A 69,064-nucleotide genomic window follows, 5' to 3' on the forward strand; every position below is an offset into this window, starting at 1 on the left:
GTTTTTGATGAATTACTTTTGCATATTTATCAAATCGTAATTTGCAGGAAAGAATATCTCCGGCTAAGAAAGGAGGCAAGAAGTATCCAATAGAAAATTGCAATTACAAAAAGAAAAAAATTGTAATATATATTTTCAGCAAAGCTACAGAGAAAAGGTTTGTTACTTTGGCTGCTTCAACCATCGAACGTCACACTATTTTCTTATTATTAATTTATGAGATAATGGGCAAGATATTTTGTCTGCTGCACGTCCAGGGTCGTGTACTTTTACTATACTCACTATATGACAAGCCTTGTAATCTCTGCAACTCTTAATTAGTCTCTCCACTCTTAATGAAAAGCTTAAAGTCTTCGTATTTTAATCTCCTTCCCGGAAATTGCAAGTGCGCTTTGAATATACATTGTTTCTTTGTCTTGGTCCAATTTAAACACCTTTCTTGTATGAGTGGAGATCTTATAGGATAAATAGCCACAACAGGGCCTCAAAAATATTGAGCTCATCAAAACTCTCAACCAAACTGCTATATCTTAGCTTAGCTTAGCTCCTTTGAAAGATATAGCTATAGTGTGTACATTATTGACGACCAAATTATTCAGCACACAGAGAGAGAGAGAGAGAGAGAGAGGAGAGAGAGATGGTGAGAGCTCCTTGCTGCGAGAAGATGGGATTGAAGAAAGGGCCATGGACACCTGAAGAAGACCAAATTCTAGTTTCCTTCATCCAAAAATATGGTCATGGAAACTGGCGTGCCCTGCCAAAGCAAGCTGGTAATTACAAGTTCCAAATCTGGGGGTTTTTTTCTCCATAGATTAATAAGATCATTTCTTTCACATAGTTTGGTGCATTGCAGGATCACAAGTTTTACTGTTATATCCAACTTTTCTGAATATACTTCAAATAGTAGCTAAATTCTGTTTGATTTGAGCTTTGGACTCATATATTTTTCTCCACTTATTTCTTTAATTAGGCTTGTTGAGATGTGGGAAGAGCTGCAGACTCCGGTGGATAAACTATTTGAGACCCGATATCAAGAGAGGAAACTTCACAACAGAAGAAGAGGAAGCTATCATTAAGTTGCATGAAATGCTGGGTAACAGGTATTTTTCATGAAACTTTTGTAATTAAGCTAATTTAAAAACATGTTTTTTTACAACCTTTCATTTTGAGAGAGACGATAACATATAAAACTTACACACACTGCACGGATGGTAATTTAGAAACATGCTTTTAGTTTACCTTTACATGATGGTATTGCTTTGAAGTAAAGGATTATACTCCTCTCTTTTTGCCCTTAATTAAGTGGGCATGATGACTAGCTAGAATTAACCACAACAATTTCAAGGAAATTAAAACCACAATCGTTTCTCGAACACACAAACAAAGGCAACTGGTTTCTATATATCTATAAAAGAATAGCAAGTGGGCTGATCAAAAGATTCTCTCTCTAGATTAATTGGAAGTCACCCCAATAAATTAAACCAAGTGAACCACATGCAGCCAGAAAATGTGGTCACAAGTTGCAGTCAAATTGAAAATCAAGCATAAATTTTTGTACTTGCATAAAAAAAATGCCAAACTCTCATGCAAAATATTTAATTTTATTAATTTCCTCCATCGATTTTCAGGTGGTCAGCAATTGCAGCAAGATTACCAGGACGCACAGACAACGAGATAAAAAATGTATGGCACACCCACTTGAAGAAAAGACTCAAAGATAAGACTTCAACCTCATCACCAGCAAGCAGTGCTTCCAATGTCACAAGCCAATCTGCTGAGCCAGAAAATATGAATTCTCCACAACCATCTTCCAGTTCCAGTGATGTTTCCTCAGTCACAGAAGTCTCAGCTGCATTGACTGATGATAATCACCAGGACATGATAACCATCAAAGGCGAAAACATGGAGCTTTCGGAAACATTCCCCGAAATCGACGACAGTTTCTGGTCTGAGGCACTCTCAGCTGATAATTCCAGCATCCCATTGGAATTTCCAGAGGCCACAAATGATCAAGCACAACCCCAATTTCCAATCACTGAAAACGATTCAGGGGAGTTGGGTTTTACTTTTGGTCCAAACATGGATGATGGCATGGAGTTTTGGTACGACCTTTTCATTAGAGCTGGCCATGGGGACACACCGAAGTTACCAGAATTTTGATCAACTCTTTTACCATACCCTCTCTCTTTTGGAGGCAATTTTTAATTGACGGTTAGAATAGTTATTAAATATTTCTATATCTTCAAATTTGACCGTTAACAAAAAGCTAGCTGTTATAGGACAGAATTTCAATAGTGGGGGCAAAGTCTGTCGTCCAAAAGTAAGACTTGTGCATTGACGAAGAAACTAAAAAGCTAGCTAGTACTTCGTATAAAGGATAAAGGATACATGTATAATCTAGAAAAGGTGATTCGGGTCGTCTTCACAATATTGGTGGTGATTTGAAAGGTGGATAAAGAACAGAATAAACTGTGGGAGACAATTAAAAAGATTGAGTTGGTGGAAACAGTTTTGTATAGTTTATGGCTAGCTAGGTTTTAGTGATGATCCTCCTTAGCCGCTTGTTATTATTTGTTCAAGTTTATGTAACAATGATGACGACGACGATGATGATGGCGAAATCGATGATGTAGTTGAACTTTTTTCACAAGGAAAGAAATTTAATTATCATATGCTATGAAAATATTTGCATCGGATTATGTTTTGAAGTAATTTGTTTGATCATGGATGGATGTTTGGAGGTTCATCAAAAGGCCATATGAGCTCAGATATTGATCACCACTAATAATAGTTTTTTTGTCGGCCATATGATTGTATACAAGACTAGTATGTATGAACAAGAGAAGTCAAATAAATACATACAAACTTTGTGTGATCCAAAATTCGCATTCCCATTTTGGTTTGAACACCAGGCATGGACTATCTACATTGATCTTAGGAAAAAGCAGAACAACTTCTAAACCTTAATAAGTTTGTCTCTATCTTGTCCATCATTTCATTTCAAATTTTCCACAAACTTTTCAAGCCCGTGATTGATGACATGCTCTTTTAAATTGTTAAAAGTAAAGGGAATAGGAGTGTTTTTTCTCAGTTTTTTCCAAGATGGTACCAGTATAATAGTGGTCACAAGGGAGCCAACGACTTACAAACTTGTAGTCTTGTTAAAGACTTAAAAAAAGTTGAATCAAAATATCCATTTTTGTGGTCCTTGTGGATTTACTTAACTTAGTCGTCAGTGTAAATTTTTTTTTTTTTTTTTTTGGTGATTTGTTAAAATCACCATCAAATCAATTTTCAGTCATCGTCAAGCGTTAATAGTCTTGACTGCTACTTCTTTGTGAACCCAGTAAAGAAAATCAGAGATTGAATTCCATGAACAATAACAGGAAGGTGTGATTGGGGGAGGAAGGCTAGTTTTTCTGTTGTGGTAAACACACAAAACAACCTTACAAATATCGACGCAAAGGCTGTATGTAACGTGAGTTTTGCGCTGTTGACTGTTGAGATTTTTACCTCTTCAATTGAAGAATATCTGAAAATTCTATATCTTATCGATAAGTTATAGAGTGAAAAACATCTTACTAGTAAAGTATAGAGTAAAAAACCTATATCTTACGGGTAAATTCTTAGAGTAATTGTGATAGTTCTTTTGTTATGCTCTAAATGCAGTTTTTTATATTCCACCATGTTAATACTAGCTAAATAAATAGTATAATGAAAACATCTTTTACTTTTAGTAATAATTGTTATACCATGTTGTGATTATTTTTTAAATTAAAAAGAAAAGCTTGAATGTACAACTGAAGAGATGTATTTTGCTCATATTCTAATTTAACTCTTAATATCTTATCGTAAAAATTTATAACTTTCTCTAGCTAGGGTTTGAAGAAAATATGGATTTTTAGTTTTTTGCTCAAGAGAAAATTCTCTATTATGCTCAAGTAAATTGGGCTCATCAGCCTCTTTTTCTTGTAAAATCATGCTTAAATTTTGACATTTTAAATTAATAATTCTAAAATTTCGTACTTTTGAATCATACTCTTCATGTTTTTCATGCAAAAAAGAAAGTTATTATTTTGCTCTTTTATAATCATAATTATATGCTAAAAACTCTTGCTCAAGGGCTTTAATAAGTTTTTCATGCCCTCTTCTCATGCTTTCATTATTAGTTCAAATATTCCAAAAATTGTCTAAAAGAACTTTTTGTTTATCTGTTAATGATGCTTGAGTACGATATTTTAAAACATGATTTCTAACTTCACTATTACAATTATGTTAAACTACAACACCCAATAAACGACCGTTATATAAAAACTGTCATGGTGTTTTGAAAGACGACGAATGTTATAATACCATCGTGGTACCTAATATGCAATAACCCAAAACAAAAATTCTTAGTTAATTAGTAATTTATTTGGAGAAAAGACAATTTTCCCTCGGAATATTTTATTAAGAAAAAGGTGACTTTTTGATCAAGAAGGAATTTGACAATTCCACTTATATCGTTGCGTAGAGCACGGTGAAATGAGTTCATAGACACGTAGTGGGCCCGAATCGGAGTTGTAACGAGAGAGTTATGGTCAAAAGAGTCTCAGTGGCACAACCGTAAATATTTCAAAGTTGGATTTATAAAACCCGTTCGGCCCTCTCTCTCTCTCTCTCCTCGCCGCGACTCTCTCTCTCCTCTCCAACACAGACGTGTCGTAGCCTTCCAGGGACCGCCGACGCCGAAACAGGGCACCACTGGCCACGGGACCGGTGGCGATCGAACTGCCGTCGAGTCCCCTTCCTTTCCCGACCCTTCCCCGCCGGCGGCAGGGCCTGTGCTGGCCGAAAAATGCAGAAAACCACCGAGAGGTCACCGAAACTTCAACGCCGTCGATCTCCCTCCTCCAGCCACCATTTCCGTCGACCCAGGTATGGATCTTGAACCTCTCGAGCTGTTCTAGCTGCCTGTTTTGTAGGATTAGATCGATTCGTCGTGTAGCTATTTGATTTTTGAGCTTGAAGTTTCAGCCAATTTTCGGCCTCCGTTTTCGGCCACTTTCGGCCACTTTCGGCCACTTTTTGGGGTAGGTCCAAGAACAAAAGTGGCTCCAAATATGGTGTTTTACCTAGGGTAGGAGTTTGGAGCCGTGGTTTGAAGTTTTTCCGACGAGCCGAAATCGCTTTAGACACCCATCGCTGCCGGCGCGTGCTGCGGAGCGTGGGTGAGGGTAGTGCAGTGGCACTGTATCTTGTTGCGATCCTTATGTTGTCACGAGCACGTAGGATTTCGCGGATCTCAATTTGGATACCGTTTGAGCCCCGAACGGATTTTCCATATTATGTGACTTCCGGGTTCAGTATTGTTGAACCTTTGGATCGCGCTCAATTTCAGATATGTTGTTCCAGATAATTTCAGAATCGTGTAGGATTCGACGGATTGTGAATCGGAGTCCCGGATACTCCGAAATTGCGAACCCTGGGGCTAGGGTTTGGAAATTGTATAATTTCACGATCGTGATCAATCCGATCGTCAGTTTCAGACCAAACTTGCAGGATATGGTTCTTTAAATGTGAGGAACTTAAAGGAACTCTCATATTGGTAATTGGAGGTCGTGGACCCCACGGGGTTCCGTATCGACCAATGTGAAAGTTTATCGCTTAGTAAAGTCTCGAGTCTTTTCAGATGATTTTAAATATCTGAAATGCCTAAGTGGGCAGGAAAATGATTTTAAAGTTAGTGCACGCACTTTTAGAAGTCAGGGGTCTGGGTTTTACTTAAAAATTTATACCGAGCAGTTTTATTAATTAAATATTCATGATGGTTTACCAGGCACCCTGGACCAGGCAGGCCCGCAGAAGAGACCTACAGGAGGTCTAGCTAGCTCGGACCAGGAGTGAGTGGAATTTTCTTTTATAAATGATTTTATATAAATGAATTTCATTATTTGATCTTGAATAAGTTTAATTGGTAGTGAATTTTCCTAGTATGGTTTGTGAAGCCAAATGTCTTTATCTTTGTACTGCCTAGTTAACTATGCTAAAGAATTATAGAGAGTAGAGTCTGAGATGTATATCAGATAAAGTGGCAGTATAGTTTCAGATTTAATAGAAATTCAGTTATTTATCAGATTTTTCAGAAAATTTATATTTTCTGATGATAGCAAAGTTCTTGACTTAATAAACATTCAATTATTCATCAGATCTTTCAGAAATATTATAATATTTATATATTATATTTTCTCAGAGTTCCTGATTTATTAAAAATTCAGTTCTTCAGCAGTTTTTCCAGAAATGTTATATATTTTAAAACCACCATGTACCCAATTGTGGTTATTACCCTCAGTTATACCGATATCTACGGACATCCAATTTATTCTCAGTTTTGTCAGTGCACTTGACATTTGCCTCACGAGTTTCGAGGACGCTCGGACCGTGAGTGCCAGGATTGCGGCTCGGATTGACTTGGTGTCCCGAGACCTGCCAGGATTTGCTGCTCGAGTTGACTTCGTGTCACCGAGACCTGCCAGGATTGCGGATCAGGCTGACTACGGTCCCCTGAATCCTGCCAGTTGCGGCTCGGGTTGACTTTGTGTCACCGAGACCTGCCAGCGGATCAGGCTGACTATAGTCCCCTGTATCCTGCCAGTTTGCGGCTCGGATAGACTGTGTGTCGCCGAGACCTGCCAGGGGAATTGACGGAATTACAGGGGTACATCCGAGTGGTAGTTTTGATTGATTGCAGTGCTTTGATTCAAGTTTTGAATACATTGCTTCTATGCAGGTTTGATTTCAGTGTTTTTATGCAAGTTTGGATTTCAATGCTTTCATGCAAGTTTTATTGTTTTTGAATACGATTGCACATATTTATATAGATATGTAACTGCGTTGGTTTTAATCTGCTTCCAGGTAGTTTAGATATTTAGTTTTACTTAACTATATATATTTTTTACAATGGGGGTTAATATATTCTTAGATATTTTATGAACCCTTATTTTTGTCCACTCACATTTTCAAATGTTTTGCACCCCCAGGCTGTAGCGTGCACAGGATATCCACCACCGGGCCATCTTAACTTCCGCACCTTCTTGGTACAAAAACGATGGTGTGTAAAACGATTAACTTACCTATATACTATCAGACTGCTCTGATATTGCCCTAGAGTGAGATTGGAACTTTTGGCATGTCTATTGAAGTGCTGGCTGTTGGTTATATGGATATTTGTGCTCGTTTTGACAGGTGTAAGTTTTGGGATTGAACGAAATATAGGGGAGACTCTGCCGAAATTTCGGTAGAAGTAAAGGTTAAAATTTCAAGTAGAAGGGCAAATAGGTCATTTGTGCCCGACATTTGCCAAGTGTCGGACACGCACAGGGTTCGACCCGAATTCCAAAGCGAAATTTGGTTCGGGTCCTGTCATAATACATCGATGCGTTGGGTTAATTTTTAAAATTACAACTATACCTTAGAGTTTTTCAAAAAACCCATGCTCTCTCAAACACTGTACTACCTCACGAACCATTTAGAAAACCCTTTCTCACATCTATGAAGCACATCTCCCTCTCGCCATCCGCCGAACTTGCCTTGATTGCCATCTTCATCATGTCGTTCAGGTCAACGAGTTTGCTGCGTTTGCCATCTCCCTCGCGCTGCCCATGGAAGCTACCCTTCCTCATCGCAACCATTTTTAAGCCCCCATATGGATTCCCATCTTCCATTTCATAAGCTTTAGATTAAATCTTCTTCCTCTTGGGTCAGAAAGGTATGAAGCTACTTTTCTAGGGGTTAGCTTAGCTTAGATTTTCATTTTTTTTTTTGTTGGCAATGAGGAGATTTTGAATCCTTCAGTTCTCATGGCTCTCAGACTCTCTAGGATTCACATGGGTAGCCAAACTCTCCCTCTCTCTCTCTATCTCTGATCGGTATTAACATTGAATTTGTGCTGTTTGTTGGCTTTAAATGCATTATTTGATGGAGCCAACATTATTGTTCATCAACTTGATGTCATTATTTACGTGCAATATATACATTACTGGTCTACAAAGGCTGGCTCAAAGATGGTTTACCGGTACAAGTGAAATGTGTGAAATTAAAGCAGAAGCAGTTGCCCCAAAACTTGAACCAGAGCATGGAAGCCTTGCCAAAACTGAGGCATAGGCATTTGGTTAGCCTTCTTAGACACTGCATTGTCACTTATCAGGACCATCCAATTGCAGCTAGCACTGTATTTATTGTTCTTGAGAACATCTCAAATGCCTCTTTGGTGGACCATCTCACTGGTAAAGCTCAAACTAAAAGCAATTATCAGATCACCAAGAAAAGGATTAATTAAAATACTCAAAGCAATTCTAATACACTTTGGTTTGGCAGATTAGAGAAAGGAGTGGCTGAAATGGCCACAGAGAATGGCTATTACCATATATATTCTTTAGAAGAATTAAAAGAATCTTTGTTTTTTGATTTCAGTATTGCTGTTGTTGGTATTAGTTATAGGTTTGGATTTGGGTATTGGTTATAGATAATTGGAGTAGTTCAGTTAAACCCCTTCTCTTTACTTTGGCTCTGCCTTTTATCCCTATTGTTATTTTTAGGAATACTTTATGGTTATCTTTTTTCAAATCTCACAAAAGGTACATTGTGAATGGACAAAAAAATTGTAACATCCCACATCGACCAACGGAGAGGGGGTGATGTGCCTTATATGTACATGTCCTCATCTATCTAGCATGAGGCCGTTTGGGATCTCATTGGCTTCGGAGCTATAGGAACTCCGAAGTTAAGCGAGTTTGGGCTAGAGCAATCCCAGGATGGGTGAGCCACTGGGAAGTTGTTCGTGAGTTCCCAGAAACAACATCGTGAGGGCAGGGGGCCCAAAACAGACAATATCGTGCTACGGCAGAGCCGATCCCGGGATGTGACAATTTGGTATCAGACCCATTCTGCCGTGTGGTGCGAGTGTGCTGACGAGGAGATCGGGTCCCTAAGGGGGTGAATTGTAACATCCCACATCAACCAACGGAGAGGGGGTGATGTGCCTTATATGTACATACCCGCCTCTATCTAGCACGAGGCCTTTTGGGAGCTCACTGGCTCGGAGTCATGGGAACTCCGAAGTTAAGCGAGTTTGGGCTAGAGCAATCCCAGAATGAGTGACCTACTGAGAAGTTGCTCGTGAGTTCCCAGAAACAAGACCGTGAGGGTAGAGATGGAGGCCCAAAGCGGACAATATTGTGCTACGGTGGAGCCGATCCAGGGATCTGTCAATTTGGTATTAGAGCTACTCTGCCGTGTGGTGCCAGTGTGTCGACGAGGATGTCAGACCCCTAAGGGGGATGGATTGTAACATCCCATATCGACCAACGGAGAGGGTGTGATGTGCCTTATATGTACATGCCCACGTCCATCTAACACGAGGCCTTGGGAGCTCACTGGCTTCGGAGTCATGGGAACTCCGAAGTTAAGTGAGTTTGAGTTAGAGCAATTTCAGGATGGGTGACCTACTGGGTTGCTCGTGAGTTCCCAGAAACAAAACCGTGAGGGTAGAAAGGGGGGCCCAAGCAGACAATATCGTGCTACGGCAGAGCCGATCCCGAGATGTGACAATTGATGCGTTTTGGGAGCTCACTGGCTTCAGAGCCAGAAGAACTCCGAAGTTAAGCGAGTTTGAGTTAGAGCAATCTCGAGTTCCCAGAAACAAAACCGTGAGGGCAGAGAGGGGAGGCCCAAAGCGGACAATATCGTGCTACGGCGGAGCCGATCCCGAGATGTGACAATTGATGCCTTTTGGGAGTTCACTGGTTTCAGAGCCATAAGAACTCCGAAGTTAAGCAAGTTTGAGTTAGAGCAATCTCAAGATGGGTGACCCACTGGGAAGTTGCTCGTGAGTTCCCAGAAACAAAATCGTGAGGGCAAGGGGCCCAAAGCTCCCGAGATGTGACAATTTGGTATCAGAACTACTCTGCCGTGTGGTGCGAGTGTGCCGACGAGGACGTCGGGCCCATAAGGGAGTGGATTGTAACATCCCACATCGACCTACGAAGAAGGAATAATGTGCCTTATATGTACATGTCCTCCTTCATCTTGCACGAGGCCTTTTGGGAGCTCACTGGCTTCGGAGCCATAACAACTCCGAAGTTAAGCGAGTTTGGGTTAGAGCAATCCCAGGATGGGTAACCCACTGGGAAGTTACTCGTGAGTTCCCAGAAACAAAACCATGAGGGCATGGGGGCCAAAGCGGACAATATCGTGCTACGACGGAGCCAATCCCGGAATGTGACAAACATGATGATTTTTTTTCCTCTAATTCACATGCAAACTAAGACAAAAGGCACTCAATCATATGCACAAACGGAACAAAATCTTCACATGTTGGAACGAGACAAAATCTTCACATGTTATTTTGAGCCTAAGATTTGCATGTCTTTGATGCTGAAGAATATGGACTTTTCTGTCTTTTTGAAAATATTTTGGGTTTGTTTGAGAGTTGGCTGTTTCTTTTGGGGTTTTCACTAGATTTCTATAATATGTCACACCTGTTTTTTCAATGCCTATAATATGTCCCCCCATATTTGTTGTGGAGAGGTTTTCCCGTCTAGCCGTGAGTTGGATTTTGTCTTCCCCTTGCTTTGCGCAAGGGTTTTTGGTTTCTCCCTAGTTTTTTTTCTGGGATTTGTTCACTAGCTCTTGTACCAATTCTTTCTCATTTCCTCTTTTGTGTTGCTTTGATCTAATGGAGTTCCTTGTATATCTGAAGTTGTTTTACTTCAGCCAAGGAATTCTATGTGTTGAGGATCGGGATTATTTGGTGGAGAAGCCTTTTGTAGAGATGGAACATTTCAGCGATTAGGTGATGTGGACCTAGTGGAGAAGGGAGAGTGATTTGATACTTGGCTTAAGCATTGGGAGCATTTCTGAGTGGTTATGCTTATTCTCTTGGTGGTGGTATCTCATCAATTTTGAGATGATTTTGCCTCTGTAGCTGGGTTCTATTTGACACTGATACTTGATGATGTATTGGTAGTGGGCTGGTTGCACTCTGGCTTTTTGGCTCACTGATTTCTGGCCTGTGCGCTTGCTATGTAATCTATAGTTTGGATAGGACCATCCTGGATTTGGGGCTGTAATGTTCTTCTGTTCACTGTAAACTATTCTGGGTATGAATGATTTGTCCCTTTTTCGCAAAAACAGAAAAACCAAATCATTTAGAAAATTGAAGCAAGATCGCGTTCAACAATCCCTATATAATGCACAATGCAGATTAACATTTAAGTATAACCGCAGATTGTAGACACCATTATGACCGCAAACACCGGATCATATATGTTATCAAACTCTGAAACCTGTGGACTCTTTTTGAAGTCTTGGAATCAGGGCAAATATGGGTTATTTTACGTCTCAATCCCACATTCAAATTTGCAATTTTTCCAAAAAAACGAAAGACAGAAAAAAAAAAGTCGAGCATCCGGGATATAACAATGGGTTCAACAACTGTAAAACCCACACAAGCAGCTTCTGCATCATTAACAGATCTCTCTATCTTAACAATGGCATTATTCAAAACTTCAGCTACTTCCATTTGTCACACATTGCAGGCAGGCCAAGTTAGAACCACGGCCAGGAATAATAGACGGGAACATTCAAGAGAGGCAAGAGTATGCCAAAGCCTTTTCCTCACTGAGCTCGTCTGCGGTTGCGTCCAACTTCTTCCTAGAGAACTCGTCAATAGAGAGCCCTAGACAATTGCAAATCAAAAAGATATTAGAACACTGAGAATTTCTCATTCTATTAAAATGTCAGGGAACGCAGGAGCTGGAGGGTTTTACCTTGAACAATCTTCCACTCCCCATTTTGGCAAGTGACTGGGAATGAGTAAATGAGACCAGAAGGAACATTGTATGAGCCATCAGAGTACACACCCATGGAAACCCAGGTGCCCTGAATGTATGGACATATAAATCATAAGCATACATACATGTGTCTAACATGATATAATTGAAAACCAGACAGAATCATGCACACCTCGGGGGTTCCAAGTACCCAATCACGAATGTGATCACAAGCAGAGCTAGCAGCAGATAATGCACTGGACAGCTTACGAGCCTTGATGATTGCAGCACCACGTTGTTGAACAGTGGTAATGAATTCTCCGGTCAACCTACCGAAAAAGGAGCGCGTCAATGTAAGTAAACCTCATAACAGGACTAAAGCTAGAATTAAATATTTGTCCATTCTCAGACCATGCATCATCAGCAACAAGCTCACGAACAGCTTTCTCTCCAGAAGGTGTCTTGACAGTTGCATGGTTGACATCAGGATACTGTGATGATGAGTGGTTTCCCCAGATAATAACATTTTTAACATCAGAAACTTGAACGTTCAATCTCTCTGAAACCTGGCCCAAAGCCCTGTTATGATCCAGTCTAGTCAAACAGGTTATGTTTTTCTCAGGAATTGATGGTGCAAATTCCTTCAAGATCAGTGCATTGGTGTTTGCAGGATTAGCAACAACCAAAACCTGCCAAAGAAAGGAAAGGTAGCATATAAATGTCAAATCAATTTTAAATTTTAAACTGCAACAAGTGTCTTCATGTTGTATAGAAAACCTAAAGAAAGGAAGGCTAGTTGTTTTGCAAAGGGGGCTTGATCACACCCCTTATACAGATATGACAAATTTACAATCTCGCATCTGTGGAACCACCTTAAGAATTTCATTGAGAAAACAAAGAGATACATGGCACAGTCCGATACAATGACAAATTAGTCATGATTCTCCAGGAAGATGGAGTTGTGTATTTGGGACGTGTACAAAACTCATCTCATAACCCAGTAACATAGATCAAACGCAACAAACTAAAAAAAAATTGCTTGAAAATTTGGCACTTACCTTGCAGTTAGCAGCTGCGTGCTTCTCCAGAGCAGAAGCTTGTGACTTGTAAATAGAAACGTTCTTTGACATGACATCTTTTCTTTCCATGCCTTCCTTCCTTGGGAAGCCACCAACCATAACGGCAATGTTGACTCCAGTGCATGCCTCCACAACATCAGTCGTAGCAACAACACCTGATAAAATACACAAATATCAATTATATCACATACGCAAACACAGTACATGTGCATATAACAGATCAGTTGAGTGTTTTTCCCTATTTACCTTTAAGAAGAGGGAAAGCAGCATCGACCAACTCCATCTTGACACCATTCAAAGCCTCAGCAGCTGGTGGGATATCAAGCAGGTGAAGAATCACCGGCTGGTCAGCTCCCAGCATCACTCCCCTTGCGATCATTGGTACAAGCGCATATCCAATTTGTCCTGAAAATCCAAAAATATACAAACTTTTATACACCACTAAAAAATTCAAACTGATCAAATCTCGTATCGCCACTTAAACAAATCATACACTATATGATTTGAAAGCATCAATCTAATCACTACTTCAGTGAGAAAGATACACACTATCAAATACCACTATAAAAGACAAAATTCAAACTCATCGAGTTTTGGATCAATACTTCAAACAAATCATAAGCCGTATCATTTGACAACATCTACTTACTACTTCAGCGATCTTCTGAGAATCTCAGCCCTACCATATGTAAGTTTTATACCATTACCTACCAGATCTAAACGGCTCATCAAGAACATACAAAACTACAAGCTAAAAAGCATGAACAATATATTTTTCTTCAGACGAATTTCGCAGATCTAGAACTAGAAGATCGCTCAAAACTAGTTAGAAGTGAAGCTGAACAGTGAGATTCCTATTGTAAAGGAAACGTTACAGTACCTGCGGCTCCAGTAACGAGGACGCGAACTGGTCCTTTCGCCATGGATTCTGATTGAGGAGAGAAGAGGAAGAAGATTCGATCGATGAAGTAGACTCGTAGATGTGGGAGAGAAGAGCTTACAGTGAGAGAGTAAAGAAGATGAAGGGGAAGTACTTTTTATAGGCGTGGAAATTATGTTGCCAAGGAAATGCGATAGGGGGTAGCTGTAGACGACGGCGTTTTTGGGGTTTGAGAAAGGGATCAGGAGTGGAACGGCACCGTTTCCAGGTTTTGGAAACAAGTGGACTGTTAGACGGCGTCATGTTTGGGCATCAAGGCGATGACTTGGAGAGGAAGACGCGCGTGCTGCGGAAGAAGCGCAGGAGGCATATTCCGTTTAGATTCTGTCTCGTGATTTGTCCTAACGACAATCGTCATGATCCATGCGTAGCGCTTAAAAAGTAGTTTTAAAGTTTCTGAACTAACTATTGGTCCTCGTTTGAGCTGACGTTGCAGCGTTGGTTAAGAGTACACCAATAAGTCAAACAGATGAGTGATAAATAATTCAGAGAAATAAAAGGTACCAAACAAAATTAAATATGGCATTGCTTAAATTCCGACTAAATTTCAAATTAACAATACAAATATGAACATAAGAAATATGACTTTAATTTAAGATGTATTTTTATCATCATTTTTAACATATAACACGTGTTTATAGTCATAATTATAGGTAACTCTTTGATTTGTATTTGTAGAATCATAGTAATGCTCATAAATACGTGTCAAATATTGAGAATGGTGGTTATCAGAGACAGACTCAAGATTTCAAATTAAGGTGGGCTAAATATATCTTACATACAAACCTACTAAGTAAATAGAAAACTCAAGTGATCTATATATATATATATATATATCTAGTCATGGGAAAATAATGAGCATGTTTAATAAAATATAACCTATTGAATAAGCAAGAACACCAAAATCGATTACAAATCCTATTTAAAATTTCATAACTCATAAATTGAAACTAATAAGCCTCCATTGCAAATCGTCAATTGATAATTCATAAGGGGTAGACTTGGGTGTAGGGGTGGGCATCCGGATCGGAAAATCAGAACACCGAATTGAACCAGTGAAAAAAAATCGAAAAAAATTGGTTGACCAAAAAAGTCAACAAATCGGACCGAACCAGTTCCAACCAGTTTCGGTTCCGATTTTACACCGCACCGCAACGGACTGGTCATTTTTTTTTAATACAAAATTTTAAAATCTAATGCTATATTTTGAATTTTATAATCACTATTTTTTCAAGTTCAACTTCAAAAAATTTCTAAATGTATGAATTGGATTATTTGTTAATTTTTAAGCCAAAAAAAAAAGTTATTTATTATGATTTTGTATATAAAAAATTTTAAATTTTTTTTCAAAATTAAAAAAATAATAAATTAATAATCCGGTTCAAAATAGAAACTGGTCAAAACCGAACCAGTCGATTTTTGAAATTTTTTTTGCCTAAATCGGATCGGTTAAATAGTACCGATTCCGGTTTCGATTTGAGGTGAGAACCAGACCGCGCCCACTCCTTGGGTGGGCCAAGTTATTATTTTGGACTGTAAAAAATAAAAAAATAAAAAATAAAAAAAATAAAAATAAAATCCCCCTAGGCTATATAGTGATTATGAAACATTATGAGTTAAAGTGATAAACCAAAATGCTCCATAAGAAATATATAGATCTTCATAAAATAAATAAATAAATAATATTCATCATTTGGTTTCCATAGGATGATTTATTTTAATATGAATTAGAATAAAAGTCAATTCAAAACAATATGAAAGGAGGTGTGTGAAATTCAACTCAAATACTTACTCTCTTTTTTTTTTTAAACATTAATAATAAAATTAACAATAAAATGGCATGACTTACTAAACCAATACTAAGTAATTTGAATATCAACCATATGTTAGTTTAACGATATTTCTCCTCTCAATGTTGGGAGAGATTCTCAACTCAAATTCCCTTATTTCCCTTTGACTAATATAATAAGTACATTAAATTAACACCATTTTTTTAATTAAAAAAATAAACTCCATTAGATAAACATCAACAATACAATTAAAGACATCAAGAAGACATCGAAAGTATCAATCCTTAGAGGGCAACAAACTAACATGTTAAAAACAAAATTAAAACGGACAAAAGCCACACTAAAACTACTAGCCCACATCACCATAATTAATCACAAGCCCAAACAAAGCCTACCTACCCAACATAACCCTAAAGCAACTCATGAACCTAAACGAACTCTACCACCACCACCCAAAGAAGCGTCATAACAGATATGAGGAAAACATGGTTTCCAGTGATCTACATAAGCATAAGAGTGAACAAATAAATGAAAACAACTACCTTGACAGAGAACAATTTGGTGATTTGCAATAACCTCCGTCAAAGACAATGTAGATTTGGAGAACATGAGTAATGTTAGAGAGTGAGTTTTGGAAGATGATTTGTTTGAGAATGCCTAAAAGGGGTGATGGGGAACTTCAATTTGAGCATGGCTCAAAAGAAATCACCACAAGGGGTTTCTTATTCAAAACGCTCCAGTGGAGTTACCCAAAAGAAAAAGGCAATGAGAGAAAAGGGGAGAAGGGCAATGACGCTTGTTCCTCCTCCCTCCTATGTGGAGTTTTTCTTTGGGACTCATAGAATAAGAAAGCGGTTATGATTTTTCTCTCTCCTCCCAACTGTTATCAGTTGAATTTACGTACAATCAAATTTAACACCAAATTAAAGTAACTTGATTTTGACACAACAAATAATTTAACTTGCATTGTAACAATTAGAGACGACAATTTTGGGCACATAATACGACTCAAAAATGACACAAACTAAACAGTGGGTTCAGATTCGTGTATTAAGTTTGTATCAACGAATGACAAATCCATATTATAATCACTTACTTCAATATTGCAATCTCCTTCGTTAGTCTAAAACAACAAATGCAATCGTGGTTCACCCCTCAAAACAATACATTTCTTGCCCAATCATTTAGTCTTTTTATATCCGCATTTAAAATGTTTGGATGTCATTAAGTTTAGTCCACACTCCGGGATGCTTGGTTTTCACACCACTAATCAGAGTGCGTTAAACCTTTAAGTTGTGTTTGGATGAGGGACTTTGAAATTATGGGATTTTGAAGTGAGGGGATTTCAAAATGATGAGATTTTAAGGTGAGGGACTTCAAAATGATGAGATTAGTGAAGTTCTTGTTTGGCTAATTATTTAGTTGGAGGGATTTGATTGGGTAATTTCTTGTAAACATAATTTTTTTTTTTTTTGGTTGTTCTGTTTTTTTAGCTGTTATGTTTAATTTTTTTTTTCCTCTTTCTGACACTACATATCATCAAATTACATAGAGTCATTTGAAATTAAAAAAGTATGATTAATAATAAATGGAACTAAGCCTTTACTTGAAATTTTTTTTTTTTTTGAGAAGGAGAATTCATTCATAAAATCACAGACGTACAAAGAGCGACATGATACAGTGGCCTCGTTAAAACTTTCCTAGGACAAAAATTCAAGGGAGGAAAGAGTACCACACATGTCATAGACTAACAGGAGAGTCCAATTCAGGTCACTTTGGACCATTACAATAAAAGAACAAGTCAAAAACAAAACTTAACACAAAAATCTCCGACGAGAACTGCAACTAGAGACCAACACAGTAGACCCACATGAGAGAACCGTAGAAACCCCAAATAGTAAACCCATAGAAGAGGACCGCAAAACATCCAAATTGTCAAAAGAAGCCTTTTATGAGCAAAATCATAGTCTTTTGATAGCCATGCAAACTGTAAGTCATACCATAACAGAAACTAGGAGAGAACATGAAGGACAAACATAGAATCAACAGTAAAAAGACCCATGAGAAGCACTCCACTTCAACTCAGAACCTGACAAAGAAAACCTCATATGACCAAGCATAGTTCTTCGGTCAGCGCATAGTAGAGAAGAGCACCACATCCCAACAACTACCACCAGCGTCGTTGCTGCCACCGCCGTTAAAACATAGACAAAACATCAGTCACCAGGTATTACAACTCTCCCAAGGAGAGACACAATGGCTGCCGCCGAGACAAAGACAACACCAGTCACCTGGAACACTGCAAAAACAACCAAACAAAACAAACAGACAAACAAACCTAGATCCAAATAGATCTAGACTATCTGGGGAGGGGAATGAGAGGAGAAGAGGGGATAAAAGGAAAGGAAAATATGGGAGAAAAAGAAGGGAGATCAGGAGAGGAAGGGGAAGATGGGTAGAGGGGAGGAGGGGCAGTGACCACCTCCCCCACTTAGCTTCCTCGCAGTTGGTTGTCAGCAAGGAGAAAAAGGATCAGAGTGCGGCTCGCCTTTACTTGAAATTAGTTTTCTAATTTTTCTTCATGATCTATACAAGACCTTGTTGTGTTTGATAACTAGCAAACATGTTATTGGCCAACTGATCGCGAAATAATGTCCACTTATTACAAGCTTGCACACTTGTAATTCCTTTTTTGGTGTTGTTATGAGTTTCTATTGGCATACTTGTTATGTCACAATCAACCAAATCCAATAATTCTAAATCTCGAGCTTCTAACACTGGATCATTACACTTGCTCAACATATATGAAATTATGCAACACACAACAAGCATTGATGATTCTTATGTGTGTGTTTACGTCAAAAAAAAAGGAGGGTGTTCGTAAAATACTCCACCTTTTCTTCAACAACCCAAACGTTCTTTCAAACATTCTTTCATTTCTTCTTCATTTTCTTCTTCTTCTTCTTCTCGAGCCCGTTTCCAGTGAAGTTCTATAGAATTATCCATCCCTTCTTCACCAAACCTGAGTTGAGGGCCTAAAATCAAAGAGATAAATTTCTCATATCTAACTGCTTTTGAATTGAAGAAAAGCAATACCAGAAAAGAAGATGGTGCAAACACTAAAAAGACCACTTCATGTGGGAGAAGAGAAAAACCACTTAGATTAGCATATAAACCAAATCCAACTGGAGAGGTAAAACAAGATTTAGAAATAACCAAAACTTGAGACCAAAAGTAATCAAACAATTTGGAGATGATAAAGTCGACTACTCTTTAGTTGATGAGAAAAAAGAGAGTAAAGAAGGGCGCAAAATTATAACATTCACATGGATTCCAGTCCAAGCATGTAAGAAGATTGCAAGTTTCATTCTTTCCCCATGGACTGTTTTCAATTGCATGGATCAAGAATGAGAAATTATTTCAAGAATTTAGAATAGATAAGAATATTAACTTTAAGAAGTATCAATATGCAGTTTTTTTATATTTCTATTGGCACAAACAAATGGTACAATGATAATTGCATTGACAGATTTTATACAAGAAAGCATAAGGCAATTATCATTTACATATCATACAATCAGAGAGACAAATCAACAGAGTCTCTAGAACAAATGAATATCAATTTTTAAAAGCATGCAAAGGGCAAAACCAATACTTATCAAGAGCCTAGTGTTGTACCATTATATTCAAAGAGCCTATTGCTTCACCATTGTATTCAAACCAACATTTTTTCATATCTAAAGAACATATTTATCTCCAATTTATAGAGATTTACGAGATTAGCAAAGAAGCCTAAACATAGAAATTAAGGATAATAAACACGATACTTTCTTCGACTCAGAGACTAGATTTTTTTTTTTTTTTTGTTCATTTGTTTTATGTAGCAAGGTGGAAGTGAAAAACAAAACTGATGAAACAATGTTTCCAGTACATAAAATCTGTTTGCAGTTTATAAGCAATAACTTATATGGGAAACTTCACACAAGAGCATCTAAGAAAAGATAAACAATGTTTCCAGTACATAAAATCTGTTTGCAGTTTAGTATTGTACAGAATTGCAAATTCATGCAAGTGTATCAAACATTGAAGCCTATAAATCTATGAAACTTTTTATGCAATAAACAAGATATGAGATCAGATGAGTGAACGAAGTACATCAAAATTCATACACTTCATCAGAAATTGAACCCCAAATCTCCCTTTGTCTCAGAAACCCTAAGCTAGTCAAGATTGAACCTTAAATCCATCACAAATTGAACCAAAATTAAAGAAATCAGGTTGGAATTAACACATTGAAACTAATCTAAGCTTATATTATAGAAATTTGAAATAATATCCAATAACCACCGAGGCGACCTTTCTTTGAATTTCTTGGACCTGGGCGACCTTCCCCTAATAAAGCTGGGCATCATGGGAGGCCTTAAGGAAGGTTGGCTATAGTCGCCCTGATGGGTTTTAGCCACTTCCTCAAGTGATCTGGATCTGAGTTTGTTCTGGGCTCTTAGGGGCAGGCCTAATTGATAGTTTGATACCAACAAGTACAACTACCAATATAGCAAGAAAGACGAGTCCATTATGAATTAGTAAATTGATTGCAAACAAATAGGTGAAAGAAAATCACTAGAAAGTACCAACTCCAATCGTAAATCACTCAATCAGCCACCATACATAACCTTCAATAAAATCACAATAAAATGAATTAAAATAATCATAAAAGAACAATTTCAAAATATTTGAAAATTTACTTATATGAGTTGTAAGTTTACTGGTATTGATCGATTATGAATGAAATAACTTATAATTTAAGAAACAAATGCAAAACAATACCCCATGGCTCTACTCAAAAAAGCTACAGAGTTCTATTGAAGGAAGAAACAAAATGTCTTACCCCGTCAACCATATAAAAAGTTACAATAATTTAATGTTGTAGCTTTGAAATGAAAAATACTTTTAAGTTTAATTTCTTTATATATAGAAAATATCACTTTTTCTTGAAACAATTGGCCAAAACGTACCCAGTGCGTTATGAAAGGTGCAAAAGTTGTCTAAATAGAGCAGGCATACAGCTTCGCAAGCTTTGCCCTCTCAATCGAGGAGCTATAATTTGAATGCAAAGCTACCTTTTGAAATACTCAAATGTATATTTTTTTTACAAAACTTGACACAAATAACAAGTTTTATGGGTTATATTTGAAATTCATTGATGATCTGATGTTGATTCACGAGAGAACTTATGATTTGCTCACTCGATTAAGTTCTAAAGCTGTTAGAGCCTTTTCAGCGGCATAGCCCAGCCCGAGGCTAGGGGAGGAAAAAAAAAAAAAAAGGTGTTCTAGCGCACAGCCCAGGCCCGAGGGCAAGGTGGGACCCAGCAACCTGGGCTGGCCCGAGGACAAGGTTGGCCCGAGCTCCAGCCCTCGTTTTGGTGCTGACGTCATCGCTACAGTGCCGCAGTGCTACAGTGATGCTACAGTGTCTGTCGCTACAGTACCATTAAAAGTCCACGTGTCGCACTCTAGGCTCTCCGATCAGATTTTTTTTCTCCAATCCAACGGCAGCCAATTTTTGTGCAATAAAAAAAATGAAAAAAATTGAATTTTTTTTTAAAAAAATACCAAAAAAATACTCTTTTTTTTTCCTATAAATACCAAAATTTTATCCGATTGAGATATGAATTTTATAATAAATATTGATATGTACGAACCCAAAAATATTATCCGAAAATATTATCTAAATTAATTATTTTTATTAAAAAATTTGTGAAAAAAATAAAAAAATGAATAGTAATTGCCCTTAGCCATGTCAATGGGTGGAAACACAAAATACTATTTGCAAGGGCAGCCACTATTCACGTGAATAGTAGCTGCCCTAGCTCCACCCTTGCCATGGCTAAGGGCAAATGGGTGGAGTTGCTCTTAATGGATGTATGTATGCTAATGGGTTCTTACGCATATCGAGGAAGATTGAAATTTTTGATACAGTCGAATGTACTAAGGACCTTTCTAATGTTGATTGTGAGGAACATATTTGTGACTTTTATTTATTCTCTTATTTTCCATATAATATATTATCAAGTTTCAATTGACTTAACTCACTTAATTAAGATTGGTTAAACTTTCTTTTATTTTTTGTTGTTTTCTCTTCACCTATAGTTTGTTTGGATTTGTGAAATTTTGATTTATTGTCTCTATTGAGTTTAAATTGGTTTTCCACTTTTTGCATAGATTACCAAACAAAAAAAAGTTGTAAATATTAATGTTTTGGTCCTCTCGGCTATTGTGGCATGTATTGTGAGTTCAAATATTTTTATATATATTATGTGAGAGGTTCTCCCATGCATAAAATTCTGACTCAGTCACTAATCTAGTTATATTATTTTCCAATTTGTTGAGACATATTTGAAGCTGAAATTTTCCATGGCCCAAAATAAAAATGTTGTTGGTCCGATATTGATTTTTGGTTTTACTCAATAACTGCGGTCATAAAAATTCAACTTTGAACATCGTCAAATAAAATAAAAACTATACTGCAAAACCAAATGATCATTCAAAGGATGCTATAAAAAAGGGAGATGCAAATGTAGAGAAGTAATTCTAAGATGCGATTCATAACAAAAAAAAAAAAAAAGAATGATCATCTCATAAAAGGACCAAAGTCGGTGCGAGTAAAAACACCGTAACATTTCCCCCCGGAGCACCTCATATAAAATGAACTCGCCAACTGGTCACCAACGCTTCGAAAATCGCTTTCGTTGTTCCTCTGTTTTTCCAGAAGAGTCTGGTCCTTTCTCCTTTGGTGCTTCTCTTCCTCTGTTTTTCCAGAAGAGTCTGGTCCTTTCTCCTTTGTTGCTTCTCTTCCTGCATTCAGTTATGGCTACGGCATCAGGTAAGGCTACAGACTTTACAATTCTCGTTGCCCCCAATTTCTCGAATATCGCTGCCTTTTAAATCGAAATGACGACTTGGGTTCTTTGTTGGCCAAATTTTAGACGCTATACAATGTAGAATTGAAATAAAAGGCTTCAAATTTGAGGAAATTTTCATTGTTTCGCGTCAATTTTGGGAAGTATGGTTTGGGTTTAATTTGTTGTTTGTTCTTTTGCTATAGCCTATATGCAATGTACCTTGTCTCTGTTATTAAAGGTTCGATTTTGGGATGTGTGAATTGTTGGGGAAGATTGGTCTAGGTTGCTGCTGGCTAACCATGAATATAATAGCACCCCATTTATTGAAAATTAAAAAGGATTGGGTGTTTATGATTTTTCAGATACATAATAATACGATATTATGAGATGAAGATGTATAGATATAGAAATCAAAAGTTAGGATTTATGTTTATGTGTGACTTTTATGTGAAGCTTCACCGGTGCAAAGCTGAGGGATGACAGTAGGTGAACGTAGGATGGGATTGAGAAATGGTATTTCAGATATCTATCTTTGCACAATAGTAGGTGATTGGTGAATGAAAATGATCCGTTTTGCTAATTTCACAATGTACTAGCACAAATGTGGGTGATTTTTAGAGTATAGTTACCGAACAATACAAAACATTGTACGCGTAAAACTAAAGAACAAAACATCATGTTCATATTAATGCTTCACGAAGGTGGATCTTTGTTCCAATATTGGAGTGACTAATTTCAATTCAAATTCTTTTTTTTTTTTTTATATAAATGTTGCAAGAAAATTTTCCTTGGTAATTAAACTTCAGTAAGAATGTTATGTCACAATTTCATTGTTTTTTAAAGTTTTGTTATTCTATTTTGTGGTGTTTGCAGTGGCTTTCAAGTCAAGGGAGGATCATCGGAAGCAGATTGAATTGGAGGAAGCACGTAAAGCTGGGTTAGCACCAGCTGAAGTTGATGAAGATGGGAAAGAGATTAATCCTCACATTCCTCAATATATGTCATCTGCGCCCTGGTATCTTAATGCTGAGAGACCAGTAAGCTAACATTCAAAGATTTGTAAACCCTTTCTTACTAAGATGTCAAAGCTGCATATGCTTATGGGGATTTTTCTTTCTATTTCTGTATAGAGTTTAAAACATCAAAGGAAATGGAAATCCGATCCGAATTATACAAAATCCTGGTATGACAGAGGTGCAAAGATTTATCACCCGGATAAGTACCGGAAAGGAGCATGTGAAAAGTATGTGGACGATGCATTGCCTATAATATTGGTCCCTGATTGTTTTTCCTGCTATCATACTTGCTAATTAAATCTCGAATATAATATTTTTGTTCGATAATTGTAATGCGTGTTTAATGATCACGTCTTTCCACCGGGGAAGTCATTTTTTGTGTACAGTTGATAATGGGAAAATGGTTTTCATATAGGGAATGACAAGATTGCTGATGGTGTTATGGGCTCACAACATTTGTATATCCACCCATGTCCAACGCTGGTTTGTTAGCTGATCAAATAATTTACATGCCTTTACTTGATAATTCTCAGATTTATGAGGGTTCCATGAGTTTTTTTGGGATATTCTGTGGTTAAATTCATGAATGCCTAAAAACAAATTTTTGTCTGGTTTTGTATAGTCATATAATTATGTCAGCAAACAAAAGTTTGATTATTATTTATTTATTTGGGGATAGGATCATAGGATACATGTTTTAGCTCATGATTTTTTAAAAAAAACTCTTCTACATTCCTGTATTCTTATCATGTGCTGTATTGAGTTGGGATTCTTGTAGTACCTTGGGTTTTTATCGTTTGCTTTTGACAGCTGTGGGGCCATGACACATAGCGCTAAGTCCTGCATGGAGAGGCCTAGAAAGAAAGGAGCAAAGTGGACAAATTTTCACATTGCACCTGATGAAAAGATAGAGATGTTTGAGCTGGATTATGATGGAAAACGGGATAGATGGAATGGTTTTGATGCAGCAACTTATGCTTGTGTCATTGAGAGATACGAAGCAAGGGATGAGGCTAGAAGGAAATACCTGAAGGAGCAGCAGCTGAAAAAGTTGGAGGAGAAAAATAATAAGCAGAATGGGGAGGGGGAGGTTAGTGATGATGATGAGGATAATGATGCTCTGAAGGTTGATGAGGCCAAGGTTGATGAAAGCAAACAAATGGATTTTGCAAAGGTTGAGAAGCGTGTTCGAACAACTGGTGGTGGAAGCACTGGAACTGTCAGGTACGTATTGCAATTTTGTTTGCTATCTCCTTGATTGTCTGTATGTCGCTTAGTAAGAAACATATCTTATTTTGTGTGTAACGTTCCTCCAAAAGATGATATACGCCTTATTTTGATTTTAATTTCTCTTGGCTCAGAAATTTGCGTATTCGGGAGGACACAGCTAAATATCTTTTAAACCTTGATGTCAATTCTGCTTATTATGATCCGAAAACTCGATCCATGCGTGAAGATCCTCTTCCTGATGCTGACCCAAATGAGAAGTTTTATGGAGTGAGTGCCTCTGGAAATTGTGGAATATACTTGGAATATTTTTTTAAAAAACTTTTTCCTTTAATATAGTGACTGTAACAAACAATTGATTTTACAACTTGCCATTGTTACAGGGAGATAACCAATACAGAGTTAGTGGGCAAGCTCTAGAGTTCAAGAAGCTTAATATTCATGCATGGGAGGCATTTGAAAAAGGACAAGACATCCACATGCAAGCTGCTCCATCTCAAGCAGAATTGCTGTATAAAAACTTTAAGGTCATTAAGGACAAATTGAAGTCACGAATGAAAGATACCATCATGGAGAAGTATGGCAATGCTGCAACCAAAGAAGTACTTCCCAAGGAGCTTCTTTTGGGACAAAGTGAGAAACAAGTTGAATATGATCGTGCCGGCAGAGTTGTAAAGGGCATGGTATATATGAAATTAAATTCATTCTCAAATAATCAGCTCTGTTTTTGGATTTTGCCTTGCATTGTTTATATTTATACCGTTTATGTTATGCCAAAAAAAAAAAAAGGGCTTTGCTTTAGGAGTATGTGTGTGTGCATGCCTCCAAGTGTTTGTGCATTTGCAAGTTTCTGCTCCATCTTGCAGTATTATGCGTCTATAATTTTTTTAAGAGACATATTCACAATTTTAATATCTTCCAGCTCATATTTTGGCACTAGTCAATATTTTCATTGGGATTACTTTTCAAAATGTGACTGTTCCAGAGAATGTGATATATGGTAGTGGACCAAAATTATTTTCAAGCTATTTAACCCACCTTAGTGTGGCATTGCTTGAGCCTCCGAAATATCATGTGTGGATATCTATTTTTGTTGTCAGTGGTTACATGTTGACTTCATGATTATTGGATGATAAATGTTTTGAAGGAATTTATAGCAAGTGCTGTTTTGTTAGAGCAGCATCCATGGTGCTGAAGTACAGTTATAAATTTTAAAGTCTTTTGGTCTGGTGTAGATTGTTCTGTTCTTTCTATTAGTGCTACATGCAAAGTAGCATAAATATTGTTTGCTAAACTAAGTATTTTGTTTATTAGATTAATTGATCTACCTAATTGTCTTCCACCCAAGTTGTTCATCTTCAAAATATACATGATAATCCAGAGATTTTCTTTTAAACTTTTATATGTAGCGTTTTGAATGCAAATTTAACATTTTTTTTTTTCTTTTCTGGTTTTCTTTTGAAGGAGACTTCCCTTCCCAAAAGCAAGTATGAAGAGGATGTTTACATCAATAACCACACAAGTGTTTGGGGATCATGGTGGAAGGATCACCAATGGGGATACAAGTGTTGTAAGCAAACAATTCGGAACAGTTACTGCACCGGTGCAGCTGGAATTGAGGTTGCTGAGGAAGCAGCAGGCCTAATGAAGGCGAATGTTGCCCGCAAAGCGGCCTCAGAAGGTTTGTACCTTTCATATTGTGGCTGGTTTTAGTATGTCCTTTATTTCATTTACAGTTTGTGCTTATGATATTGTTTTCCATTTATATGTTGATAAGTCTTGCTAGTTTGATTATATGTTGATTTTTATACAAAAAGTTCCATTCTGATTGGATCTTCAAAATTGATGATGCAGAGATGCCTGCTCCAACAGAAGAGAAAGGGCTTGCTACTTGGGGAACTGATGTACCTGATGATTTGGTTCTTGACCAGAAAAAACTTGATGATGCTCTTAAGAAGGTGATCTTGTGGCTTAAATTTCCAAGTTACCTCTCTTAGTGTCATGCAATATATTTTAAGATGGAATTGATGTGACTCAAATTTCACATCACCCTATTTTTCCTGAACTTTGTTGGTTGTTTGCTCATGTGTTTTTATTTTGGCAGGAGGATAAGAGAAGAAAGGAAGAGAAGGATGAAAGAAAGCGTAAATATAATGTTAAATGGGATGATGAGGTATAAGGATCTCATTATACTTCAATTGGTGATATATCGCTTGATTGTTAGTATTTAGCCTTTTTGATAAATGTCTTTACACCATGCAATGCATTTTGTAGGTTACTCCTGAGGAGATGGAGGCATATCGGATGAAAAAGATACATAACGATGATCCCATGAAAGATTTTCTGCACTGTCAACTGGGTTTGCCTTTCTTCTGGATACTGTAAGCTTGAATAACTTATGTAGCATTTTTTTTGGTTAAGCTTGGAGAAACATTTGCAGAAATCTGCTGTTGTCTGAGCTCTTTGGACCTTGCTGTTTTGTGTACATCCGTAGAACAATGAAATCATACAAGTATAAAAAATAAAAAAAATTAACTGTACGCTTTCTCATGGATGTTGGGGTTTGGGAATTGGGATTGAGTTCCTTCAATGTTCATGGTGATGCCAATTGCTTCTAAATATCTCATGTGGTGCACAAATGAATTTGGCTGCATAAAGCCGCAGTAATTAATTGAATAATTTAAAAATAAAATAGTTTCCTGTGGGACAATTCACCATTAATTTACTTCAACAAATCATTAATAAAAATCATGGGAACTTTATCCAAAGCAAGTAAATAACTAATGAATGATTTTGATATTATTACAATCAATGTGCAGACTTGGGTTTAGAGCAGTGTGTCCATCTTCTTACAGTCGAGGAAAATGTCCATCTCCTTACAGTCGAGGAAAATGTCCATCTCCTTACAGTCCAGTTCAATATCCATTTTCCGTAGATTAGAGTCCAGTTCAATATCCATTTTCCGTAGATTAGAGTAGTTATACCATCACTTGTGTAAAATAAATAAAAAGGACTTACAACCGATGTGACACATTCCACCATTAATGTCCTTCAATAATTGACTTGCCAAGAAATAATCAAGTAATTCATTATGCGCCTGTGCACTCTTTAAAATACTCAAACGAAAATCTTTTATTCATGTTTTCGATCAACACACCAATCAACACGAGCAATCCATGTATGTGTAAAACCAAAAAAATAAAAAGAAAGACAGATTAAAAGGAAAAGAACCAAAAGTTTTCTACACATCTTCACACTATCTGCAGCAGGAATCACTGCGCCAATCACTTCACCTGAAAGCCACAGCCAAAAACTCACAAACCTGAAAGCTTCTTGTATCACTTCCAACTTTTGTATTGGAAAAAAAATGAAACTAACAAATCTAATAATAAATCATAATCAATATATAATCAATTTAGGTACTCCGAGCCAACATCTCTTGGAACTCAAGAAGGGACTTCTCCTTCTGAAGTTTCATGTCTTGCCTAAACTTGGTAATGAACTCCTCTGCCCTCTCATCCACCACTCGCAGCCGCGGTGACTTAGCAACCACTGCCTGCCATGCATCTTCAACGCTATACAAACTCTTTTTATCTCTTGCTACAGCCTTCCCATCACCGTTATCCTCGACCACTTGTTTTCCTTTGCTTGTTTCTGCCTGCTCACCTGAATGCTGGTTCTTCTTTGTGTCCTCATAGACGGTGGCAGGCTCTGCAAAGAGCTCATCTATGTGTATGGCTGCAGAATTCTTATTATGAACAACCTTGTTGTGGTACTGGTAGCTAGATCTACCTAGTGCATAGCCCATGTGGGATTCAAAGGCCTCATAGTGATGGTTGTAAAACTGGTCTCTAGGAAAGGTAGAGGAAGCTTTGGTGAGAGCTCGGAGTTTGGATGGGATGAGGAAATGGAACTTGCTCCGCAAGGCACGGAGGTGTCTGGTGGTTGTTTCGACAGCTTTGGGGATGTTGAGCTTGTGGAGTTTTGATTGTAGCTTGTTGGTGAAGCTCTTCCACGCCTTCTTGGCGCAGCCAAGCTTCTTTGCCAGCACCCGGCGTGACATAGAAGCATCAGGTCGTGACGAGATCATTGTTTCCTCTCTAAGCAAGGACTTGGTTGCAAATGACAGGCTATGAGGCCGTGATGATGGCACTTAAGGAAGAAGCTTTGATACCTTACTCTTGTATTCTGGTTTGCTAAATGTTCTTGGTTTTTGAGAAAATTGCTGGAAATGCCATTCTAGTCACAGCAGCCAGCCAATAAGAAAGATTCAGCTTGTGGGATGCCAATGGCAAAGCAGTAATAAAAATTCAATTATTAGGTGTTTGCTTAGCAAAAGTGGTCTTCACTTTCGGCAAAGCTTGGAGGCCCCAGCTTGGAGCAAGCTTGGGTCCTAAGTTTGGTGAGAGACGAAGACCAGCCAAAGTGTATTTATTATATGTTAGTTCTGTACTGTAAAGCACTCATTTAATTATTTTGGGTTGTAATGATGGGGTTTCCAGTATGTGTCACCTTGTGTTTGTTTTTGTTGGGGGCTGTAGAAACTGCATGATATGACAATTTTCTACAGCTCTTCTTTTTCTGATCACCAACTAGTTGCAGTATATGAGTAGTTGAGTACAAGAAGTACACATATTCTCTCTCCTTATAAGGTTATAGAAAAATACAACATTTAGTCATACATGCAGATTCGAATTCACATTTTGGTCAGAACCCAGTAAAATTTTAGGTGAATTAGTGTGATCTAAATCTTGATGAGGGTGACAAAAAGGTCTGTACTGATGGTATTCTTATGCATGAGGTCCCTTTTTATATGGGAAATTTTGACTTCAGAATTTGTCAGTATTGATCTTAGATCAAGAAATCGTACCGCGCACGAATTAGCTCGTTTTGCTCTTTCGTACTCTCAAAATTTGGTTTGGATTGAGGAGGGGCCAGAATGATTTGCTTCGATCTTGGATGACGAGGATGCATTGGTTTCTTCTTAATTGTTAAATGGAAGTTTACCAAGAAGAATATAGGAGGAAGGCTTTGGGGTCCTTAAATTTGAAGAATATTGTCCCCTCACCATTTGTATGATTTATCATAAATTTAATCAGATGATGCCTTCTTTCAAAACCCAACAGATTCTTAATTCTAAACCCAATACATAAGTCACTTTTCCAACCAGGTAAAGGCGGTGCCTTATACTTGCCTTTTCTCTTTTAGCTCCATCAAATCCAGGGCTTTGGGCAACTATGTATGTACAGCAAGACACTTGCTTTTCTAACTTGTAAAAAAATAACTTGAAACGTTTCAAAGTAGAAAGAGAGTGGCCATTTTCCTTCTGATTTGCTTTCCAGGTCAGTGTAACACAACCCTTCGCACAAATCCTTAGTGTGATCTCGACCTGATTGCTTTAAGTTCTACTTTTTCTTTTTCTTTTTTTTGGGTGAAAAGGCGGGGTCATGCCCAAAAGAAAAGGCGGGGTTATGCTCAAAAGAAAATACTAAACTACAGTCCGAGGCCTACAGAGATCACGCAGGCAGGGATGACAACGGGTCGGGTAGGGACTGGGTATGACAATACCACCCCCATCCCCGCTCATGAAAGGTACAGAGACCCAAATCAAGACAAGAGCCCAAGTTAGCAAGTCTATCAGCCACCATATTGCATTCACGATAGACATGATAAATAGAGCAGCCCCAACATTTTTTGATGTAGTCCTAGCAGCCCCATAACAATGTAGCAAGAGGGTGGAGGGCATCCACATCTTTATTGAGAAGATGCACTACAACGACTGAGTCAGATTCCAGCACAACATCACTGCAGCCCATATCCCAAACAGATTTTAGAAACCAAGTCCTACTTTTTCGTATGCATAAAATGGTCCACTTAAACAGAGTTCTTCTGGTATGATCTCGACCTCTCACACCAAATTTGATCTTGCTTATCTCAAGCACTGAAATCATGGTGTATCGCTGGTGTGTTTTCTCTTATCACCCTAATTATAGGCTAATCATGTATTTAAGTTTGGCATTGTTGTGCTGTGAAAATAATCGCTGTCAGATTTGCTGTGAGAGAAATCGGCTGTGAGATAAAACAGTTTGGCGTTTGGTAAAATTTTTGTTAAAAGTGTTGTTGGTATTGATTTTACGCATAATTAGAAAATGATTGCCACATAATCATTAAACTCAACGCCTCTTCGAAACTGATTCCTGCATAATCAGAAAATGAAAGCACATTATTAGCTGATTTCCCTTATAGTTTTCTCTCACAACAATTTTTAACAATAAATGATTTTCTCACCGTTTACCAAATATGTTGGGCTTCTCAAATTTTTTTTAAAAATCACTTATCACCCCAAATAAGCAATGTCAAACGGACACTTAGAGTCATAAAATTTTTTAAAAATGTAAAATTACACGTCAGAAATTTCACAAAATAAAATACTATATGGGGTTCATTTACTAATAACATCAAAACCTTTTATATAAAATGTCGCATATACCAAACTATGCAGGTAGTTAAGTTGTTAAAATAATTGAACTACAATACATAATAAGCTTCATCCTTGGAACGATCACAAAAAAACAAAAAACAAAAAAATATATGGGAAATATTTGTCAATAGAAGTTTCAGGATGGAATCCTTTCATTATTGCGAGAAACTTGTGACGAAATCAGTGACGTAATCAACTTAAGATAATGAAGGAATGGCTGGTGTGCCTGCCCCTTTCAGTCAAATATGGCGTCTGTTTCCCAACGCATTGTGAGAGAAAAACACTATAAATACGACAAGAGCAAGCAACAAACAAAGAAAGATGATCTAATTAAGTACTAGGAAAATTGTCATGGCAACAGATAAGGTTAAGCTTTTAGGGTATGTTTTCAGTCCATTTTCCCGTAGAGTGGAGTGGGCTCTGAAGCTGAAGGGCATTGATTATGAGTATGTAGAAGAAGATATCTTCAACAAAAGCCCTCTTCTTCTGCAACTCAATCCAGTTCGCAAAAAAGTTCCAGTTTTGGTTCATGGCAACGAAGTGGTCTCTGAGTCATTCACTATTCTTGAATATATTGATGAGACATGGAAGCAAAACCCATTGTTGCCTCAAGATCCTTATGCAAGAGCCATATCACGCTTTTGGGCTAACTTCACGGAAGAGAAAGTGAGCCATATGCTAGAATTAATTTGTTTCAATTTTATCTAGTAAATGCATCAAAATCATCTTAATTAAGGCGAGTTTTGTTGCATTAGTCACTCACGTGCATATAAACGACTTTGAACGGTTGATGGATGTGGATACTACTATACACGATCGTTGTGGATAGCATTTTTCCTTACCATACATCTACTTACTATTACTACTGGGTTAAAAACTTGAGTGGGAAAACATGTGGAGAGAGGTTCGCAATCCCCTAGGCACCCAATGAATATTTGTGTAACCTCCATCCTCCAATCGCTTGTACTAAAAGAAATTAAAAAGGAGTACAAGCTTATAGTTTCTCAAATGTTGCACGGAGCTACCGGCCACTCAAATCTAATTTTGCTTTCACCAATGTTATACTAAGTAAGAGATATGATTATTGGTGAATATTTTACAAACATATCTTTTGTGATATGATTTCATATATTGACTGACTTTTAATTTCTTGTTAGGTTCTGGATGCTGGATTTACAGCTTTAATATGCTCCACAGGAGAGCAACAAGAAAAGGCTTTGAAATCAACTATTGAGGCCTTGGAACACATAGAAGGAGACCTCATGGGAAAGAAGATTTTAGGAGGGGAAAGCATTGGGTATTTGGACATTGCAATGGGATGGATCTCTTACTGGCTGCCTATTTGGGAGGAAGTAGGCTCCAGGCAGGTTTTGGACCCTTCAAAATTTCCTGCAACCATTTCATGGATCAACAAAATTCTTAGCCACCCTGTGATCAAGGACAACTTACCTCCTCGAGACAAAGCGGTTGCTTATTTTCACGGGAGGAGAAATTTTAAGACTTCTGGGAAGACTTAGCCATAGATGCTCGTCTGCCCATATTGTACTAGTTTCTAAAACTAGAGAATAAATGTGATATATGTAATATGGTTAAGGTGTGTATTAAGAGTATTTTACCTTTGCTCCTGAAGTGCTATGTTCGAATCTCTCGTCTTAATTACAATTGTTTAATAAATTCTATAGGCACACGCTTCATTTGTTTCAATTTGTTTCAATTTGTTTAATAAATTCCATATGCTAGAATTAATTTGTTTCAATTTTATCAGATGCCAGTATGCCTTCTTTCAAAACCCAACAGATACTTAATTCTAAACCCAATTCATAAGTCACTTTTCCAACCAGGTAAAGGCGGTGCCTTATACTTGCCTTTTCTCTTTTAGCTCCATCAAATCCAGGGCTTTGGGCAACCATGTATGTACGGCACAGCACTTGCTTTTCTAACTTGTAAAAAAATAACTTGAAACGTTTCAAAGTAGAAAGAGAGTGGCCATTTTTCTTCTTATTTGCTTTCCAGGTCAGTGTAACACAACCCTTCACACAAATCCTTAGTGTGATCTCGACCTGATTGCTTTAAGCTCTGCTTTTTCTTTTTTTTTTTCTTTTTTGATGAAAAGACGGGGCCATGTCCAAAAGAAAACACTAAACTACAGTCCGAGGCCTACAGAGACCACGTAGGTCATCAACAACAGAGGACCTAATACTGTTGGGAAGCACATGAAAGGTACAGAGACCCAAATCAAGGCAAGAGCCCAAGTTAGCAAGTCTATCGGCCACCATATTGCATTCACGATAGACATGATAAATAGAGCAGCCCCAACATTTTTTGATGTAGTCTTGGCAGCCCCATAACAATGTAGCAAGAGGGTGGAGGGCATTCACAGCTTTATTGAGAAGATGCACTGCAACGGCTGAGTCAAATTCCAGTACAACATCACTGCAACCCATATCCCAAGCAGATTTTAGACCAAGTTCTACTTTTTCGTATGCATAAAATGGTCCACTTAAAAAGAGTTCTTTTGGTGTGATCTCAACCTCTCACACCAAATTTGATCTTGCTTATCTCAAGCACTGAAATCATGGTGTATAGCTGGTGTGTTTTCTCTTATCACCCTAATTATAGACTAATCATGTATTTAGAGTCATAAAAATTAGTTACCCAATAGAAGTGGGTGTTCAAAAATGTAAAATTACACGTCGAAAACTTCACAAAATAAAATACTATATAATGAGTGGTTCATTTACTAATAACATCAAAACCTTTTATATAAAATGCTGCATATACCAAACCATGCAGGTAGTCAAGTTGTTTAAATAATTGAACTACAATACATAATATTAATAAACTTCATCCTTGAACAATCACACACACACACACAAACAAAAAGGATAAAAAAGAAAAAAAAAAAGAAAAAAAGAAGGAAATATTTGTCAATAGAAGTTTCAGGATAGAAACTTGTGACGAAATCAGTGACATAATCAACTTAAGCTAATGAAAGAATGGCTGGTGTCCGGTCCACGTACACCAGCCAATTATGATATTATTGAAGTCTGGTTGACCCAATTATGGATGTCCGGTCCACGTACCCAAGCACTTCCTCTCTCCTTAACACACGTGTATCACAGTGTGTGTCACAGAGCTCCATTGATTTTTGAAACGGTTGGAATTCGACAAGACCTGAGCAGCGGAGCAAGAAAGCCTTATCGGTCACCATGGCCTCTTGCCCCACCGCCTTTTTCTGCAACCACGCAGCAACAGCAGCACCGTGGTCATCTTCCAGAACCGGAACCAGAAGAAGCTTCTGTAGGCGGAGCTCTGTGAAAGCAGCCATCAATGCCAAGCTCGACCAGAAGACGTCGTTGCAGTACAAGAAGCTCGGAGACTCAGACCTTGTAATTAGCGAAATCACTCTGGGAACCATGACATTCGGCGAGCAAAACACAGAGAAAGAAGCTCATGAGATTCTCAGCTACGCATTCGAAAATGGGATTAACGCTTTGGACACTGCAGAAACCGTAAGTGCTTGTAGATTGCTTGAATTTTGTTGGCCTCATTTTAAATTTGTTTCGTTTGGGTTTTGATTAATGTTTAAATCTTTTTTGTTTGTTGCAGCACCCATTTCCAATGAAGAAGGAAACACAGGGAAGCACTGATCGTTTTATCAGCAGCTGGCTCAAGTCTCAACCCCGTGATAAGGTACTTGATGGTTATGTTGTCACATTGAATTAGGACCATTGATTTGGTTGAATGATGTCTGAATGTGCTGTCCTGGTTCACAGTGATAACAAGGCAAGGATCATCATTTTAACTCATTACTATGCTGTGTAAATAGGTTATTTTGGCAACAAAAATAGCTGGGTATTCGGAGATGGCAAGTTATCTGCGTGACAATGCCACGGTCTTGCGGGTGGATGCTGCAAACATTAAGGAAAGTGTAGAGAAAAGCCTTAAGCGCCTTGGCACAGATTACATTGATTTGATACAAATTCATTGGTAAGTTTATTGATCAAACTTCACACATTATACAAACTTACATGCTACATTGTCACCTGGTTTGTGATTTTTGTAGTATCACTCACTATGTACCCTTTCTGATATTTAACTCGAACTTTACATGGACTCACACTCTAACTGCAAAATTGTTCTTGTTTTCATGACCCACTTGTGGTATCACACAACTCATCAAATGAACTTAGGACTGGGCCAACTTTTTAGTCTGTTTTTTATTAGACATTTCAAGCGTCTTTTAACTCTACATTTTGCTTGTATCTATGAACTGAAGATCTTTTCTATGAGGCAAACTCGAGTCCATTGGTATTTCATGCTGTTCCATTTTTGTTTTGCCCTCTCCTAATCGAGCAATCAAACCAAGCATTCTGTTCGAAAACTTTTAAGACTCTAAATGGAAATTGGTCATGTTACATTCATATGAACACATAACAGATCATTGGACAAGTTTGTCAATTTTTATGTATTAAATTTACAAGTAACTTCCATTTCCATTGAAGAAACTAAGCTGAAATAATTATTTCACTTTGGAAAATCATTAATTAACGTAGGTTGGGAGTGCAAGAAATAATGATAATAATAAGTGAGTAACAAAAAATGTATATTTCTCCATTCATTTGGTCTGGAACCCTTCCATATTGATTCAGATTTCCATTCTTAGAATCACTTAAAAGCAGGGGTAAAGGCAAACTAAGCAATAAACCAGCACTGTTACTTCTTTTTGAATTTGAAGGCTTCCAATTTGTCTCATGATATGTTGGAATGACTAGTGAAGATGTTTGCTCTTTACTTTTCAGAAAAAGAATCTGGATGTTAACTAGTTTAAGGTGGTGATATCCGGAAACTAAAGTATTTTGTTTAATCCAGGCCAGATCGCTATGCGCCAATATTTGGTGCGTATTCTTATGATTTTTCCAAATGGAGACCAAGTGTGCCATTCGGGGAGCAGCTGAAGGCTTTTCAAGAACTCATTGATGAAGGAAAGGTAACAACTATTCAAACCAATGAAAGTTTTGACATTCGGGTTCAACTGTAAAGCACCTGCATCAGAGGTGGAAGTTATGTAAAAACTAATAATATTTTCAAGACTTGTTATAATGTGAATTCAAACATAGCATCATAGTTCTCTTGAGTTTGTCTTTGTAAATTCCTAGTTGTGTCTGCATCAATGTAGATGGAACATACTGGGGATTTATGAGTTGGTACACTCATACCTAGAAAAAGAGTGAATCTTGAAAGCGTAACTCCTGAGATGATTCATGAATGTTACTAAAAATTGGAGTGTTGCATGCTCTGTGTAACTGCTTGATGTCTCTAAGCATCTTTAACTTACATGATATAGATTCCTTTTGAATGGCATAGGTACGCTACATTGGTGTTTCCATTGAAACTTCATACGGAGTGATGGAATTTGTACATGCAGCTAAAGTTGAAGGACTACCAAAGATCGTCAGTATCCAAAACAGTTACAGTCTGCTAGTTAGAACTCGTTTTGAAAGTAAGTCATATTCTGATGCTATATGAGCATATAAAATCTTGGGAGCTTCACTAATATACCCAAAATAGGGGGTGTAATTATAAAAAAAAACCCCACATGAAATGCACTTTAGAAACACATCCAAAATCCATTTACTACATAAGAAATGGGTGTTGAAGTTCCTATAAATTACATGACTGCCATTGATTAACTTAAAATAAGCTCAACACAAAAAACTCAAAAAAAAGCACAAAACAAGCCCAGCAAACCTGAAGTATATTGTTAATACCATATCATAGAAGTACATTGATAATACATGTTATAGAAGTACATTGTTAATACCATGTCATAGAAGTGCATTGTTAATATCATTTCATACAAAAAAACTCAAAAAACCCAAAAAAGAGCCCAGTAAGACATCCGATATTTTTTGCAGAAACCACCTCCAATTGTTCACAGTTTCACCAGAAACAATCGCAAAGGCAAAACGAAATACCTCTACAAGAAAAAGAAAAAAGAAAATACACTGTTAATACTATGTCATAACACTATCTTCCTAGTAAAAATTACATTATGCATATCATAAACTTCAAGTGCATAGCTATATATAGAGCAAATATAGAGCATGCTTTGTTACTGAAAATCTGTTAATACTATGTCATAGAAGTACACTGCTAATATTCTGTCATAGAAGTGCATTGTTAATACTATGTCATAGAAATCATCTCAGTTGCAGAGTATGAACAGTATAACAACTGTTCATACCACTTACTGGAAGTTAACAACTACGTCATTTCATTTGCATAATAGTACGATAAAGAATCCAAACAGTACCAAACATCAAAACCAAGTTAACACTAAATAGTGTTTTACACATTAAAATCACAAAGAACCTAGATCACTGAGAATCTAAATCCAAGAACAATAATTATCAATTTTCTCAGTAACCAAACATTAGATAGCATACACAGATAGAGCCAAACAAGTCAACAACAATGAGAAAAACAAGCATAATGAATTCTAAATCACTAATTCCAAATATTATATCATTCTAAAATAGAAAAAGCAATACATCAATGACTCATATTGACTAATTAAGTATTTTATGCCAAGAACTCATCCCAAAATTTTGACTACCACCAACTGTAGCATCGTCGGCGCTCCAAAGAAAGAAGAATCAAATTGAATCACCATATCACCATTGCCAAAACCTCAATTCAGTCATATGCTAAGCAAACACATAAATTGAACCCCTTTTTAAGGCTTTTGCATAATCTCTTAGAGATTGCCCTTTAAATATATCATCAAGCAACCTGAGCCCATAACCCTTCTCCCCACATCGAAACTTCTCCAGTTTGGCATATCGGCTTTTTTGGAACTGCAAACAAATCTATTAACTAAAACAATTCCCTTTGCACAATAAAACAAAAATTGCTATAAGGAAAAGTTAAAATACCTGTTGATTTGAACAAAGGTCTCTACTCCGTCTGCGTTGAGGTTGTTGTGGTTGACGTGGCTCAGATTCGACGACGCTGGAGAAGGAACTAGAGGTGTGTTGTCGGCCGACGGAGATTGAGACGGAGATGATTGCGGTGGCGTCGGAGATGAAGAAGGATGGTCCATTCATTGGAGCGTCCAACGGAGATGGAGGAAGGGAAATCGGAGATAGAGTTTTGGGCGAAGGTGAATCGGCAACGGGTTGTGGTGATGAAGTCGGCGAGGACTGTGGTGGAGATGATGAAGATTAAATGGGAATTGGACTAGGAGAAAAGCCAGAAGCAGAGCTTGATTGTTGAAGAAGAAGAAGAAAGTTTGAGATGTGTGTTGATGAAGATTGAGTTGATTAATAGACAAAGGAAAAGGGCAAAACAGTAATCCAACATAGTTGTTGAGTTTAAGAAATCGACAGTTGTCAATTTTTGGGTTTATTTTGGGTATGTTTATATGTATTGAATGGTATAGGGTTTCTTTATAGAACTATGTCAAGAAATGGGTATTTAACTAATTTTCTATAAAATCTTTTACCTTAATATTAGTCAGCTAGACATAAAACTTGCCGTTGATATTTCTCTTTAGATAGTTATATCAACTCCATGATGTGAATAGGCTAGTTAATACATCAAAATATGTTTGAACTAAGTATAATATACCTAAAATGGTAAAGTAAATGCCTCCATTTTCTTTGATTACGAATTTGCAATCTTAGTCCTTTGAGACACATTTAAATAATACAATATGGTTCATTAGTTGTTTCCTTTCTGTCAGTTTGTTTGACTGTCTTTAACCAATCTTTGCTGAACTTGTTGAAATTACAGTGTTTTACTTGTTTGAGTGCTAAGCTAAGTTATACCTACCTCACTTGACCTATATCTTCTCATGTATTGGGATGTCGACATGGTTGGGCTGTGCATCCAACCCGTTGCTTTTACTGATCGACACCTTTGTTGTGTGCATTGGATAGAGATGTTTACATGATGCCATGTTTACCTTTTCCCTCCCTGTTTTTTGTATGCCATTCTCTTAACTTCATTGAGTTTGAAATTCTATTACTTGATTATTTGCAGTTGATCTTGTTGAAGTTTGCCACCCGAAAAATTACAACATTGGCTTACTGGCTTATTCTCCACTGGGTGGTGGATCTCTTACTGGAAAGTACATAGATATCAATTCCGAAGCTGCTAAAAAAGGGAGGCTGAACCTTTTCCCTGGCTACATGGAAAGATATAACAAATCTATTGCCAGGGTATGTTAATATTCAACATGTCATATAGATAATAGATCATGTAGACTAAATTCAAATAAACACCAAACATGCACGATATTTATTATCTAATAAAAATATGAACTGCTCATAATGGGGATTTGAATAAAGCACTTGCTGACTGTTTACACTTTCATTAGAAGAAAATTTCAAATTTAATTTAATCCCATTATTGATACAAGTGCCCTTGTTTGCAATTAAAGGCTAGGACTCCTAATTAGAAGGCCTTTGAACTTAGCACCACCCACAAGTAGGTTGATTGCTTCCAACTTGTCATTGGATATATTAAAAACCATGGCCGGACAGCAGCATGAAATATAGTTTGTACACTGGATGTTTTGGAAATAGTTGGTTTGCCTTGCTTGATGAGTTACTTTATGTTCTGGATATAGATTGATGAGGATAATTTCCATTACAGCTTGTTGATTTTCTGCCTTATGTTACTTTTTCTGTTTTCAGGAAGCAACAATAAAGTATATCGAGACAGCCAAGAAGCACGGGCTAACTCCGGTTCAGCTTGCACTTGGGTTTGCACGGGACCGTTCATTTGTGACAAGTACAATCGTTGGTGCAACTTCTGTGAACCAACTGAAGGAAGACATTGATGCTTTTCTGTTGACAGAGAGGCCTTTGCCACCGGAAGTGGTGGCTGACATTGAAGATATTTTCAAGAGATACAAAGACCCTCCCATGTTTTGAAAAAAAGTAGCCTAGGAAGTGTAATTATTGTTTTCACTTCACATGTCTGGTTTAGATGACAATCGAAGGTCAATGATATCCCTTGTTTGACCTTGGGAATTCCGGTTTTGTGCGGTGAGCAGAAGCATGAGATTAACAAGGCCTCGACTTCCTTTTCAGGAATTTTCTGTATCCTCCTTTGTTTTCTTTTTCTTTCGTTTCCTCTAATTTGCTCAAGTGTTATCTTCATGCTTGATAAACTGTCTAGGTTGATCAGTATGGCGGGGCGGGGTCTGTATTTTTCGTTTCTTTCTTCTTTCCCTTTTCACCAATGGGAGAGCCTGGGTTAACATACTCAAATGGTGTCATGTCGTGTTCAATTTGGTTCACATATATTATGAGGTAAAGTTAAAAAATTAGGATATTGTCAACATTGATCTGCTAATTTCATGTAATTGTTGTATCATGTTAAAAATTGCTACCTTTAACTCCAATATTTTGCTTCGATCTTGGATGACGAGGATGTATTGTTTTCTTCTTAATTGTTGAATGGAAGTTTACCAAGAAGAATATAGGAGGAAGGCTTTGGGGTCCTTTAGAAGAAATTTGAAGAATACTGTCCCCTCACCATTTGTATAATTTATCATAAATTTAATCAGATGCCAGTATGCCTTCTTTCAAAACCCAACAGATAATTCTAAACCCAATTCCTAAGTCACTTTTCCAACCGGGTAAAGGCGGTGCCTTATACTTGCCTTTTCTCTTTTAGCTCCATCAAATCCCAGGGCTTTGGGCAACCCAACCATGTATGTACGGCACGGCACTTGCTTTTCTAACTTGTAAAAAAATAACTTGAAACGTTTCAAAGTAGAAAGAGTGGCCATTTTCCTTCTGATTTGCTTTCCCAAGTCAGTGTAACACAACCCTTCAAAATCCTTAGTGTGATCTCGACCATGATCAAATGTGATTGCTTTAAGTTCTACCTTTCTTTTTCTTTTTTTTGGGTGAAAAAAGGGTCATGCCCAAAAGAAAACAAGTCACTAAACCAACAAGAGGATTTATAAAAGACCACCATATTTAGGGGTTATGGCAGTGGGTAAATCCCAAATAAAATACCACCCTCGTCCCCGCTCATGAAAGGTACAGAGACCCAAATCAAGGCAAGAGCCCAAGTTAGCAAGTCTATCAGCCACCATATTGCATTCACGATAGACATGATAAATAGAGCAGCCCCAACATTTTTTGATGTAGTCCTAGTAGCCCCATAACAATGTAGCAAGAGGGTGGAGGGCATCCACAGCTTTATTGAGAAGATGCACTGCAACGACTGAGTCAGATTCCAGCACAACATCACTGCAGCCCATATCCTAAACAGATTTTAGAAACCAAGTCCTACTTTTTCGTATGCATAAAATGGTCCACTTAAAAAGAGTTCTTCTGGTATGATCTCGACCTCTCACACCAAATTTGATCTTGCTTATCTCAAGCACTGAAATCATGGTGTATCGCTGGTGTGTTTTCTCTTATCACACTAATTATAGGCTAATCATGTATTTAAGTTTGGCATTGTTGTGCTGTGAAAATAATCGTTGTCAGATTTGCTGTGAGAGAAATAGGCTGTGAGATAAAACAGTTTGGCGTTTGGTAAAATTTTTGTTAATCCCAAACTTTTTCTATTATTTTATTATTTCTCCACACAATTTAATACTCATACTAACATCCAAAGCTAGTGAAGTTTGCAAGTGAAAAGAAGAAAAGCCAACATAATTTGTCTAGCTTTCAAACTAATGAATCATGGTGTTGATAAGATTCCAACGAAAAAAAAAAAAAAAAAAAAGAGGTTGGAAAAGCTTCCTGCAACTTTTAGAATTATTGCCCAAGGTCTTCTGACCATACTAATATATTATATTCATATATATATATATATATATATATACAGTAATTCTATTATTAGTTTTAACGGACGGTTTTACTTTCTATATTTTTTAGTCGTGGTTTTTATCCCCACAACTATTTTATTTTCTGTATGGTGTAAGTTCATTACCCATACAATTTATTTACTTTATGGTGTAGGTTTATTACCCATACAACAGTATCTATTTAAAAGGGTGGCGCGGGTTTATCGTCCATGCCTTTATTTTTATTTAAATGTATGGAGCAGAATTAGTGCCCATACAAGCACGTTTACTTTATCGCAAATTTACTTTTACTTAAAGTATGATGTGGAATTAACCCTCATACTTTATGAATTTATTTTACCGCACATTTAATTTTATTTAAGGTATGGTGCGGGATTAACGTCCATACAACAAGCAATTTAATTTATGAATTTATTTTACCGCACATTTACATTTATTTAAAGAATGGTGCGGGTTTATCGTCCATACCAGTAATTTATTTACCAGCAATTTATTTTATGGATTAATTGTGCTGTATGATGAGTTTTTTTACAGTATGCAGATCAGGACCAGAAGTTCCTTGATCCTCATCATACAATTACATCAGGACTTGAAGATCCTTGATGATGATATTGATATGAGAGCTGGCAGTCTCTCCGGTACTATACTTGTAAACAAGAGATCGGACTTGAAGATCCTTGATCCTTGATCCTTGACATGTAAATAAGGACCTAGAGTTCCTTGATGATGTAACAGTACCGTATTGGTTAAAAGTGCCGTACACATGAATAATAACTGTACTGGCAAAGGTACTGCACACATGAATAGATATGTATTCATGACTTGATGAATAGTACTATTCACATGAATAGTGACGTATGCATAAATATTAACCATTTTGGGTAAACCGTCACTATATACAAAAGGGAACCTGCAGTTCCTTAAACTCATGGATGAGCAATTAAATGAGATGCCTAAGTTTCTCAAAATATGGACAATTATGTAAGGACTTGAAGTCCCAAAATATGTACAGAAAATTGTAAAAATGTCCATACCATGAGAATATGTGATTTTGGCCCGAAGTTCAAATTCAATCTAACGTGTTGAGAACCTAAAAGTTCCAACAGTTAAATGGACAACCCTTGAGGTATTATTGCAGATTGTGGTACACCACATATTTCTTTGGCATAAGAAGATGATGAATTTAATAAAGTTCATTTTGTTATAATCGACACCTCAAGGAAGAAATATATTTTGTGAATTCGGTTGTTAAGAATACAATCACAAATGGATAATATCAATAAACTTCAAATGATGAATTGAGGCTCCCCTTTTTTATTATATTTGGGCCTAAGCCCATGGATCCAAATATATGAGATATCCCTGAACTTGAAGTTGTGGGTATATAGTAGTTAATGCTCTTCACTACTATATTTGCGATATTATCGTTTTTTACTCAATTCATATTTCATGTCCATTTGAAAAGGGCTTAATAAATTTTGAGTTTGTGTTTTTAACCCGGGCCAGAAGTTCCTGCTCACATGCATTGAAATATGAAATTTGGGAGAGTCGATGTGGTTATTTGAACCTATAAGGCACAAGGTTCCAAACCGTCATTTTGAAAAGACGTAAAAACCACAGGTGCAAGTTTAAGAACGTGCTCAATTATTATAACAGGAAAGGAGCATACAACAGATAGATTTTTTCCACCTGCAATGAAGGTGCAGGCCTTGTAAAATCTATAAAATTACATTATGTTCTGGAAGCCTCTGAAGGAAGAGGACGGCGCCTCTTAAGCTTAGCCATGAGCCTCTCGTGGTCTCCCAAAATTCTTTCATTGGAGACCTGCAGCATGTCTAGCCTTCTCAGTGTATCAGCAGAGTACGAACTCACCAGTTTCAACAAGGCATTATTCTCTCCTTTAAGTTTCTCAACCTCTTGTTGAGACTCATGAAGCATTCTTTGAAGAGACGAATTTTCAGTTGTTAGCTTCTGAACCTCGTTTGCTCTAGCACGCAAACGATCAGCCATGTTAGAAAAAGAAGCAGCACTCTGAATGCTAGAAGCCATTGAGTCATCAATAGCCTCTTCCTCAGACCTCCCTGTTAACAATATTTCATCCATTGGAGTAATGAAATTCCTAGCTACTATGACAGCAGTAGCATCATTCATCATCACAGAATCATTAACTATGAGATGACGATTTTGGGATACAAAGGATGGACGCCAAACTTTGGCGTCATTGGTTGTTGTGGGAGCATCATTTAAATTGAAATAATTTGGGCAGGAAGAAGAGGAAGCCATTTTAAGAAGGTTTAGAAGAAAGTCTTAGAAAAACTAAAGTTTCAGAAAATGAAGGAAGTTGAGTTGAAACGCAGTTGCTCCAATCAAGTTTTGCAAAGGCAACATCTATAGGAGGAAATATGGCTACAGTTTCCAGGATCCTAATATTATCTTGGATCCCCATATTCTCTTTTTCTTTTCCAGATTCCAAAACTTCACGCGGCCTCCATTAATGTTTGTCGGCACTTTCGGCGTTTTTAAGTATTATTTTCGTCAAAGCCGATCTTGCTTTACGGATTTCACGGAGCTACTTTTTCAAAAGCACCCCGAGAACCTCGCAAATTTTTGTGGTTAATTTGAAATTCATTGAATCTACCTATTCCTCTTATTTGTGTATAAATATGTTACTAACGAAATTTTATTTGCAGAAGACATCCAGTTTTCTCCATACATAGTGATGCAATATCCACCTATTTTACCTATCAGTGAGCACTCAATATGCTCGAGAAGCAAGACTATCTCTGATCATCCATTCAGGAAGCGAGACTATCCCTGATCATGTTTCCGCTACATCAAGGAACTGTGAAGGCGAACTTATGCTCTAATCTCCTGAGGTTCTTCTAGACTAGGAGAAATGAGAGTTTGTTGTCTGCTCCCACCAGCTTCCTTCCCTGATTGCTTACCTTATCTTGCAATCAATATCACAATTTTTTTTTGCATTTTTTCTCTTTTTGTAACTCTCTGTTCATAAGAGATTTTATTTCTTTAGAATGAACATCTGAAGAAAGAATCCATGAAGTGATCCTAACTCTGAGGGTTATTTGTTTTGACAGAGGCAAAAGAGTTGTGATTTTGCTCTTGCAGGATATAACTAGATCATCAAGCGCTACATTATATTTACTGGGCCGATATGAGCTTGAATGATACTTGAGAAAAGTTTCTCCCACCTAAGGATGTAAGCAATACTTGTGTTATTTTATGCTTATATACTTATTTGATATTTTATCTTGAAAGGTAACCAAATGGGGAGATAAGTCCGTTCCAAAAAGAATGGCTTGTATGTATCCATGAATTATTAACGCAAATTTTACAGATTGCAAGTTGGATACATTGATAATACACTGCACAGATTAAAGTCCCATAAGAACAGAATATGGGTATAGCAGTGATCAATATGATGCACGTCTGTTGCGTAGCAAATGATATGGATTGAAGTCCCAAAAGGACAATCCTTTAACATGTCAATATTGATATTGTGCACGCCTAATGCGTAGCAAATTATATGGGTTAAAGTCCCATAATATGGGTTAAAGTCCCATAAATTAATTGACATGTATGTATTAATCTGTGGCATGCCTGCAGCATGACAGATATATGGGTTCTAAATGTTTTAACTCCCTAAGTGGAGATTATCCACGCCCTACTTTAAAATAACGCTCCATTGGAGGTTGTAATCCACATTCTCACATAATAAAATCCCCATGACGTGGCTTGGGTACCCAAAAACAAAGAAATGCTTATAATTGATGCATGCGCATGCACATGAGAATTGTGGGATCATGAATTGATGAATGAAAAATTTTGATTTTGGAGTAGCTACTTAAATCATCAATGGGTTGTGTTAATTGGAACCACGTTCAATTATTAAATGTCGACAATATCATTGACCAAAATGGAATGAGGCAATTCCATTATAGATGAGAATAACGTGAAAGAACAAACCCACAGTACGAACCCAAAAAGATGTTAATATTGAAAGTTATACTTGGGTGTTCAGAATAAAAGGAAATATACCTGCTTTGTATGACACAATGTTTTTGGCAGAAACAAGGAGTGTTGGGTTTTCTCCATATTTACAGATTCAATTGTGCCCCCCCCTTTATTGCACATTTACGGAGACCAACATGTTATCTTTAAGGGTTATTAAATGCACGGAGTATATCATCAGAAGTGATTCCCTAAAGATGTATAAATAGCAGGGTTAAAGCTATATAATGTGTCATAAAGTTCAATCGCTTAAACAAAATCCCTGAAAGGATTAGAATTGCATGAAGCAAGTCCCTAAAGGACATGTGCCTGAAGCACAAAACCTGTACTCAATTCTAAATAAGCATAAATTGCCTCAGTGAGTACATTGATTATAATATGTTTGCAACATATTGAAACTCTTGAAGAGTTCAAGAAATATTTGTCTCGACTTAAAGATCGAGCATTATGCCAACGAGATTCTTGCTTATACTAAGAAAGTATTGAAGCATTTTTATGAGGATTATCCGTTGGACACTTTAAGGATTTTCCGGAAGTATATTGGACCGGACATCGTATTTTCCAGATAGAGCTCAACTCCATCACCATCATTTTGGGATGATGTGAGGTATATTTGATGTTATCTCCGCATAACACCATGTACAGGCATATTCTTTTCAAGTGAACTTACAAATAGCCCAAGTTTTGTTGGAAACGCGGACTCTGAAAATTTCTATGATTTACATAGAGATAGCTCACTGGAAATATATTTACTTACTCAACTACAAGAATTGTTAATGGCTACATCCTCCACTCACTCCGAAAGATTCTCACTCCAAAAGATAGTCATGAAGACATCAAGGGGAGATATTAATCAGGGGGAGCATCCAGAAGTATGCTATACAGATTGTTGTACTCTTCTTTCTTCCTTCCATCAGTTTTCTACCTCACTAGGTTTTCTCCAAGCAAGTTTTTAATGATGCAACCGACATATCATTTGTGGTCTCCAAAGGGGAGTGTTGTAAAGTCAACAATGTGGATCCCAAAATGGCAAGCCCACACTACCCAATTGATTGAAGAATATTAATGATGTTTGTCTGCCAATTATTCGAGTGAAGCCAAATGCTTGTGAAGTGAACAGCCAATGTCTTTGGCCTATAAATAGATACCTCCATCAGTAGAAGAGGGTGCTTAGAGAAGAGGAAGAGAAGGAAGAAAGAAGGTGAGTGAGTGGAGAGGAAAGAGAGCAGAGAGAAATTCTCCAAGAGAGAAAATTCAGTAAGCCAAACATATTGTAAACACTAAAGTTGTAGCCCTATTATTTTATATAGTGGAAAAGTTACTGCTATTGCTCTCCCAGGATGTAGGCATAGCCGAACCTCGTTAAATGCTGTGTCTCATTTACTTTACGTACAGCTCAATATTTTAGCACATATTCCGTTCATTTTATAACAATGGGAAATATTCGTCAATAGAAGTTTCAGGATAGAATCCTTTCATCATTGCAAGAAACTTGTGACGAAATCAGTGACGCAATCAACTTAAGATAATGAAGGAATGGCTGGTGTGCCTACCCCTTTCAGTCCAATATGCGTCTGTTTCCCAACGCATTGTGAGAGAAAAACACTATAAATACGACAAGAGCAAGCAACAAACAAAGAAAGATGATCTAATTAAGTACTAGGAAAATTGTCATGGCAACAGATAAGGTTAAGCTTTTAGGGTATGTTTTCAGTCCATTTTCCCGTAGAGTGGAGTGGGCTCTGAAGCTGAAGGGCATTGATTATGAGTATGTAGAAGAAGATATCTTCAACAAAAGCCCTCTTCTTCTGCAACTCAATCCAGTTCGCAAAAAAGTTCCAGTTTTGGTTCATGGCAACGAAGTGGTCTCTGAGTCATTCACTATTCTTGAATATATTGATGAGACATGGAAGCAAAACCCATTGTTGCCTCAAGATCCTTATGCAAGAGCCATATCACGCTTTTGGGCTAACTTCACGGAAGAGAAAGTGAGCCATATGCTAGAATTAATTTGTTTCAATTTTATCTAGTAAATGCATCAAAATCATCTTAATTAAGGCGAGTTTTGTTGCATTAGTCACTCACGTGCATATAAACGACTTTGAACGGTTGATGGATGTGGATACTACTATACACGATCGTTGTGGATAGCATTTTTCCTTACCATACATCTACTTACTATTACTACTGGGTTAAAAACTTGAGTGGGAAAACATGTGGAGAGAGGTTCGCAACCCCTAGGCACCCAATGAATATTTGTGTAACCTCCATCCTCCAATGGCTTGTACTAAAAGAAATTAAAAAGGAGTACAAGCTTATAGTTTCTCAAATGTTGCACGGAGCTACCGGCCACTCAAATCTAATTTTGCTTTCACCAATGTTATACTAAGTAAGAGATATGATTATTGGTGAATATTTTACAAACATATCTTTTGTGATATGATTTCATATATTGACTGACTTTTAATTTCTTGTTAGGTTCTGGATGCTGGATTTACAGCTTTAATATGCTCCACAGGAGAGCAACAAGAAAAGGCTTTGAAATCAACTATTGAGGCCTTGGAACACATAGAAGGAGACCTCATGGGAAAGAAGATTTTAGGAGGGGAAAGCATTGGGTATTTGGACATTGCAATGGGATGGATCTCTTACTGGCTGCCTATTTGGGAGGAAGTAGGCTCCAGGCAGGTTTTGGACCCTTCAAAATTTCCTGCAACCATTTCATGGATCAACAAAATTCTTAGCCACCCTGTGATCAAGGACAACTTACCTCCTCGAGACAAAGCGGTTGCTTATTTTCACGGGAGGAGAAATTTTAAGACTTCTGGGAAGACTTAGCCATAGATGCTCGTCTGCCCATATTGTACTAGTTTCTAAAACTAGAGAATAAATGTGATATATGTAATATGGTTAAGGTGTGTATTAAGAGTATTTTACCTTTGCTCCTGAAGTGCTATGTTCGAATCTCTCGTCTTAATTATAATTGTTTAATAAATTCTATAGGCACACGCTTCATGCATGACAATTGGCCTTTTTTTATACTAAATATTTGTTTTATTTTATGATAATTTTCAAATTAAACTACCAAACACATGCTTAAATCTTAAAAACACTAATTTGTTTTCTCATTTCATTTTCAAGAAACATTTTATAAAAATAATTTTAGAAAATATTACCAGACGGACTCTATAATCCCTTACACTTTAATTTATTGGGCCTAAAATGATATTATTGAAGTCTGGTTGACCCAATTATGGATGTCCGGTCCACGTACCCAAGCACTTCCTCTCTACTTAACACGTGTGTCACAGTCTGTGTGTCTCACAGAGCTCCATTGATTTTTGAAACGGTTGGAATTCAACAAGGCCTAAGCAGCGGAGCAAGAAAGCCTTATCGGTCATAATGGCCTCTTGCCCCACCGCCTTTTTCTGCAACCACGCAGCAACAGCAGCACCGTGGTCATCTTCCAGAACCGGAACCAGAAGAAGTTTCTGTAGACGGAGCTCTGTGAAAGCAACCATCAATGCCAAGCTCGACCAGAAGACGTCGTTGCAGTACAAGAAGCTCGGAGACTCAGACCTTGTAATTAGCGAAATCACTCTGGGAACCATGACATTCGGCGAGCAAAACACAGAGAAAGAAGCTCATGAGATTCTCAGCTACGCATTCGAAAATGGGATTAACGCTTTGGACACTGCAGAAGCTGTAAGTGCTTGTAGATTGCTTGAATTTTGTTGGCCTCAGTTTAAATTTGTTTCGTTTGGGTTTTGATTAAAGTTTAAATCTTTTTTGTTTGTTGCAGTACCCAATTCCAATGAAGAAGGAAACTCAGGGAAGCACTGATCGTTTTATCAGCAGCTGGCTCAAGTCTCAACCCCGTGATAAGGTACTTGATGGTTATGTTGTCACATTGAATTAGGACCATTGATTTGGTTGAATGATGTCTGAATGTGCTGTCCTGGTTCACAGTGATAACAAGGCAAGGATCATCATTTTAACTCATTACTATGCTGTGTAAATAGGTTATTTTGGCAACAAAAATAGCTGGGTATTCGGAGATGGCAAGTTATCTGCGTGACAATGCCACGGTCTTGCGGGTGGATGCGGCTAACATTAAGGAAAGTGTAGAGAAAAGCCTTAAGCGCCTTGGCACAGATTACATTGATTTGATACAAATTCATTGGTAAGTTTATTGATCAAACTTCACACATTATACAAACTTACATGCTACATTGTCACCTGGTTTGTGATTTTTGTAGTATCACTCACGATGTACCCGTTCTGATATTTAACTCGAACTTTACATGGACTCACACTCTAACTGCAAAATTGTTCTTTTTTTCATGACCCACTTGTGGTATCACACAACTCATCAAATGAACTTAGGACTGGGCCAACTTTTTAGTCTGTTTTTTATTAGACATTTCAAGCGTCTTTTAACTCTACATTTTGCTTGTATCTATGAACTGAAGATCTTTTCTATGAGGCAAACTCGAGTCCATTGGTATTTCATGCTGTTCCATTTTTGTTTTGCCCTCTCCTAATCGAGCAATCAAACCAAGCATTCTGTTCGAAAACTTTTAAGACTCTAAATGGAAATTGGTCATGTGACATTCATATGAACACATAACACATCATTGGACAAGTTTGTCAATTTTTATGTATTAAATTTACAAGTAACTTCCATTCCCATTGAAGAAACTAAGCTGAAATAATTATTTCATTTTGGAAAATCATTAATTGACGTAGGTTGGGAGTGCAAGAAATAATGATAATAATAAGTGGGTAACAGAAAATGTATATTTCTCCATTCATTTGGTCTGGAACCCTTCCATATTGATTCACATTTCCATTCTTAGAATAACTTAAAAGCAGGGGTAAAGGCAAACTAAGCAATAAACCAGCACAGTTACTTCTTTTTGAATTTGAAGGCTTCCAATTTGTCTCATGATATATTGGAATGACTAGTGAAGATGTTTGCTCTTTACTTTTCAGAAAAGAATCTGGATGTTAACTCGTTTAAGGTGGTGATTTCCGGAAACTAAAGTATTTTGTTTAATCCAGGCCAGATCGCTATGCGCCACTATTTGGTGCGTATTCTTATGATTTTTCCAAATGGAGACCAAGTGTGCCATTCGTGGAGCAGCTGAAGGCTTTTCAAAAACTCATTGACGAAGGAAAGGTAACAACTATTCAAACCAATGAAAGTTTTGACTTTCGGGTTCAACTGTAAAGCACCTGCATCAGAGGTGGAAGTTATATAAAAACTATTAATTTTTTCAAGACTTGTTATAATGTGAATTTAAACATAGCATCATAGTTCTCTTGAGTTTGTCTTTGTGAATTCCTAGTTGTGTCTGCATCAATGTAGATGGAACATACTGGGGATTTATGAGTTGGTACACTCATAACTAGAAAAAGAGTGAATCTTGAAATCATAACTTCTGGGATGATTCATGAATGTTACTAAAAATTGGAGTGTTGCATGCTCTGTGTAACTGCTTGATGTCTCTAAGCATCTTTAACTTACATGATATAGATTCCTTTTGAATGGTATAGGTACGCTACATTGGTGTTTCCAATGAAACTTCATATGGAGTGATGGAATTTGTACATGCAGCTAAAGTTGAAGGACTACCAAAGATCGTCAGTATCCAAAACAGTTACAGTCTGCTAGTTAGAACTCGTTTTGAAAGTAAGTCATATTCTGATGCTATGAGCAGATAAAATCTTTTACCTTAATATTAGTCAGCTTGACATAAAACTTGCTGTTGATATTTCTCTTTAGATAGTTATATCAACTCCATGATGTGAAAAGGCTAGTTAATACATCAAAATATGTTTGAACTAAGTATAATATACCTAAAATGGTAAAGTAAATGCCTCCATTTTCTTTGATTACTAATTTGCAATCTTAGTCCTTTGGGACACATTTAAATAATACAATATGGTTCATTAGTTGTTTCCTTTCTGTCAGTTTGTTTGACTGTCTTTAACCAATCTTTGCTGAACTTGTTGAAATTACAGTGTTTTACTTGTTTGAGTGCTAAGCTAAGTTATACCTACCTCACTTGACCTATATCTTCTCATGTATTGGGATGTCGACATGGTTGGGCTGTGCATCCAACCCGTTGCTTTTACTGATCGACACCTTTGTTGTGTGCATTGGATAGAGATGTTTACATGATGCCATGTTTACCTTTTCCCTCCCTGTTTTTTGTATGCCATTCTCTTAACTTCATTGAGTTTGAAATTCTATTACTTGATTATTTGCAGTTGATCTTGTTGAAGTTTGCCACCCGAAAAATTACAACATTGGCTTACTGGCTTATTCTCCACTGGGTGGTGGATCTCTTACTGGAAAGTACATAGATATCAATTCCGAAGCTGCTAAAAAAGGGAGGCTGAACCTTTTCCCTGGCTACATGGAAAGATATAACAAATCTATTGCCAGGGTATGTTAATATTCAACATGTCATATAGATAATAGATCATGTAGACTAAATTCAAATAAACACCAAACATGCACGATTATTTAGTTATTGTATTATCTAATAAAAATATGAACTGCTCTGATATGGGGATTTATAATCAGTGTTTACTGTTGATTTGAATAAAGCACTTGCTGACTGTTTACACTTTCATTAGAAGAAAATTTCAAATTTAATTTAATCCCATTATTGATACAAGTGCCCTTGTTTGCAATTAAAGGCTAGGACTCCTAATTAGAAGGCCTTTGAACTTAGCACCACCCACAAGTAGGTTGATTGCTTCCAACTTGTCATTGGATATATTAAAAACCATGGCCGGACAGCAGCATGAAATATAGTTTGTACACTGGATGTTTTGGAAATAGTTGGTTTGCCTTGCTTGATGAGTTACTTTATGTTCTGGATATAGATTGATGAGGATAATTTCCATTACAGCTTGTTGATTTTCTGCCTTAATGTTACTTTTTCTGTTTTCAGGAAGCAACAATAAAGTATATCGAGACAGCCAAGAAGCACGGGCTAACTCCGGTTCAGCTTGCACTTGGGTTTGCACGGGACCGTCCATTTGTGACAAGTTCAATTGTTGGTGCAACTTCTGTGAACCAACTGAAGGAAGACATTGATGCTTTTCTGTTGACAGAGAGGCCTTTGCCACCGGAAGTGGTGGCTGACATTGAAGATATTTTCAAGAGATACAAAGACCCTACCATTCTTTGAAAAAAGTAGCCTAGGAAGTGTAATTATTGTTTTCACTTCACATGTCTGGTTTAGATGACAATCGAAGGTCAATGATATCCCTTGTTTGACCTTGGGAATTCCGGTTTTGTGTGGTGAGCAGAAGCATGAGATTAACAAGGCCTCGACTTCCTTTTCAGGAATTTTCTGTATCCTCCTTTGTTTTCTTTTTCTTTCGTTTCCTCTAATTTGCGCAAGTGTTATCTTCATGCTTGATAAACTGTCTAGGTTGATCAGTAAGGCGGGGCGGGGTCTGTATTTTTCGTTTCTTTCTTCTTTCCCTTTTCACCAATGGGAGAGCCTGGGTTAACATGCTCAAATGGTGTCATGTCGTGTTCAATTTGGCTCACATATATTATGAGGTAAAGTTAGAAAATTAGGATATTGTCAACATTGATCTGCTAATTTGATGTAATTGTTGTACCTTTGAGTCCAATATTTTGTTTAACCATGTATCTTGTGCTACCACGAAGTAGGCAGACTCCAAGTTATTGGCAAAGGATCCCGACCGATGATAGTCGTGCACCTTGTCGGGCTTTGACAGCTTAGGCACTGCCTATTTATCACATTTTTCTTTTATTCAACATTTAATCACACATCCTTAAAGTTATCTATACGACTTACCCGTGAGTCACACCAGTGCAGTGCCTTATTTACCTTCAAGCGTCTAACTTACGTTGTGACGAATTATGTCATCCACATCTACTAATTTGAGTTCCCAAATCATATGACGTGGCATACTGGGTCGAATTTATTTATTTGTTTTTTTGAAAAGCAGTTTAATTCGTTGTTAGACGTGGAGGAAGAGAAAGAGGCGCGCCAATATCTCGCCCCTATTTCTTTTGAGCTGCAAACTTCCCTAAACATGTGATCGCTTACTGCCCTCTCATTTCCACTCCTCTCTCTCTCTCTCTCTCTCTGATTGATCTGCATTGTCTTCATGGTCAATCTGCAAGACCCAATTTGCTAAAACGCTCAGAAATCCAATATTCACATTTTCTGCCAAATTTTATGGTGAATATATATAACTTGGTTGCATCTTTTTCCTTGGAAATTTCTTTATGAAGGCCACTTTAGGGTTAAAGAAGCTATCAATTTCAACAACCCAATTGAAGTATTTTTCTTTTGGAATGTATACGGTTCTCATTTAAAAGGATACTAGGAATTTTGATGAGAGGCCAAAGTGGAAGAAAGCATATGCATCTATGAAGACTGGTGAAGGGAAGTCGCCGATGCAGTTGTCGGTTGAGCTTGCTTCTTCTTCGGTGTTTCATTCCTTACGAAAGTTTCAGATGGAATGGCAGATCCTGCTAGCTATGGGAATTACGCGCGTGATATTGAACAAGTCAGTTTCCCATCAATGCTCTCTTTATTTTCCTTAGATCATCTGGTCTTGTTTGTTTTGCCTAGAAAACAAAGTCACCCATACATTTTTATGCAGTTTTTTTTTTGTGAAAAGAGGGTAATTGACTGTATTTTTATGAGGATAAGGTTATAATTGTGTTATGCAGATCACATGTTTGCCGACCTTGATATGATAGTTTCATAATTCAAAGCATATGTAGATTGAAAACGATACAAACCCAATGGTAATAGAAACATTGACAATATGACAAACAAAACCAAATGTAAATGTTACTCTTTCGCTCAGTTTGCAACTAATGATATGGATGACATATAGGGGAAAAAAAAAGTACTTGAATTTTAATTTCAGAATTAATAAATTAATGTAGTACACATACAAAAAGGGGGAGAAAGAAAAAAAAATAGATACAGAAGGATGAAAATAGGACCTGTATATACTTGTATTTTGATGTAAAGTGCCCCTTTTTCTCATGCATGGATCAGCCTTCTCCTTTGAAGTTACCTGAACTACTCAAACAATATGTTTTTGGATTTGAGATAGGAACTGATGGAAACCCAATTTCTTGGTAAACATTTAGTAAAAGTAATGGAAATAGTTTGTCAACGTTTTTGCACAGACTGCATCCTTCAACGCTCTCTCTTTTATATGGCTAAGTCTATTGGGGATTTTGATCTCTGTGTACTTTGCCAATACTTATCCCCTAATATTCCTCCCTCTTATGAAGGCACTCGTTGCATTAAAAAAAGGTTCCCAGTTAATCAAGTATAGCCGAAAAGGGAAGCCAAAGCTTCGTCCATTCAGAATTTCTACTGTGAGTAATTTTCTTTACAGTAGGGATATTGGATTTTTTTCATACCAATGCGTTTATCATGCTGCATCTGCTGCCCATTTAGATTCCAGACATGTGCTCATGTATCCTGGTAGTTCTACACACATATTTTGGATTGAGCAACTGCCATGGTCATCTATCTATGAGTGCATCTCCATGAAAAATTATCACATATCTTAACCGCTTGAATGACTTCAATTTTCATATTATTAACAGGATGAAACTACTCTCATCTGGTACTCACATGGCGAAGAACGAACTCTGAAGTTATCTTCCGTCTCTCGAATTATCCCTGGACAGAGAACAGTGAGTTAAATACTCAACTCCTAAGAGCTAATTAATATAATTCTCTAATGCTGTGTTTCAGTATAATTATGAACTACTTTTGTTTCCTAGTTGACAGAATATATACTTTATCTGCTTTATAGGCTGTGTTTCGAAGATTCTTGCGCCCAGAAAAGGATTACTTGTCATTTTCTCTTCTATATAACAACGGTGAAAGATCACTTGATCTGGTCAGTAAAATCAAGTACTAAAGTACTAGTTTCAAGTTTTTCTATTATGGTCAGTTAGATGAAAGGTTTGAACCCAGAAAATTATTGTTGTAGATCTGCAAGGATAAAGCTGAGGCAGAGGTATGGTTTGCTGGCCTTAAGGCACTAATTTATTCTGGACAACAACGTGGTAGACGTACTAAGAGTGATATTTCTGATGTAAGTTTCTGTTTTGACCAAATGTATATATGACTGCTTATATTTGTTCTCGCTCTTTTTGTCTCCCAGTACTTGCTATTTTTCCCTTATATTCTGACATTAATTACTAACTTAAATCTAGAAAACTAGTGGAGTATGGAAGCCTTTGAAGTAACATCGATGTCTAGATGGTTAATTTTGAAATGAGTTTAATAGGTTAGTTGATCCCAGTTTTTCTTTTGAAAGGGCTGAATGTTTCTGGTGAAATACTTAGAGATGGTATAAAAAATCTGCTCCAAATTTGCATGACAACCATTTTATATTTCTAAAGTAACTGGCTATCTTTATTCTTATACTTACTAAATTATATCATTTGCAGATTGGTTTTGGCAATGTTTTGAACATGAACTCAGTTATTTATTAATGTAATAGTGGTCTCCATGGTTCAACTACATCTTCTCAACTATGGATAACATTATTGCATTAAAACTGAATTTATGTTCAACCATTAAGTTTTCTTGCATATAAGCTTTAACATGTGGAGCGTCTGAATTGTAAGTTATGGAATCAAAACGATAGTTAAAGCCATGAAATCTTTGACCAGAACTATGAATTGAAGATTTTCTAAGATATAATTATATATAAGTTAAAATTTGAATGGTACAATAGTGTGCATTGTGATGTAACTTCTATCATTTTTGCATTAATATATTTGGTGGTTTCCTTCATACAATTCATGCACTATGAGAAACCACCAGCCCTCATATTTGCAAAGTGAATGTTGCACAATTTTCTTGGTCTACCCAGATTTATTCTGCATTCATACTCTTTCTGAAGATCCAATCTAGTTGTTTGCTTTAATTTCAGTTGCAAGACTGTAGTGACTCTATTAATGGCCGTCCTTCTGGTGAGACCTTAGAGTTCACTTCAAGCATTGCCCGTGGTAGGGTATCAGTTGATTCTCGTGAATCAGTGAATTCAGGCTCAGATGTGGGTTCAGAACGTGCAAATATGCAACTAAGAACAAGTGCAGGAGATGGTTTTCGGATTAGTGTTTCAAGCACTCCTAGCTGTTCAAGTGGAGGGTCTGGACCTGATGACATAGAATCACTAGGAGATGTTTATGTGTGGGGAGAGATCTGGTCCGATGGAAATGTATCTGATGGGTCTGCAAATCCAATCCCTACAAAAACGGATGTGCTGATTCCAAGGCCCTTGGAATCGAATGTTGTTCTTGATGTTCATCAGATTGCTTGTGGTGTGCGACATGTTGCTCTTGTAACAAGGCAAGGTGAGGTTTTCACATGGGGAGAGGAATCTGGTGGAAGACTTGGTCATGGGATTGATAGAGACTTTAGTCGTCCTCGACTTGTTGAGTTCCTTGCAACTAATAATGTAGATTTTGTTGCATGTGGCGAGTATCATACATGTGCTGTATCTACATCTGGTGATTTATTTACTTGGGGTGATGGTACACATAATGCTGGACTTCTTGGTCATGGAACTGATGTTAGCCACTGGATCCCTAAAAGGGTTACTGGTCCTTTAGAAGGACTTCAGGTTCTATCTGTTGCATGTGGCGCGTGGCATTCAGCTTTGGCAACTTCCAATGGAAAAATGTTTACATTTGGAGATGGAGCGTTTGGTGTTTTGGGTCATGGAGATCTCGAGAGTGTTCCATATCCAAGGGAGGTACAGTTATTGAATGGACTAAAGACAATAAAAGTAGCATGCGGAGTTTGGCATACTGCAGCTATTGTAGAGGTTATGGGCCAGTCTGGTCCAAATGCTTCATCTAGAAAGTTGTTCACCTGGGGTGATGGTGACAAACATCGTTTAGGTCATGGAAGTAAAGATACTTATCTTCTTCCCACCTGTGTCTCTTCCCTTATTGACTATAATTTCCACCAGCTAGCATGTGGACACACTATGACTATTGCCCTCACCACATCAGGTCATGTGTTTACCATGGGTGGCACTGCATATGGTCAGCTAGGCAATCCAAGTTCTGATGGGAGAGTACCTTGCTTAGTACAGGATAAATTGGTTGGTGAGTTTGTTGAAGAAATTGCATGTGGGGAATATCATGTTGCTGTCCTGACATCAAGAAGTGAAGTATTCACTTGGGGAAGAGGTGCTAACGGAAGGCTGGGACATGGGGATGCAGAAGACCGGAAAACTCCAACTTTGGTTGAAGCTCTGAAAGATAGGCATGTGAAAAGCATTTCATGTGGCTCAAACTTCACATCAAGTATATGCATCCATAAGTGGGTCTCTGGAGCTGATCAATCAATTTGCTCAGGTTGTCGACAGACATTTGGTTTTACTAGAAAGAGGCATAATTGTTATAATTGTGGACTGGTCCATTGTCATGCTTGTAGTTCCAAAAAAGCACTGAGAGCAGCATTGGCCCCCACTCCTGGAAAACCACATCGTGTATGTGATGCTTGTTATACAAAACTTAAAGCTGCTGAGGCTGGTTATTCTTCTAATGTTAGTAGGAGAGCTACAATCACCCGTTCAATGGATAGCAGGGATTTTCTAAACAGGGGAGATATAAAATCTTCAAGGATTCTGCTTTCTCCCACTATAGAACCCATTAAATATCTTGAGGTCAAGTCGACAAAGCCTGGGGTCAGATCGGAATCTCCTTCTATAGTCAGGGCTTCCCAAGTTCCATCCCTTTTACAACTAAAAGATATGGCTTTTCCAAGTTCATTGAGTGCGCTTCAAAATGCTTTGAAGCCTGTTATGACAACACCTAGTCAGCCCAATTCAAGATCTACTTCACCATATTCAAGGAGACCAAGCCCTCCACGGTCTGCAACTCCTATATTTTCTAGGAGTGTTATTGACAGTCTTAAGAAGACAAATGACATTCTGACTCAAGAAGTATCGAAGTTGCAAAACCAGGTACTAGTTTTACACCTTTTTGTTGCATCATTTTGTTGGTTGGTATAGAAATGTCAAAGCCGAGAAGCCTTCTCTCAGTAACCTTTCCTCCGTTTACTTCAGGTTAAAAGTCTGAAGCACAAGTGTGATGCTCAAGATGTAGAGATACAGAAACTACACAAACATGCTAAAGAAGCTGGTTCATTAGCAGATGAGCAATATTCTAAGTGCAGAGCTGCCAAAGAACTCGTCAAATCCATCACAGAACAGGTTTATTAAATTTTCTCGATATTCCAATTGTCTTTTTTTTTTTTTTTTTTGGTAGAGAAGATGCTCCTGGCAATAAGACGGGGTAATGTAGTCATAACAATAATTAAAAACATTAAATAAGGTTTTCTATATGGTATAATGTACTCACCAAATGTTTACTACTAATGCCTGGTGCTGTCTCGGAAATACTTTGTCGCATGAATATTTCCCTTGACAGAATAACAATGGCATTGAAAAGATAATCATCTGCTCTTTTCAACCCCCTGCCCCCATTGAGGTGAAATATGCTGATGTTATGTGTTCTTTCTTTGTCACGCAGATGAAAGAATGGGAAGAGAAGTTGCCTCCTGAGGTTTCTGATAGTGAAACTTTCAAAGAATTGCGTAGTCAAGCTGAAGATTTTATAAACACAAGTATCGGAAGATCAAGCTTAGAACTTGAACAACAATATGCAGCCGATAAAACTTCCTTGGATTTTGAGTCTTCTAAAACGGAAGACAACAAAGGAGAAGACCCCGGGGAGGCTGAACCTCAAAACAGCTCAGAAAGCCACTCGAGATCACCCGAATCATCAACAATGCGGTCAGGACAAAAGGAAGTCATTGAACAATTTGAACCGGGTGTTTATGTAACTCTCCTTCAACTACAAAATGGTGCTAGGGTTTTTAGGCGTGTTAAATTCAGGTAAACTTTTTCTTTTTTCAAAATTCAGTAATTATGTGTTTGTGTTAGACAGCCAACAGACCCTTAATCTTTTGGGTTAAATGGTTCTCTAACATGGTATCAGAGCTCTTTGTGTAGGAGGTCCTGAGTTCAAAACTTATGGTCCTCAGTTCAAAACTTATGGTCCTCATTCCCCACTGCTATGTTGATTTTCAAGGTGCATAGTGGAGCTGCACTTATGTGTTTCTTCTAGGAGTCACATTTTCTGAACCTGCATACTTCATTCATTTCCTTAAGTTAATTTGTTATTTATGACAATGCAATGTACCCTGAAGTCTTCGATCATTTTAATGCCGTTCTCTTTTAATTGTCTCTTACCAATCTCCAATATCTCTTGCAGCAAACGAAAGTTTAGTTCGCAACAGGCAGAAGAATGGTGGACAAATAACAAAGATAGGCTGCTTAAGAGATATAGTCAACTGAAGGCAAGGGCAAGTCCTGCCCCAAGTCTACCACCCAGCAGTCCTGTACCTGCTGCTGAGGAAAACAGTGAGGCAGCCTCACCTTCCACTATATAGTTTCATAACTTAGTCTCTTACATTACGGTTTAGAAAGTGGGTAAGTAGGATCAAGAATCTGCTTTAGAGTGGCACTGTATGAATCAGTTTAGGTGTAAACATATCTTTGTTCAGAACAAAATAGATCAAGAACCTTTTTTCTTTTTAGAGGAATGATTGAGAGGAGTTCTACTTCACGATAAAAAAAGAAGGGAACGTACTTCATATTCAGAGGGACAGGTCAGAACGGTGAGAGTTATGCAATTTAAAGGCATGAAAGCTTCACTATAATTCTTTCATTCAATTTAATCTGGTGATCTCTTTTTCTCCTGTGCTGTTTCTGGCATCTGATACCATTGTAATTGTATAGCAGGTGAACTTCTTACGATGCTTATACGCCGTCCGTCGATTTATATAGCTTAAATACTCTTAGAGACATCACTAAATTGAAGTTTTTACATGAACCTGTTGACTGCTAGAGGTGCTGCTATCAATTTGGGTGGTAAAAATAAATAATAAGAAATCATATTCACCAAAGTAACATTAGATTGAAAAACTGGAAAAACCACTAGTTGCCTCTACATAGTTAGCAGCAGCGCCTTCACATGCTTTATATATGTTCAAAAATCTTAGACCAATTTTATCTGAAGTTGTATCTTTCTACAAATTCCTTTGCTTTTTACCAATTTCACTTTCTAAAATCTAAATGCCTCTTTTGGAAATCATGAGTTATGAGTTTGGTGTGGACAGGTACTGGTTGAGAGTTATGATTTTGGTGAGAGTTGTGAGGTTTTTTTTCCTCTGTTTATTTTTTTCCTTAGGCATTTTGTTAGTTTGAGGAAGGCCATCCGATTTCTTGCCCAACTTGGTATATTTATTGTCCTACGTCTCCAATCCAACTAATGTTATCTATCCAAGTCGGGCAAGGCCAACCAAAGTGTCGACCTCAATATTCATATGCATTGGTGAGACTAAAGTTATAAACGTCACCTATTTCTCAATTATCACAACACGGTTTGAATTCAATAGAGCATGTATGACTTTATTAAAATTATTGGATTTAAGGTGGTTGGCAATATCATTTCACGCTATTTATACCACCCATTTCTTGTCTAAATCATTTTTTGTTAGTGAAGTATAACTCAGTTGGTCGAGTTCTTTCACCTCCATCCATTTGTCTAAATTCGTATATTATATACATATATATGTATTTTTTTTATAAATATTTTCGTTTTTCATACACATCGTAAAAATATGATAAAATGCATATTATTTTAAATCAAACAGACAATTCACGAATTATACATATTCTTCATGTACAGCAAATGTAATTTTTTTTCTTCTAAATTTTCAATAAAACATGTTGAAATCACGTATTTTCACATATTATTAAATAAAACAAATATACACATTAAAATTTAAATAAATAATATTAAAATATTACATAATTTTCCGAATTTTTCAACATATTTTAAAAAATTGTGCCCAATAATACACATATGACTTGTTGTAGAAAGTATTTTGTAAGGAGCTTCATATGTTATAAAGTAAAATAAAGAGTTTGACTCTTAACATCTTCGTTGCTAATTTACCAATATTTTCGCTATAAAAAATATCTTCGTTGCTAAGGAAACGAATTCAATTAATTTTCATCATCCACTTGTTTCATTATTTGTAAGGAATTATTTATATTTATTTCCATTTTGAACAAGTTCCGTAGAAAGCACAACACTTTCCATCCATTTTCCAGGGAATCCGATCTGATTTTCCTGGAAAAAATTTTAGTTTCTAGTTTTTCTGGATTTAAAACCCTCGCCCCTCAAGTTTTGCTTCCAAAACCCGCTAGGTTATTTCAGTTCCTGGTGGGATTTCGATGGGGCTACAGCAATCCAAAGACGAACTGCTCTATCAGCAAGTTAGCTATGGAAACATCGAAGGGATCAAATCCCTTTGCAGAGAAGGTGCAGGCCTTGAGGTAATTAAAATGGAGGTTAATTTCGATTATTGTTAAAACTGTAATCATGATGTGTTTATTGGTAGTGATAATTGTTGTAAATTTTGGATTTTTTGGGTAGTTTTTGTTGAATTATTGATGATTATGGTTATTTTGGTGGTCAGTGGATTGATAGAGAGGGGAAAACCCCATTGATCTTTGCATGTATGAATCCTGGGCTTTATAATGTTGCGAAAAGCTTGATTGAACTTGGCGCAAACGTCAACGCCTATCGCCCCGGTATGTTTCACTTCTGATTTTAGAGCTTCTGTATTTTGTTTTTTTTTTTCCTATCACTATCACTCTTGTTAATAAATTAATTGCAATTTGATAATTTCTTAGTTGGGTCGATCATGTTGAATTTTATGTAATTGTATAGGGAGAAGAAAGAATGGTTATTGAAAATTAACAAAAAAATTTGTATTTTGTGGTCATAGATATTGAGGAACTGTACCAACTGCAGTTGTCATCAAGAGCCGGACCAGGCCATAGTTAGTAGGCAAACCTTTCCTCTAAAATGCAGATTCTAAGTCCGAATCCTCCCTCAAAATATTGTGTGATTATGGAGAACTCATGTATGGCAATAGCACCATGGATCTTAAGTCCTACCGTTGTACTAAAAAAATTTCCCGTACAAAAAATGGAACATTAAGATTACATTTATTTCTTCTGTTCTCTCTCTCCTCCCTAGAAACTTATTGCGTAATATTTGCTGCTTATTGTGTTTTACCAAATGTATAAGAAACTCATCTTGTAATTAATTCCCAGTATTCTTGAGAAGTGCTATTGTATACTCATGCACCTTTATCTTTAGCTTGCTTCAACATTTTATTATTATTTATATTTGTCCTCTTCTCAATGCGCTTTAGGTCGTAATGCTGGGACTCCTCTACATCATGCAGCTAAAAAAGGGCTAGAAGATATTGTTAATTTACTTCTTTCACATGGAGGTGTGCAATTCTGTCATCCATTCATCTCTGCAAAGTCTTATTCAGAAAGGAGTTTATGACTTATGATTTTAGAAAAGAAAAAAAAAGGCAGTTTCTTTTCCTGCTGTCTTTATTGCATTAATATATAATCTGTTCAATTTTTTTTTTTCAGCAAATGTGTTAATCATGAATGATGACTGTCAAACTCCTCTTGACGTTGCTAGGGCAAAAGGGCACACCAATGTTGTCCGTGCCATTGAGGTATATTCAAACATTAGTTTGCAATGTCAGTATATGCATATTTTTTACATTCCAACAATATGTTTTTCATTTTCTCCTTTTAAAGATGGTTCTTCACTCTCTATCTCTTGCTTTCTTTCGTTTTTCTTTTCTTTCCCAATGTTTGTAGAGGCATATTTGCTTATTCTCTGGTTGGTTGCGAGAGTTTTATGGTCCTGGATTTCTTGAAGTACTTGCTCCTCAGTTGGTTTCAAGAAAAGTGTGAGTATTATGTACAACAAGTGATTTCATCTTGAAGTATTTATATTTAGTTGTTTTAGTTTTCTATTCATGATCTTTGCAGCAAGATGTCTAAACAATATAGGCAGATTGCTTTGACCTGCTTTGGAGAAGTTTACATAGCTCTCATTTGTTTTATCTATTTTTGTATCTTTATTGAGTAATTGTCTGAAAGATCACTTAATATGCGTGCCTACTATTGCCTTGCGTATTTTGCAGTTGGGTTGTTGTTTTGCCAAGTGGTTCCCGCAAACCTACCAAGCCTTTCAAGTTGGAACTTGCCATATATTCTAGTATGCAGGTACTACTAAGTATAGTCGGCTATTCTTAGGTGGATTAGGCATTATGTGTGATTTTACTTCCTTCTACATTTTGTGCCTCTACTAATACATTGCATTCAAGTCGTTCCTAATGTAGGCTACATTGAATGGTTTCTTGCAGATATCCTGGACACTAATTTGAGTTTATTTTTGTTAAAAGAAATAGCACTTGATTAATTCAAAACCTACATGAATGTCTGGATGAGTTAAATCTGATGGCTAATTTTTGAAATTGGATAATTTCTATGAATACTATTTTATTTTATTTTTTTAATAGACGTTCTTAAATCTTTATTTTCGCAATCATTTTAATTGCCGAGCTCAAGCCTCTTTTTAGGATTGAAGATGTATTAGGCATTAATTTATAGTGCTGTCACATAGTGATAGTTTTCTTAATCATTTAAAGTTTATGCACTTGGAATGCTATGTCCTAATTAATACTTGAAATAAAATGACTTCACCATTTAATTTTGCTTTTTGTATAACTCATAACAAATAACGATGTTACTTCCCCTAGGAAGTTGGTGAGTTGGTAGTCTCACCAAGTGTTGCTGAACTAGGATGTCCTTTACCCTTCTTTGCCGAATGGTAGAACTTTCCTTTCCATCAAACCTCTCAATTTTAAATTTTGAGCTAATATTTCTTGTTAGGATTAAAGTTGAATCCTGGTTTATTACCAGTTGTGGGGGTATAAAACTCCTAGTCAGGACAAATAATGATGGGAATGATAAAAATAAAATAATAATGCCAAGAAGTTAAGTATGTGAACTCAACTTCACTTTCAGAGAAAGCAAACTAGTTCAAGTAGTTTCTGCTCAATGGGTACTCCCTAACTTGAACTGTATATTCATCCGAATACCTCCTACTATACTCTTCCCACTCAACTCTCACTCTCAGCTCTCTACTGCGATTCTTGGTTGAGAAGCTTTTGAAAGGCTAGCTTGTCTATCTGCATGCAAGCTTGATTTACGCTGTTGGCTCATTTCCTATCAATTATCTACCTTTCTCTACTCTAGATTGATGTATTTAGGGTGCACTTTATTTCTATGTTCTGCATTGTTTTATATTTTGACGATATGTTAATTGATGGATCTTATTAACTAATGGATCTCTTATTTTGGTAGTATTCTTATATTGAACTCTTTTGGAATAAGCAGGACGCCCGACCACGGACAGTTGTTGCATTGTGGAAAGTCAATTTGGAAGAACCGAAGTTACACCAGTCTGATCCTTCTGTTGTAATTCATGATAGCTCCACAAGTAATTCCTTGATTCCAAAAATATTCTTTAGGACTAATTTTAAACCTTAATTCTTTAGGCTATAAATCTGGGAGTTGATGTCACATTCATTTCCTAGCCCTTTTTTAATTGAATTCTATGTCCATGCTTAGTCCCAAGAGGCAGGAGGCGGAGAAGAAGCATTTACATCTCCCAAGAGGCTAGGTGTAGGCATCAAAAAGTTAGGCGTAAGTACATTGTTTGTTAATTACTTCCAATCAATGTAAATGATGAAAGTGATTGAAGAAGCACTTTAACAGAAGATATTGGACATCTTCCAATATCTTTTAAATTAAGTGCTGCAGTAATGTACTCATGCCATTCTCCAGCCTCCTATCTATAATAGGCTTGCCTTCTAGCTAGGAAGAAAAGGAAGTTCCCCATGAGTTTTAGGTTTCTTTTGTTAATATCCTATTCAAACTCAGCCATGCCTTCTTTGCAGAAACACGCATTAAACTTGCATCTGCAGATGAAAATGATAAGAAACAACTTCAGTGGTTTTGCAATGCATGCAAAGGAATTCCACAGGTAAATCTCATCTGCACAGATCTTATCTTTCTCTGCCTATGTCTAGAGCAATCGCCTCGATAATTAAATGTGACGAATTTGTGGATAGAACCATGAAAGTACTTTTGAAGTACTAAAATCATTAGTTTTCTCAAGAAATTGATTCTTTTTTAAAAATGATAGTAGTGTTTGTAAATAAGCACTCTTTTAGACATTTTCTGCTGTCATGATCAAGGGGCTGCAGATAGAAAATGTGGAAAAGAATGCTTATTTACAAACACTGCAATCATTTTATCTTAAAATTCGAAATAGAAACTCTGTAAATTTTATCTTGCAGACTAGTGATTTGCTAAATTTTTAGGTCAGTATTTTATCTTTGGCATGATGATTGGGAGACTATCATAATTTAAATTTGTGGAATTTTCAGGCGCGTCCTGCATTTTTGGCCAACAACCAGCCCCAGGTTCCAGCAACTGCACCACCACCTGCAGAAGACTTAGAATTGGCCATGGCTATCAATGCCTCCATTCAGTCTGCTTTGCAGGAGAGACCGTCCTTTCCTGATGCACACCTGACCTATGAAGGAAGTGCATCCAGTAGTGATAATGGTTGCGGCACATCCTCCATGAATACTGGCAGCTATAATGGTTGGGATGCACCAATTGCAGCAGCTGATCCAAATGCAAGTAGTAGCAGTGAGCGACCAGGTAATGAAAGTGGCCAGAAAACGGAAATCCAGGATATCCCTTCCATCCAAACAGCTCCTACTTCAGATATAATCCCATCAGCTCCACCAGTTGCTGATGAGGAGCCTATTCACTATCCGTCAATTGATTTCAGTCCTATTGATATGCCATCCCCAAGGGTTGAAATTATACCTGCTAAACTTAATGAAAAGAAAGGTGGAAGTGATTCTTCTTCATGTGTGATTTGTTTGGATGCTCCGGTTGAAGGAGCTTGCATCCCATGTGGGCATATGGCTGGATGCATGTCTTGTTTGGGTGAGATTAAAGCTAAGAAATGGGGTTGCCCTGTCTGTCGGGCCAAGATTGACCAGATTGTAAAGCTGTATTCTGTATGATCCTCGAACCAGCATGTAGTGAAGCTCTACATGGTTACTGCAACTTGGAACACCATCATGAAGCTGTTTGTATTATTTTTTGTGTGTAAAGAAGCTGCTTGTGTTTGTATTACTAGATGAAGTTCTTGTTGGGACCCCCACCTGAGTTTTCTGTACATATTATTACCACATATTAGTAAACCCTTCACCATGCTCTCTTAAGTATCAGTGAGACAGCGGCCTCTCTTAATTTTGATTTTTCATTGTTGTAAGTTGTATATGAAAATGATATGCATTTCCCAAAAGGTATATTTTCAAATATACTTTTTGGGGTCTTCAATGAATTCAAGCTATGGAATTTACTCCATGAAATTAGGGAGAACGAACTCTTTCTCTTTTTACTTCTGAAGCTTTAAACTAGTTAAGTTTAAATAGTTTCTTCTTTTTTTCTTTCTTTCTTTTTTTTGTTTTTGTTTTTTGTTTGAATGGAAGAAAATCAAATCTTACATTCCCAACTCATTTCAGCATCCACCCTAAATATAATGAATTTCATCAGACTCTGAGATAGGACCACAATTTATGATATTCTTAGAGAGTTGAAATTTTGCATATGATCAAATATCATATGGCATTGCGGAAAAAATGAAGAAAAGGGGACTGGTTTCAAATTGTGCTGTTCCTAACTTTCCATGACGCCAAGCATTGAAACAAATGTGAGGTCATGGGCAGTGGGTTGTAGGGTACCATGTTCATGTTGAGGGATTGCTCTTTTCGATTGTCAACCACAAACTATTGGTGGTATGCTGGATAGCTACGTTTCCTTGATTGCCAATAGCCTTTTTTTTTTCTTTTGGGTTTTGAATTTTGAAAAGGAAAATACTTGCTTTGAACATAGAATCTCTTATCAATCACAATTTGACATGTGTGTAGAGATTTTTATTTTTGTATTTTTGATGAATTATTTTTGCACGTGTCAAACTGTAATTTACAAGAAGTAAAAATACATATTTCGTGAGAATGAAAAAAGCCGTGTCCTATTGAGAATGTCAAAAGATAGTGTGATCTAGTTATGAGCCATACATATGATTAAAGGATCTTAGGAATCTAGCCTGTTATGGGTGGCCATGGCAGCAGGGTCCAATTACTACATTTGTTGCACCTTTTTACTACAAAGAAATATATATGTACATCTATATTTCATCATCACCAGAAATCCATTACTCTTTTATATATAATATGGTTGTCAACCACAAAAGACCTAATGGATGGTCGTGTTTCATTATTATTATTTTTCTTTTGCTAGCTAGCTAGCTTCTGACCCAAAAAAAAAAAAAAAAAGCTAGCTAGCATATTCCGTTGCTTTTGTGTGGTTGGAACAAGAAATTCCACTCAACGGCAAATTTTCTTGAACTCTATAATTTTGAGTTACAGCAGGTAGCTCAGCTAGTAAGGAGCTGGGGTTGTGCTAAATCTTTGGTCAAATACTAACACATAATTAAGAAAAATAAACCCCACATCTTGTGGAGAAATTATAAAATAGTACGGTAGGGGTTTTTTTCAACCACACATCTTGTGAACCTATGAGTTAAGCTTCTATTGTAATCATCATGTCACAGATTTTCCAACCATTTACTCAATAAACCTCCATGGGACTTAGAGCAACTCCACCCATTTGCCCTTAGCCATGCCAATGGTGGAGCTAGGGCAGCCACTATTCACGTGAATAGTGGCTGCCCTTGCAAATAGTATTTTGTGTTTCCACCCATTGTCATGGCTAAGGGCAATTACTATTCATTTTTTTGTTTTTTTACAAATTTTTTAATAAAAAAAATTAATTTATATAATAT

The 69,064-nt window shown here is 37.1% G+C and overlaps 10 protein-coding genes across 13 annotated transcripts; 8 read left to right on the forward strand and 2 right to left on the reverse strand.

The window, feature by feature from the left end:
• The first annotated feature begins 637 nt into the window (after positions 1–637).
• On the forward strand, positions 638–2,767 carry LOC117623849 (transcription factor MYB30-like). Its single transcript, XM_034354855.1, has 3 exons — positions 638–770; positions 971–1,100; positions 1,629–2,767. Exons 1-3 carry the CDS (start codon positions 638–640, stop codon positions 2,158–2,160), a joined length of 795 nt encoding a protein of 264 aa, XP_034210746.1. The 3' UTR covers positions 2,161–2,767.
• Positions 2,768–11,205: 8,438 nt separating this feature from the next.
• On the reverse strand, positions 11,206–14,037 carry LOC117616179 (malate dehydrogenase). The gene is made up of 7 exons (XM_034345418.1): positions 13,770–14,037; positions 13,136–13,294; positions 12,869–13,044; positions 12,222–12,499; positions 12,004–12,139; positions 11,808–11,919; positions 11,206–11,716 (listed from the first exon to the last, which is right to left on the reverse strand). The coding sequence occupies exons 1-7, from the start codon at positions 13,810–13,812 to the stop codon at positions 11,622–11,624; spliced, it is 999 nt and encodes a 332-aa protein (XP_034201309.1). The 5' UTR covers positions 13,813–14,037; the 3' UTR covers positions 11,206–11,621.
• An 8,263-nt stretch (positions 14,038–22,300) lies between these two features.
• LOC117616711 (pre-mRNA-splicing factor SLU7-like) lies at positions 22,301–27,316 on the forward strand. The gene is made up of 10 exons (XM_034346106.1): positions 22,301–22,504; positions 23,397–23,560; positions 23,654–23,766; positions 24,350–24,763; positions 24,901–25,036; positions 25,150–25,449; positions 26,231–26,447; positions 26,621–26,724; positions 26,871–26,939; positions 27,041–27,316. Exons 1-10 carry the CDS (start codon positions 22,327–22,329, stop codon positions 27,149–27,151), a joined length of 1,806 nt encoding a protein of 601 aa, XP_034201997.1. The 5' UTR covers positions 22,301–22,326; the 3' UTR covers positions 27,152–27,316.
• A 557-nt stretch (positions 27,317–27,873) lies between these two features.
• On the reverse strand, positions 27,874–29,061 carry LOC117614387. The gene has a single exon (XM_034343188.1). It carries the CDS (start codon positions 28,854–28,856, stop codon positions 28,182–28,184), a length of 675 nt encoding a protein of 224 aa, XP_034199079.1. The 5' UTR covers positions 28,857–29,061; the 3' UTR covers positions 27,874–28,181.
• Positions 29,062–31,544: 2,483 nt separating this feature from the next.
• LOC117618719 (probable glutathione S-transferase) lies at positions 31,545–32,951 on the forward strand. Its single transcript, XM_034348465.1, has 2 exons — positions 31,545–31,913; positions 32,405–32,951. Exons 1-2 carry the CDS (start codon positions 31,599–31,601, stop codon positions 32,762–32,764), a joined length of 675 nt encoding a protein of 224 aa, XP_034204356.1. The 5' UTR covers positions 31,545–31,598; the 3' UTR covers positions 32,765–32,951.
• A 1,454-nt stretch (positions 32,952–34,405) lies between these two features.
• Positions 34,406–40,288, forward strand: LOC117615506 (protein tas-like; the record flags this gene model as incomplete). The annotated part of the gene is made up of 7 exons (XM_034344600.1): positions 34,406–34,759; positions 34,857–34,940; positions 35,077–35,237; positions 36,120–36,237; positions 36,615–36,750; positions 39,294–39,472; positions 39,950–40,288. Coding segments are annotated over 7 exons (1,272 nt in total), but the record flags the coding sequence as incomplete, so codon positions are not given.
• A 7,443-nt stretch (positions 40,289–47,731) lies between these two features.
• Positions 47,732–49,072, forward strand: LOC117620579 (probable glutathione S-transferase). The gene is made up of 2 exons (XM_034350690.1): positions 47,732–48,104; positions 48,595–49,072. The coding sequence occupies exons 1-2, from the start codon at positions 47,790–47,792 to the stop codon at positions 48,952–48,954; spliced, it is 675 nt and encodes a 224-aa protein (XP_034206581.1). The 5' UTR covers positions 47,732–47,789; the 3' UTR covers positions 48,955–49,072.
• A 319-nt stretch (positions 49,073–49,391) lies between these two features.
• Positions 49,392–53,790, forward strand: LOC117615030 (protein tas-like). Its single transcript, XM_034344036.1, has 7 exons — positions 49,392–49,821; positions 49,919–50,002; positions 50,139–50,299; positions 51,181–51,298; positions 51,676–51,811; positions 52,393–52,571; positions 53,085–53,790. The coding sequence occupies exons 1-7, from the start codon at positions 49,519–49,521 to the stop codon at positions 53,322–53,324; spliced, it is 1,221 nt and encodes a 406-aa protein (XP_034199927.1). The 5' UTR covers positions 49,392–49,518; the 3' UTR covers positions 53,325–53,790.
• Positions 53,791–54,266: 476 nt separating this feature from the next.
• Positions 54,267–60,896, forward strand: LOC117616572 (PH, RCC1 and FYVE domains-containing protein 1-like). Of its 3 annotated transcripts, XM_034345929.1 has the most exons (10): positions 54,267–54,356; positions 54,497–54,687; positions 55,433–55,519; positions 55,754–55,843; positions 55,966–56,052; positions 56,146–56,250; positions 57,097–59,142; positions 59,245–59,391; positions 59,711–60,075; positions 60,455–60,896. In XM_034345929.1, exons 2-10 carry the CDS (start codon positions 54,640–54,642, stop codon positions 60,630–60,632), a joined length of 3,153 nt encoding a protein of 1,050 aa, XP_034201820.1. In that variant the 5' UTR covers positions 54,267–54,356; positions 54,497–54,639; the 3' UTR covers positions 60,633–60,896. The 3 variants fall into 3 exon arrangements, with proteins under 3 accessions (XP_034201820.1, XP_034201819.1, XP_034201821.1); XM_034345928.1 differs by having other exon boundaries at positions 54,308–54,687; XM_034345930.1 differs by lacking the exon at positions 55,433–55,519 and having other exon boundaries at positions 54,308–54,687.
• A 1,219-nt stretch (positions 60,897–62,115) lies between these two features.
• On the forward strand, positions 62,116–67,603 carry LOC117615646 (putative E3 ubiquitin-protein ligase XBAT35). 2 transcript variants are annotated; one of them, XM_034344760.1, is made up of 10 exons: positions 62,170–62,586; positions 62,730–62,844; positions 63,474–63,554; positions 63,706–63,794; positions 63,943–64,034; positions 64,272–64,353; positions 65,530–65,632; positions 65,764–65,838; positions 66,093–66,178; positions 66,585–67,603. In XM_034344760.1, exons 1-10 carry the CDS (start codon positions 62,485–62,487, stop codon positions 67,236–67,238), a joined length of 1,479 nt encoding a protein of 492 aa, XP_034200651.1. In that variant the 5' UTR covers positions 62,170–62,484; the 3' UTR covers positions 67,239–67,603. The 2 variants fall into 2 exon arrangements, with proteins under 2 accessions (XP_034200652.1, XP_034200651.1); XM_034344761.1 differs by lacking the exon at positions 65,764–65,838 and having other exon boundaries at positions 62,116–62,586.
• Positions 67,604–69,064: the final 1,461 nt, after the last annotated feature.

Source organism: Prunus dulcis, chromosome 1, assembly GCF_902201215.1.
Source record: "Prunus dulcis chromosome 1, ALMONDv2, whole genome shotgun sequence".
Lineage (NCBI taxonomy): Eukaryota > Viridiplantae > Streptophyta > Magnoliopsida > Rosales > Rosaceae > Prunus > Prunus dulcis.

Bases quoted from the DNA above. Each gene is read 5' to 3' on its own strand.
- LOC117623849 (XM_034354855.1), top strand. From the start codon at position 638: ATGGTGAGAGCTCCTTGCTGCGAGAAGATGGGATTGAAGAAAGGGCCA. The intron at 771-970 runs GTAATTACAAGT...TTCTTTAATTAG, and splicing joins TGCCCTGCCAAAGCAAGCTG to GCTTGTTGAGATGTGGGAAG. The intron at 1,101-1,628 runs GTATTTTTCATG...ATCGATTTTCAG, and splicing joins CATGAAATGCTGGGTAACAG to GTGGTCAGCAATTGCAGCAA.
- LOC117616179 (XM_034345418.1), bottom strand. From the start codon at position 13,812: ATGGCGAAAGGACCAGTTCGCGTCCTCGTTACTGGAGCCGCAG. The intron at 13,295-13,769 runs GTACTGTAACGT...TTGGATTTTCAG, and splicing joins CCTCGTTACTGGAGCCGCAG to GACAAATTGGATATGCGCTT. The intron at 13,045-13,135 runs GTAAATAGGGAA...GTATTTTATCAG, and splicing joins TGCTTTCCCTCTTCTTAAAG to GTGTTGTTGCTACGACTGAT.
- LOC117616711 (XM_034346106.1), top strand. From the start codon at position 22,327: ATGAACTCGCCAACTGGTCACCAACGCTTCGAAAATCGCTTTCGTTGT. The intron at 23,561-23,653 runs GTAAGCTAACAT...ATTTCTGTATAG, and splicing joins ATCTTAATGCTGAGAGACCA to AGTTTAAAACATCAAAGGAA. The intron at 25,450-26,230 runs GTATATATGAAA...TTTCTTTTGAAG, and splicing joins GCAGAGTTGTAAAGGGCATG to GAGACTTCCCTTCCCAAAAG.
- LOC117614387 (XM_034343188.1), bottom strand. From the start codon at position 28,856: ATGATCTCGTCACGACCTGATGCTTCTATGTCACGCCGGGTGCTGGCA.
- LOC117618719 (XM_034348465.1), top strand. From the start codon at position 31,599: ATGGCAACAGATAAGGTTAAGCTTTTAGGGTATGTTTTCAGTCCATTT. The intron at 31,914-32,404 runs GTGAGCCATATG...ATTTCTTGTTAG, and splicing joins CTAACTTCACGGAAGAGAAA to GTTCTGGATGCTGGATTTAC.
- LOC117620579 (XM_034350690.1), top strand. From the start codon at position 47,790: ATGGCAACAGATAAGGTTAAGCTTTTAGGGTATGTTTTCAGTCCATTT. The intron at 48,105-48,594 runs GTGAGCCATATG...ATTTCTTGTTAG, and splicing joins CTAACTTCACGGAAGAGAAA to GTTCTGGATGCTGGATTTAC.
- LOC117615030 (XM_034344036.1), top strand. From the start codon at position 49,519: ATGGCCTCTTGCCCCACCGCCTTTTTCTGCAACCACGCAGCAACAGCA. The intron at 50,300-51,180 runs GTAAGTTTATTG...TGTTTAATCCAG, and splicing joins GATTTGATACAAATTCATTG to GCCAGATCGCTATGCGCCAC. The intron at 51,299-51,675 runs GTAACAACTATT...TGAATGGTATAG, and splicing joins AACTCATTGACGAAGGAAAG to GTACGCTACATTGGTGTTTC.
- LOC117616572 (XM_034345929.1), top strand. From the start codon at position 54,640: ATGGCAGATCCTGCTAGCTATGGGAATTACGCGCGTGATATTGAACAA. The intron at 55,844-55,965 runs GTGAGTTAAATA...TCTGCTTTATAG, and splicing joins TTATCCCTGGACAGAGAACA to GCTGTGTTTCGAAGATTCTT. The intron at 59,392-59,710 runs GTTTATTAAATT...TTTGTCACGCAG, and splicing joins TCAAATCCATCACAGAACAG to ATGAAAGAATGGGAAGAGAA.
- LOC117615646 (XM_034344760.1), top strand. From the start codon at position 62,485: ATGGGGCTACAGCAATCCAAAGACGAACTGCTCTATCAGCAAGTTAGC. The intron at 62,587-62,729 runs GTAATTAAAATG...TTTGGTGGTCAG, and splicing joins GAGAAGGTGCAGGCCTTGAG to TGGATTGATAGAGAGGGGAA. The intron at 66,179-66,584 runs GTAAATCTCATC...TGGAATTTTCAG, and splicing joins CATGCAAAGGAATTCCACAG to GCGCGTCCTGCATTTTTGGC.